Genomic DNA, 58,248 nt, shown 5'->3' with positions numbered 1-58,248 from the left:
GGAAGACATGTTTGTGTTGTCGTTCGTGCTGTTGTTTTCCCTATTGTCTGAAAAATGTAAGCACAAATATCTATCGGAACCCCGATGATGAGATCACATAGGAACTGAGCTCTTCCAAGTTTAATGAATCCAATGTTAGACAATGGATAAAGGTTGAAGAACATGATCAATGTGAGAGTCTTCAGTTCAGGTGCAAACTTTGTTGTTCCAATGGACGTGCCTTTGGTTGAAATCTCATGATCTGGCCCAAGAATTTTAAGAATATCCTGCACTTGAGGAAGTCTATCATTATATGGAGTGAGGTCTACCCTTGCCGGTTGATTAATTTGAAGGACCTTTGCAATGTAGTTTGGGGTGATGATGAATTCCCTTCCTTGTACCCAACATTTTAATTCAACCCCAGTGAATCTAGCATTTAAGTAGAACTCCTTAACTAATTCATCAATTGGGTCCTTGAAGTTCCCAAACAGATCAGCCCAATTTCTTTCTTCAAAAATTCTAGGAATAAAAGTTGTTCCCAGAGTATCAAATTTCACTATTCGTTCCACCACGGTGGGAGCTTCTTTGAAAATACTAGAGAAAGTCTGAAAGTTGAGGGGAGTCCTGAACCTCTCACTGTTTAAGTCATGAGACGAATGTCGGGTTCATTTTGAAATAAGGGATGATGGAACATCAGTCACGGGTTCTTTTCCATGAGAGGAACAGCGAGACATCTGCAAGAGGACAAACACACAGCAGAGAACTAAGTGCAAAACACTAGTATACAAACACAAACTTGATTAGATCCAAGTTAGTCCATGAAATAAGCACACAATGATAGTTAGGAAGAAATATCACTCAAGCATGTTGAATGGACCAACTAAGTAGTAATGTGTAGCTAGCCTGTATGAGATGCAAAAACATGGCATTTATGTAGGTATGTGCAACACTAGTGCATGTGGTGTGCATATAAGAAGCATGTGCAGGCAAGGCTAAGTACATTGACAACCATGGAGACCTCAGAAACACAAGTGTCTTTGAGACATTTTACTATGAGCGTGATATGCACAACACACCATAAACAGGATAATAAGCATCACACAACCAAGATTAACAAAATCCATAAAACAAACTCAACAAAATATACCCAACCCATATTCCAACATCATAATTTCAAAACTTCAACAAAAACTCAAAATCCAAGAAATTAAGGGTTATAAACATGAAATACTTCGAGAAAAGTAAAGAACTCATACCTTTTCTTAAAGATTGATGAAGAGATGATGAAGAAAAATGGAGGATTTTTGTGAGAACACGGTGAGTTTGTGAGGGAGAGGAACAGACAAGACAATGAACAGTCACAATGAGCGAGGGAAAAATTGAAATGTTTTTAAAACTGCCCTGAAAATAACCCCCATTGTGCAAAACACGCGATTTTCGCAACTGGAATTAGTCGCAAACAAGTCGCCAAAGCAAGCAGCCAAAAACCCTTGTGACAAAATTTTGAAAAATTTGTCAGTGTTTTTCATGACTAGAAGTTCCACCCGCGAGTCAATCGCGTGGGGAGCCGCGAAACCTTCTGAGTAACCCTCGCGACTTGAGCTTCCACTCGCGAACAAGTCGCCAAACTGAGTCGGGTGAAATCTAAAAACCCAGATTTTTGAAAAAAATTCTAAGTCTTTTTTGCAACTTGGGCTTTAACCCTCCAGAGAGTCGCGAAAACCTTCTATGTAAGCTCATGATTGGGGGCTCGCAACTGGCTTGACCCGCGAGGCAAGTTGGCAAAACAGGGTTGCATAGTTTTTGAAATTTTTGAAAATTTTCAAAATAAAAACACTTTCCAAAAACAACTAAAACACTCAAAAATCTTTTTGTGTTTGATCAACATATAATTGAACATGTGCAACATATTTAATCAAGTACAATCACACAAATGAATAAGACATTCATTGAACATTGACATGCATGATGTGTGTGGGTACCAAAGATAAGATAGTCCTTACTCTAATGTGAAATTTCAATGATCAATTCAACCAAGTCATACACAATTGGCACAAGGAAAAGTGACCAATCTCAATTATAGAAGTATACATATATGAATTCCCACAAAAACTTGATAACATTATTTTGAAGTTTTTCATTTGGCTCCATGTACATCATAACATTTGATCATTTTGAATCAATACATCTCATTTTAATATCGATGCCTGAAATTTTTGATATTTCAATTTGATGAACAAGCCTTTGGCTTTTTGGACATCATACATTTTCATAAAAGTCATTTTCCCTTTTTCCTAGTCAAATACTAGTTTGTGTGATGGTTTTTGTAGCTCATTATCTCTTTTCATTTTGAGATTTACATTTGTTAAGCTCTTTGGGAGAGATTTCCCTTTACCCTTAGGTTTGACCACTGATTGATTAAGAGGCCTAGTCAATAACCTTTGGTCAATCACATTCCGCTTCTTCTCCGCCTTTACTTTCTCAACAATAGTGATTTCCACCATTGGTTCCTTAGCTTTCACAAACTTCATATCCTTGGACACTTTGACACTCAAACTACTCTCTCCGGTGTATCCCAATCCGCTTTTGCCTAAGAAAGGTTTTTGATGAGCAAGCACTTCATCAAGCTTCTTGGAGGAGACCTGCTCTACTTTAGCATTAACTTGAATCAATTCAGTGTGCTCACCAAGCTCTTCCACTAGCACACTCAAATCATCCGAAGATTCCACGGGAGCAATGGTCATGAATGCAGAGAAGTTTCCCTCTCCATCACAGCTTTTATCTGAATCTAAATTAGAGGAGTCAGTGTCACTAAGAGTAGTGGCATACATTTTGCCCTTCCCTCTCAAATAATTGGGACACTCTTTCTTGAGATGTCCATGATCGTTGCATTCATAGCATGTGACTCCTTAAAAGGATTGAGAATCCTTCCCATCTTTCCTCTTGAAATCCTTTTTCTCCTTTTCGAAATTTGGGAATTTTCCCTTCTCAACTAACTTTCCATTCTTCTTAAACTTCAAGAACTTTCAAAAATTCTTCACAAGATATGCCACATCCTTCTCAACCTCATCCTCAACCGATAAGTTGTGAGCTTCCACCTCTCATTGATCGTCTTTAGAGCAAGGGATTTTCTCTTCCTTTGTGAAGGTAGAGACATCTCATATGTTTGAAGTAAGCCAATTAGTTCTTGAACTTTGATATCATCAAGGTCCTTGCTCTCTTCAATTGCAACAACCTTTGCACGGAAGCTCTCTGGCAATGATCGAAGGATCTTCCTTACTATCTTTGAGTCCTATGTCTTTTCACCCAAGTTGAACTTCCCTATAACCACCTCATTCAGCTTGCCATAAAATGAGTCGAATGACTCGTCATCACTCATCTTTAGCTCCTCGAATTGAGTGGTTAGCATCTGCAACTTGGTGTCTTTGACCTTTTTAGTGCCTTCATAGGTTGTCTCCAATATTTTTCATGCCTCCTTGGCAATTGTAACGTGAGAAATCCTATGAAACTCTTCTAGAGAAACACCACAGAAAATAGCATTTAGTGCCTTGCTATTTGCATTAGCTGCCGCGAGGGCTGCCTTATCCCATATGGATTTGGCAGCCTTCGACCTAATCCACCATATATTTACAGCATCCCAAACAGTCTTATCAATTGAACATAGGAATGCCCTTATGCGGACTTTCCAAAATGCATAGTTACTTCCATCAAAATATGGAGGAGCATTCAAAGAATGAGATTGATCCATCTCAAACGGGGTCAAGGATTGCACTCAAGTAATTAAACCACAACAAGTGTACCCGCTCTGATATCAATTGAATGTTCAAAGAGTGTGTAAAACACCAATGAACGCTTAGACCCCTAATTTACAAATAACCAACACAAGCTTATAATCAAACAATATATGTGTGGAATATGAATATAAGCTAAACCCAAACAGGTAACACACTCTAAACCATAATTAATCACAATCACAGCAGTAATTAAAAGGTAAAGAGAAAGGTAAGAAAGATGCAAACACAAAGATAACACGACAATACGTTATCGAAGAGGAAACCGAAGTACTCAATGTAAAACTTCTCCGCCGCCCTCCAAGCGGTCAATAATCCACTAGTGAATGAAGTTGGGATACATGAATAGTAGAAGACCCTCCAAGCCTAATCTACCAGTGCACCTAAGCCCTCCAAGCTTCTTGCTTCAACAGGGTTACGCCGAATCTTGTCTTCTCTAACTTATCAGATCCCGCAAAAGCCCATTACATTAACCAAATTGAATTGGTCCCTTCTGAACTACTTCCCAAGCATCAAAATACCTTCTTACAGATATGGGTATGGTGAGATAAGGATTTGGCTAATGTACCTTTCAAGGATATATCAATAGAAAGGGTGAGAGTAAAGGAATTTGGAGAATCAAAAGATGAAGATTGTGGATGAGTCAATCTTGTTTTTCTCTAGGGTTTCTCTCTCAAAATTCTCACTGGAGGCTCTATTCATTTCGTGGGTATAAGGGTATTTATAGTAGGGTGTATGAGGAATGAGAAGAATCAGTTACAACCAAACAAGGCATTCTGGCAATTCGAGCTCGCGACTAGAACAAGTCGCGAGCTAACTGCCTAGCCAAATTGGAAGTTTTGTCCTGTAGTGCAACAGCTGGTGTGACCCTTCAGCTATCCTTGCATGCTTCACACGTGTGCCATTCTGGTGACTTGCCCGTTGCGAGATCCAGTCGCGAGACTCCCTTGAATTGCACACTTCTGAGATTTCTTCACACACTCTCATACACTACCCTTACATGAATCCCACCTAAATACAAGGTATCTAATTATTAAATTACAAGTAAATTTGGCACGGAATAAATCCAACAAATGATTGAATAAATTCAACCTTACAACCATGATTGCCTATGTCCACATGTGAGGGAGAAAACCTTGCCCTTCTTTCTCTATCTGATACTAGTGTCATGGCCTATGGTGACTCTAGGCCTCTGACTTCTATAAGAAACCTTTTTGCATTACCTGATAGAGCCAAGTCCAAAACACAAGACACCTCACAACAATCTTTTGTTTTCTCAAATTCTGGCATCTACTTTTTGTGGACCAGTCACCATATTAATCCAAAGTTTATAGAATAAGTCAATGTTCATTGATGTACATTTTAATTTGTGGGGCTTGCTGATCTGTGTTGTCCCTCAAGAATTGGTGTTCTATAGAACTTGGTGGCTTTAACTCCACTTTCACTTCCACATCAGGTGTTTCTTCCTCTTTTCCTATTTTTGCTTGTGAGTTTTAAATCTGAACTATATTCAGTTTTACTAGAGAGGGAAGATGCCTTCCACTTTTCAAGATAGTTGTTTTATGTTGTTAGTTGAAAAGAATTTTCTAAGAAAATGTATATCTATATTTTTTTTAGGATGGTGGCAGGTTCAACAATCCAAAATCTGCCTCAAACGGGTCAAAATGTCAGCTTTCCCACTTAGGAATCCAATGAAACTGACCTGTCCAATGAAGATGCAATATCGATAAAATATTTTCCCAAATTGGTAGAGACGATCTCCGTAGTCTGGTTCAAGATCTCACAGATCTCCAATCAGATACAATAGAGATCTTGCAATCTCAGACATTTATGCTCTTCATTGCCTTTTTTAACCGCTCTCAACTGAATTGGACTACCACCTACGGACACCCACACATTCAAGCTGTTGTTTCTACTTAGTCAGTGATGGGTCTCATCCCTCACCACCCGACGACTAACATAATGTGTCTGAGTCCAAACTGACTTGACCCGACTAATACCCCTAGATATGAAGACCATTTTGTTCCATTCTAAGTGCAGAGCCTTTCCTTTGAGTAATATTACTGTCCCTCCAAAATATTTTCTTTTTAAGAGCATTCAACAGGTGCTTCATAACTAATTAGATTGCTTCAATCAAAAAGATTTTTCTAAAGACGTTTTCATAGGATTTTTCAATTTCTTCTGTATAGTGGAAAGTCATGTTTTCTGATGTCTTAGCATATTATATAGTGATGGGTCTCATCCTTCACCACCTGACAACTGACATAATGTGTTTGAGTCCAAACTGACTTGACCCGACCCGTGGACACCCCTGGTAGTGGCAATGATTTGGTGATGACGGGTAGTATGGTGGTGGATGTTATGGCAAATGGCAAAGGTAACAACACATGATGGTGGTGGTAGCATTGACAGTGGTGGTGATGGTATTAGCATTAGCAACAGCATTGGTAATGATGTGAAAAGCAATGGTGGGTTGAGATAATTATGGTGGTTGAAATTTGTACAATGATAACTTCTTCCGCGATTTTCTCTTTTGGGGCTTTGTATGTCCTCCATGGAATTTGAACTTGGGCTATGGATAAAACCAAGTTCACTATATTGTTAAAGCAAACAAGCGAAATCAATGTTGGAATTTCCAAAATTGCAACCAAGTAAAATCCTACCTAAAAATCTCTTATGTAAACACAACATTATTGAATTTCCAACTCTGAAAGTAACTAGACCTAAAAGGACAACACCACCACCACCATTGTTACATCTTTCAACTCACCATAATACTATCAACCATACCACTTTGGCCCCACTGCCTTTATCATATGTCTGTACACCACCTCTTAACTGCCATATCGACTCCCTTTTGGCACCATTGCCTCTGCGTACTTTGTAGTGCGAACCACTCGGGCATCAATTTATAAGTGTGCTGGATTTAAGGTTTGCTCTCTTTAGAGTGTAACTCCATGATTACTTGTTTAGAAGTTCTTGGAATGGACTCAATGATTACTTGTTTAGCATGTTGCAGACCACATCTTCTGGTAATTTTAGGATCACCATATTGTAACTTTGCTTTTAGAATTTGACATGTAAGTAAGCAATTTATGGCATTTGCTTCAATTGAATATTTTTGCTTATGCCATTGATTCTTTTTTTTTAGGGGTGGGGGAGAGGTTGGGGTTGCTTAAGAGCACTCTAATTTGTGTTGATGTTGAGTGTTTAATTGTCAAAAATTGGGTTTGAAAAGAAAGAAGGGAAAAAAAATTCTATGGCAAGCGTAGAAAGAGAATTAATTATCATATGCTAAACTATTCACATAAACACTCAAGTATGTCTAAATGGCATCTCCTTCCCTCTAGGGTATGTTCATTCCATATTGTTATGTGAGTTCTAATTATATAAGTAAAAACAAAACTGAATTGTCTGGTTTTATTATAGGTACCCTAATCTGTTAGCATTTACATGCAAAACTTCCGTCCTTCTGAATATTCTCTACAGCTCCCTCTGTGGTATAAGCCAGAGCATGTAGCTGTAAACAAGCCTAAGGTATACCTTGTGGGGTGTCTGAACTAAAGCAATATGATGGACCTCAATGTTTTGTTATTCCTGGAAACCATGGTTTGTATAAATTCTGAGTCTAAGCCTTTCATGATTTACTTTTGTTCCTCCACAAAAGAGAAAAGCTTTTGGAACTGATTCTTTTGTTTTCATTTATGAATTTATTTCTGCATTTATTTGATAACATGAACTAGTATCAAATATTAGACCCTGATTTTGCTCATTGAGAAGCCCTTAAACTTTGTAACCGTCTAGATTGTCACAATGTGAAATAATATTCTCTTTTTGAACGCAGATTAGTTTGATGGTCTTAATACCTTATAAGGTTTATATGTCATAAAAGCTAGTTGGGCAGGTGGTTTATGCCTCGAAAGAAGAGTTATTTTGCTTTACAACTCCTTAAAAGGTGGTGGGTATTTGGTCTCAATCTAGCACTCCTTGGTGATATTGATGTATACCAATTCAAATTCTTTTCAGAATTAGTAAAGAATGAGGTATTTCTTCTTTTCCTTTTTTGCTATTTTAATACTCTTCTGAAAATATCACAAGTGGATGAGATTGGTGGTGCACCAACAATCTTACCAAATGGTATGCTTACTGCATGAGAGTTGTTTCCATGGTCCCCTTTTTATTGTCTTAATCTTGTTGGGTTGAATCTGATGTCTATAATCAAATTTTTAGAGATGGGCATATTACATTGTGTCTGTTACACATGTTGACAAGTACTGTACACTACAAAAAAAATTGACTTGTTTGGACCCAAGGCACTTCAATGGCTCTGTTCAGCTTCACATGGTAGAGATTTTTAACACTCATTTTGTTTATAAAACTCACTAGAGCATATGAATAATATAAATTCATTTTCAAGTTATGAAGCTTGGAATTGGTAATCTATTTTTCCCCTTTTATTTGTTATTGTTTTGTTCGAATGAATACAAAGCCTGCATTCTTTTTTCTTTTTGTAGAATCTTGTTTATTCTTTTGTCGATTTTGTATTTTTGATATTCGAGTAATGAATTTGTATGGACGTGATTAATTAATGTAAGAATTTTTTGATGATTGATAGCAGGTGCAAGAAACTAATGTAATTGCAAGAAGGATCACTGCCACATCAATCCAATAGTAGAACTGGGGTAAAGTTTTTCAGTGCATTTGCTATGCTCAAAAACTAGTTATTCTGCCCAAGGCTGCATAGAGGTAGCCCATTTTTCGTTTGTAATGTACTTTAGCTACTAGTCAAAGAAAGCTATATAGTGCTTAATGCATGTACACATATGCAGTATATTGATGCCTTATGCATCCAAAGAAGGAAAAGCTTAAATAAAAAATTAAGTTATTTTGAAATAAGTAAAGTCAATAGCCATTGCAAGAGAGGGAGAACTAGAGCTCGAAAGGATTAGTTTTAAGATGCTTTAAGTTAGTCATATGAAAAATTTGTTCATATTTTTTTTTTTTAATTATTCCATCCACGGTGTAAGCTATTAGCAGTGCTAGGGACAAAATGTTATTTCTGAAAATAGGAGGGAAGTCCCTAACATTACTCAAACCTCAAGAGTGGTTAGCATAATTTATCCTATTCTTTTATTACTCCCACGAAGAAAGAGGAAACTTTCTCCGGGGACTGAATGTAAGTCACATAACAATTAGTAGTTCAAATAGAGGATTAGCAGCTTTTAACTAACTGCTCTTGTGGCTGATGTGTAGATAAATGCAACAGAATTCTCTTGTCCATATTGTTTTCCTCTAGAGGTGAAGTCATTGATTCATAAAATACTCAATCTCAATTCTAAAACAGTAAGTACTTTGTTTTGCTATCTACATATCCTAAAACTGCAAGCATTTTGTTTTTCTATATGCAGATCATAGAATTGGTTTTGTTATTTACTCATATACATTCATTATGCATGCTTTATTTAGCAAGTCCATTGGGTCCCAATTGCTTTATTTGAATTACTTGATAAGTATGACTTAACCTTTGGTATCTAGGAGATGTTCAATTTCATTTCAAACCTTCTTTCCTACTACTTTAGGATCAGATAGATTAGTTAGATGTAATTCATGCAAAATCAATAATAAGATGATCTTATAATGCCATGCAGAGTTAAAGAGCTTATATTTATTGCTAGTTTCTTGTTCCCTGCTTGTAACTTCAAGAACAAATGCAGAGCATATAGCATACAAGCAAAAGGACAAATATATATATGTGTGTGTGTATGTATGTATCCTTATATGTGCATGGGGTTTTATGGGTAGTTTGTATCATGAATGGCTTTAGTTTAGTTTGTGAAAGAGTTTTGTCTAGAATTGCTTTGCTTAACTTGTTTTATGATAATGAATGCATTGTAGATAATTTCTTTTGGGTAAAATTTCAAACTTCTTTAAACTTTGAGAAATACCCAAATTGTGTTCCCAAGTAGGATAAAAATTTCCTATTTTGTGTTTCTTTTGTGAATGAAGTCTGTGTGTGACGTTGACGTGGTTAAAATTCATAGACTGTTCACTTAATTATACATATAGGAATATGATTTCTTTGGTTTAGTCCTATATTGATTACAAGGGCTAATATGCATTTCTCTATTGAATGAGAAGAAGAATGAAGCATAATTAAAGTTAGTGTTAATATTTTAGTGTTAACATGTTTACTGTTATTTAGAAATTTATAGAAATGTGGACTTACGCCAACAAAAACTTACATTACTCTCTTATGGTTATGAATCTAGATTTGATTTTCATATCTTTATGAGGGAATCATATGCTATTCTTCTAGCTAAAAGTCATTAGCTGCATTTTTGGCCTTCTTGTTATTCTTATAAGAATTTGAAAGATATCAATCTCAACTAGTGCAGGCATTAGTGTTTATGCACAACAAAATATTTTTTCTTCTTTTGAAATAGCTAATTTTATATATACAGAAAATTAAATAATTTTATGATACTACTACTAACTAACGTACATCCTTATATTTCCACATTATCATTAATATTCGAGCGACATAGGACAAATGCTTTGATATCCACACACATTTGCACACATGTGAATGATGATGTCTATATGATGGAAGGCTTATTATTCAATATTATTCTAGAAAAATGATCCACTTATTTGTCTTTGAAATGAAGGGGGACCATTTCATCGTCAATATTTAGTTTTCATGAATCCAAGGTTGTACATGGCACCACATCATTTAAAATCAATTATCATTCCTTATTGGATACAAAACTTGTACTCCATTTTATTTGCAAAAATCGAGGCCCATTTTGATGGTGCTGCACTTCAACTCTCTTTTCACTAGCAAATTTACTAACTGGAAGCTGGTGCTTTTTTATGTTAGGTCAGGGACTTAACTTTGTTTTTGATAAATAGGCCAGGGGACATATTCATTCATTGATTTTCATATGTGATGCTTTTAGGATGTTTGCTATCTAATCAGTTACCTTTGCTAGTGATCTGTGACTCAAGTAGGATGTTTGTGACATTATGCTTGCATTTGCTTTTGGGTAATTCCCCATCTATATAGCCTGGGTTACAGTGTTTTAGGCCAATTTCTCAATGTCTAAGTTCATGTGGCATATGTTGTTTCATATCCAATAGACAATGTCTATAGCTCTTTTGTCTTTAGTTTTAGCATCTCTTCCTCATCTTGTTCTTGCAGTATTTCAGCATTTTGTAATTATTGGTCAACATTCTAATTTATATAAATATAATGTTCTTTCTCAGGTTGCTATAAATACTGTCTTTCAAGATGAGAAGGAATTTCTTGACCATATTATCAAGTCTACCAACATGAACTGCCTCACACCACTGTAAGTTCTATAACTCTGCATTAACCTTTCTTTGCCTTATGCTAATTGACTAAGGATCTGTATGTGTGAATCATGTGAATGTATTAGTAATCATATTTGTCTCTACTTTTGGGGGGGTGGGGGAGTGGGTTATTTCTATATTGATTGAACCATTGTGAATTATGATATACAATATAAGAAAATATGTCTTATTCTTGTTTGGAGTCTTGGATGTATGTCATGTTATACAGTGTTTGTTTCTCTTTTAGTTTAGGTAAGACTTGAGAGGGATACAGATTTCATTGTTAATTTTGGTTTATGGCATGCACAAAGATGATATATAAATGATGTAGCATAGTTTGGGAAAGAAATCTATGATGATTCCTATAAAAGTCACATTATTTTACCGATTTTTTCATATAAAATGCTCATCACATGATTTTTCTTTCGTAATACAGTGTTTGTTTCTCTTTTAGTTTAGGTAAGACTTGAGAGGGATACAGATTTCATTGTTAATTTTGGTTTATGGCATGCACAAAGATGGTATATAAATGATGTAGCATAGTTTGGGAAAGAAATCTATGATGATTCCTATAAAAGTCACATTATTTTACCGATTTTTTCATATAAAATGCTCATCACATGATTTTTCTTTCGTAATACTATGTCAATCACCTGCTCTCATTCCTTTTGGGTTCCTCTTTTTATACTATGCCATAAGTAATTGTAAATAGAGAGTAAATAATTGCCCAGTCAACATGATATAATTTTTAGGTTGTTAGAACTTAGTGTAGGCAACCTTGACACCTTATATTAAACAACGGGGAAAAAAAATCAAATACAGTGGTTTTTACTTGATTTATATTTTCTGATCCTAAACTAAATTAAATTTAGCTTGCCAGTCTTCATGTGTTAGTAGTAATATGATGAAGCAGTGATGGGGATTTTTTTGGGTTACTAATCCTTAATAAATTGTAGTGTACATATGTATGACCTCACTTTTCAACTTATTGTTTTTTGTTCAACACAAACTCTATTGGTCAATACACGTGATTTATCTTTTGTTGTCCATTCTGTTTTTTTTATAAGTACATAACTTCTAAACATAACTAATAGCAAGCTAATATAGGGGAAGAGTATACAAAGGATGAGCCAACAAGAAAGAACAAAGATTAATAGAAAAATGGTTTTTATGTTAGTGTTGATTGGGATTATGATGTTTTTCATGTTAGTGATCATGCAATTGCACGTTGTTGCGCTCAAATGCTTTAATGATTGTGCTTGATTGCTAAGGTGATTAGTGGTAAAAGGTATGTGTATTTAGGTCCTTAAATACTCATATTCTTGTATGCTCACATACTTGTATGCACTCATGCTTACATACTTGTATACTCTCATGCTTAAATGCTCATATGTTCAATGAAGTGTCACTCCTTCATAAGACTTATTCATTAATTCTCATTAAGCATCAACTCTTTGTTTGAATCCACATGTGCACACACTTTGATGACAATATCTATATGCTTAGAGGCAGATATGCTCATGCAGTTGGATGCTCGTGCACTCACATGCTCTGATGATCATGCATAAATGCTAAGGTGATTTGACGATAAAATGTATGTGTACTTGGATGCTTAATTCTCATGTGCTTATATGTTCACATTCTTTGTTGATCACATGCTCATTGTTGTACTTGCTTTGATGATCACATGCTCATATGTTCACATGCTTTGATGATTGTATGCTTCCATGTCTACATGCCTTAATGAACGTATGCTCTCATGTCTACATGCTTTGGCGATCACATGCTCACATATCTGAATGCCCCCACGCAAATATGTTTGGATGCTTTGATGATCACATGCTGACATGCCCTTATGCTCTCATGCTCACATATTCTTACATGCTTGCCTGCTCACATGTCTACACACTTCAATGATTGTATGCTCCCATGTTCACATGATTGATTTCTCACATGCTTGGATGCTCACATGTTTAAATGCTCACACGCTCATGCCTTGATGATCACATGATCCTATGCTCACATGCCTTGATGATCACTTACTCCCATGCTCATATGCTTTAACGATGCTCCCATGCTTATATGCATTGATGGTTGTATGCTCTCATGGTCACACGCATTGATATTCAAATGTTTGATATCCACACACATGTACACTTGATGATGTCTATATACTTGGAGGCTTAAGTGATCATGCAATTGGACGTTCGTATGCTCAAATGCTTTGAAGATTGTGCTTGAATGCTGAGGTGATTGGGTGGTTAGAGGTATATGTACTTAAGTGCTTAAATACTCATATGCGTGTATGGTTTCATACTTACATGCTTGTATACCCTCATGCATAATTGCTCATGTACAATCAAATGTTGCTCTTCATATTGATTAATTCTCATTAAGCATCAACTCTTTGTTTATATCTACATTTGCACATAATTGGATGATGATATGCTTGTATGGTCATATGTTTGTAAAACCTCATGCTTTAATGCTAACATGTTTGAATGCTTACTCGCTCACATACTCCCATGCTCATCCTCTGCTCATATGCCTTAATCATCACAAGCTCCCATGTTCACCCATTTGATGATGCCATGCTCCTATGCTAATATGCTTTGATGATCGCATGTTTCCATGGTCATATGCCTTGATATTCACATGTTTGATATCCACACATATGTGCACACACTTGGATTTTGATATGTCTATATGCTTAGAGGCTTAAGTGATCACGTTATTGGACGTTCATGCGCTTAAATGCTTTGATGATTGTGCTTGAATGTTGAGGTGATTGGGTTGTAAAAGGTGTAGTGGGCCTTTTTTGTATTCTGAATTGGGTTGTTTCCTGCCGTATTGTGGCCCAATAGTTCTGGGGTAGAAGATTCAAGATTGGTGCAATTGAAACTCACCTCAAGCCAACTTGTGCACAAGCAAGGACCCCTTTTTGCAAAAACCCCTAGTCACGTGCCTAGGCAGGAGGTGCTGTCACAAAAACATTATGGCAGGACTCATAAACAGGGTAATAAAAAGATCAACCAAGGATAATATTTAAACAACTTTGCAACAAGAAAGAGAAATGATAATATGAGTGTGGCATAAATAAGTTAGCAGCAATGAAAAAAGCTATGTTTATGCTAAAACAGTCTTGATAAAAGAGGGAAAGTGGATTGGTCTGCTAGGCTTAGCTCTTTGGCAGATTTAAATCCAAGAAGGGAACCAATCTCAAATGTGGGCAACCTCTCAGGGTGATCCTGTCGTAGAAATTGCCCACTTTGGAAGAACGGACCTAAGTGGCTTATTCTTAAATCTCTTGACTAACTAGAGGGTAGGCTATTAAGAGGGAGAGAAGGGAGCAACCTATTGGTGCATGCCTTATCACACTTTTGTTTTTTCTCGTTTTCTTTCTTTCTTTTGCTTACCCTTTCTATTTTTCCTTTTTGCTTTCTATTTTCTTTCTATGCTTCTATTCTTTCTTGTTTTTCCCCTCTTCCTCCGTTGTTGCTCATCGTGCACAACTAAGGCTTTTTTATAGTACCTACCGTGAGAAGATTTACCATCTTGCCTATTGGGTTAAAATTAATTAACCCCTTAGCAAATTAATTAATTACCCAAATTAATTAATTAGATTTAATTACATGCAATAGCATGGTAGCACAAATAAATCACCAAATAATTGAATGCAGCGGAAATTAAATTTGACACAAGTGATTTGTTTAGGAATGGGGAAAACCACCGAGATAAAACCCTCACTGGGTGAATTTAAGGTCACCACTCCCGAGAATCCACTATTATCAATCATAAGCGATTACAAGTAAAAGGAATCTCAGTACCCAATACCAACCTACAGTTGAACCCTTACCTTAATATCCAATTGGACTTGTATTGTAACGACAATCTCTCCGTTCAATGCACGAATCCCAATACATGACTAACCAATGATGCACGAATCCTAGTATGTGACTAACACACCAACTTTAAGAAGATGTTGGCTGCAAAGTTCTTCAGTTCATCAACAATGAAGATCAGTTCCTTGGTCACAAAACTCTTAGCGTAAAGACGCAGTAGCTTCTACAAAGAATATGATGAACTAGAGCAATTTCTGCCTCCAGTCACAATATGCTGGATTATTCTTTTGCAACACCTTGCATCATCTGTGACGGCTTTTAAAATAATCCTTATATATGTCTGGAGTTGTGAGATAAGAAACCCTACACAAATACTCAAGGATATGTGTGTAATCAGATTTGGAAAACCTGATTTCGTAATTCTCGACAGATGCAGCTTGTGTCGAGGTTTTGTCGAGCTTTAGCAGTAAACTTGAACACTTGTTTCTTGAAGTACTAAACCCATTCTAAATCTACCAAATTACAAGTAAAGTGTGTTTTGTCAAAAGATTAACCAGTTACATAAATATTTCCCTAACAATCTCCCCATTTTGCAATCTGTGACAAAACCATAACAAAACAAATAATCATAAGAGAAGTCTTAAATCCTAAACTCATAACCACTTGTTGAAATACAAAATAAATCTAACCCTAACACAAATTATTGAAAAACTTTGCAAGAAGAGAGTTCAAGGTATGGTAGACTTTTACAACCTGTCTTTCTGAAAAACTTAAACAAAACTTATAAAGGCATCATGTGTGAAACAAAAAAAGATTGCATAATAAAGAAACATGTGTAGAAAGAGAGAAAAGAAACAACACATGTAAAGATGGGTGAAGAAAAAACATACATCATCACATATATGAAAAGAGAAGTACAATATATGTCATAAATAAATGGTCACAAAACTAGTATACAAGAGGCTAATGTAAAGAAAGAAAAGAAAAAAAACATGTAAACCTCACTACATCAGAAAGGCAGGTCAAATATATAACACATGAGAAAGAAGACAAGTGAGGGTTAGGTGCCATCAGGATAAAAACCCGTAATGAATTCCCCAACTCGGTACTAGTTTAGTAGAGATTATTTTGGCATTTTTTTTTAAAAAAAAAATTTAAAATAGACAATTTGAAAATTTTGTATCTAAAAAACTAGTTTAATAAGCTGTACTTAAAATAAAATAAAAATTTTTAAAATTTTAAAAAAAATAATAAAAATAATAAAAAAAAAAACTTTTTTTATATATTAAAAAAAAAAAAAAAAAAAAAAAAAAAAAAAAAAAACACAAAACACAAAACAATACTTCATTCATTGAAATGGTAAGGAATCATGATACAAGACTTCCAAGGCTGGTGGGAGAGAATCCTCTATCCAAACTATATCTTCAGAGACATTTTTCAAATAGCAAGCTAAACTATGGGCAACAGATTTTGCACTTCGTTTCACCCAACTTGCATCTGCCCAATTTAAACCAAAAATAAGAGACCGGATATCCTCAATCACATGGCCCAACCTTTGCACCACTGGAACGAATAGAATTCATCACCTTTGCACTATCCCCTTTGATCACCAACTTAGAAAAACCGATATCAATGGCAACTCTAGAGCTTTGCGACACGCTAAAGCTTCTACTTCATCACTATCAAACACCAAGGACCTTTAGTAGACATGGCTCTCATCACCTCTCCCTTCTCATTTCGGACAATAACTCCCACACCTGAACACTTATAGTCCAAGAAATGAGTGAAGCTGGTGGTGGACACCAGCTGCACTCATTTACCGTCATGCTTGGAATTACCAGCTGCACTCATTTTTCGTAACTACAATACAACTAAACCTTGAAACATGCTGCCACAAGGGGAATTTGCAGACTAATAGTGTGAAGGGGTTGTATATAGTAAGTTAACTATTGTTTGAAAAGATTATGGAAAATAGCATCTCGAGTTTCTAAAACTCAAGATCAATGACAAAAATTGCCGCTTTCAAACTCGAGTTTTACTGCTGCCATGTGCCGATTTAGCCACATAGATCTCGAGTCTATAAGACTCAAGTTCTAAAAACCAAAACTGAGTCTTACAAGCTCGATATTTGTCGGACTTGAAGAAAAACAAAACCTAAAGAACGCAACACCGAAGAAGACAATCTGGTTGGAGAAGGAAGAAGAACAAAATGATCTGGTGCCGAAGAAGACGATCTGGTTGGAGAAGAAGGAAGAAGAACAGAGCGATCTAGTGCTGGTGGACGATCTGATCTTCAGCAACTGGGTGGACGAAGAGACGAAGAACAAAGCAAGAACGCTGGAGCTCTGATCTAATCTGATCTGATCTTCAGCATCTGGTGTTCTTCTTCTCCGTGTTTTCTTCTTCTGTTTTTTCTTTTTCTCCGTGGATCTGTTCATCTTCATGAACGTGGAATTTTCGTCCACATCACTAAGTTAGAAGTCTGGAACTCGAGTTTTTAAAACTCGATTTGCTAGTAAACTCGAGTTTTAAAAACTTGAGATGTTAGTTTTCCACTTTCTTTCCCGGCTGGTCAATTAACAAAATTTTTCTAATAATAAAGTTAAATGGAAAAAAAATTCTACTGCCACAAAGAGCAAATATAAAAATAAATTGGTAATCTACTGCAGAACGACTTGAATCCTCGTTTAGCAATCCTCTCTCTAATTTCATTCCAAGGAGACCTACTAGTTTCCCCCAAAAGAAGAATGCTCCATTTCATTAAACGAGCTTGTATAACATATTAAGAGCTAGAGAGACCTCAACTTTTATATATGTTGATAGTCCATAATTTTATATTCTAAAATGACCAAGGAAAGTATTGCGAGAAAAAATTGCTAAATAGCATAATTTTTGAAAAAAATTACTAAATAACACATGGTCAAACTTATTTATATAGCATGTTTTTTGGAACTCGAGTTAGTCACAGTGCTTTTTCCCTAAAAATTATACTATTAGGCCAAAAAAGGCCAAGTTTTGCGAGTACAACATAAATCCTTAGAGTTTGAGGGCATAATATCAACAGAAAATTCCATTGAACAATTTATGACAGTTCTATTTTTTGCGGTTAAATACTAGTAGTATAAATATGCATACAAGTAATAATTGAAGGCAGTATAAACATGCACACGTAGTATAAATATGTACATGATTTGCAGTTGCAGTTAAGTTGACAACTGGAAAAAGATGCTGAAATTGCATACTAATGCGTTCCATTTGGACGACAATGTATCTCATGAGACCTACCCACGTGTGAAACCCACACATATCACACATATCATAAGAGAGATGTCTCATAAAATAATTTTCCATTAGATCATTTCGTATTTGGATGTAGGAAACTATGGCAGAGAGTGAATAATACGGACCGTAGCTCTTGCAGTTCAGCTTTTCTGAACTCACACAGTGAGTCCTTGATGTTCATATGTATCAAACATTAGTATTACAAGGCTTTTTACGGCCCTTCCAGTCACATTCATGTTAAGGTACCCTTGCAATTTGTTTGGCAGGCATTTCTATGAATCTATAGCCCCTTTTTCATTTGGCAAGTAGAAACTATAGCCCATGACATGACAACCAACAGCGAAGAGTCAAGTATATTTTTACAAGGTCCTATACTTTTATGTCATCATCAAACTGAAATGACATAGTTCTTGTGTACACCAAGGTTGGCAAAGGAATTTTTAAAAAGAACATGGTTAAATTGATCAGCTCACAGCAGCTGAATTATCTAAAATCTGTCAGCTGTCACTACTACAGGTTGAGCTTCAACATGCTTTCTGGCAAGATATGGACCCCTTCTAACAGCTTCCTGCAACTGCAATAGGAAACAGTATTGTCACCACCCAAAAAAACAACAGGACTTGGCAACCTTAACTGTTTCTTGCATTTTTTAAAGTAACTGGTTGGTTATTCTAGAACCCACCCCCCTACCCCCCACCAAAAAAAAAAAAAAAAAAAGAAAAACCTTTGCAGCTAGTCCAGCGAGAGCAGGATCATTGAGAAGTTTACTTGAGGACACAAAAGCCTTGTGGATTGATTGGCAGCATTTATATCTTGCTTCCATGCCTGAAAATATACTCTTCATTTTATTACTGGAAAACATAGTTTGGAACAAAGATTCTAAAATAAGAGTGACCTTTTTGTTTTTCACCAGGACAGAAAGAAACCAGAAATCAAATAACTGAGAATAGCTGAAGTTCAAGAAATGCATAAAGTGTAGAGGAACTTCAAATAATGAAAAAGAAATAAGACAATTGATTTAAGAATCTACGCACACAAGTCAAGTAAATGACGGTTCTCATGGATTTCAATACTGAAATAGTTACAGACTATTGGTTTTACTTATAGTTCTTATAATTCCATATTTGAGCAAACCATTATAGAACAGCTTTTACTTTTTTCTTTTCCTTTAGCCTTAATAGTTGGAAAGCTAAAACATATGCAAGAAAAAACATAAAACAAAAGAATCCTGGCAGAAGAGACAAAAGAATGAGGTACACCAAACAGAAAAGCCTGAAAAAACCAACAAAACATAACCATAGTATCATAACATAATTACCCTAAACAAGTCTAGGAATGCCTAATTTGAAATTAAGATTCTTGGACTCCACTTTGGGTTCAAAACCCTCAAGTGCATGTGTAACTTACTAATCAAATTTATATATATATATATATATATATATTGATAAGTAACATAAGTCTATACTAAAAATACTACTTTATGCAAGAAGAGCACAAAGAAGTCAAATAGAACAAGCAAGAAAAAGAAAAGAATAGAAAATCAGATACAAGAGAGAAGATAGCTAATGAACAAAGGGAGGGAATCATTAGATGTGACTCCCCTAGCCCGAGATCAATCAAACAGATAACCACTAAAGAAGCAAGCAATTGGTCTCCAAAACTATCCACATCCTCAAAAGTACCTATTTTATGCTCCCCCCACAGACACCATATCAAGCATAACAAAACTAAATTCCAAATTTTCGACTAGTGCTGCCTAATTTGAAATTAAGATTCTTGGACTCCACTTTGGGTTCAAAACCCACAAGTGCATGTGTAACTTACTAATCAAATTTATATATATATATATATATATATATTTTGATAAGTAAGATAAGTCTATACTAAAAATACTACTTTATGCAAGAAGAGCACAAAGAAGTCAAATAGTACAAGCAAGAAAAAGAACAGAACAGAAAATTAGATACAAGAGAGAAGATAACTAATGAACAAAGGGAGAGAATCATTAGATGTGACTCCCCTAGCCCGAGATCAATCAAACAAATAACCACTAAAGAAGCAAGCAACTGGTCTCCAAAACTACCCACATCCTCAAAAGTACGTCTTTTACGCTCCACCCATAGACACCATATCAAGCATAACAAAAATAAATTCCAAATGTTCGACTAGTGCTTCCCAACCAATTCCTCCAACCAAAAAGAACATTTGGTACCATTCTTGATAGGACCCAAGAAACTCCAAAGGATATAAAGACAAAACGCTACAACTAATGAGCATTCTTACAATAAAGCCGTAAATGATCCACTTTCTCTCCACAACAACGCATAACACACCAGTCAACAAAAGCAAAACCTTTTTTCCTCAAATTGTCACTAGTGAATATCTTACCCCAAGCTGCAGTCCAAGCAAAAAATGAGACTCACCAATGAGCCTTAACCCAAATAGCTTTCCATCTCATGCAATCCCCAGTTGAGTTCTTTTTTTTTTTTTTTTTTTTTTTTTTTTTTTTTTAAATGTACTGTTAGGCCATTAAGTTGGACTCTACTTCCATGTCCAGATGAATCCAGAACCACACATGGCCCCCCATGACTGTAGCACCAACATCAGAACATCTATCAGTTCAAGCTCTTCGCTCTCTTGCAAACATCAAGCCTTCACAAAAAGCCAAGCAATCTGCTACAGTTGCAGCATCCCACAATGAAACATGAAATTTCTATGATCAAACCACCTCAGAATCTGAAGGTGAAAGAGTTCAAACTCCCTATCAAATTCCTTTGTTATCAAAGCCCAAACAAAAGCCATTGCACAACCAAGAGTCAAATACACCCTCCACTTAACTGGTCCTCCTTGTAGAAAATAGTCAAATTTTCAACCATTAATACTCATTCAACAAGGGAAAAAGTTTAGCTACAAATCAATTTGGAGGAATCTCCCCCAAACCGCTAGATGGAAAATCCTCCTAATTAGACAAGTGTCCTGGTCATGTGCATCCCAAATGACTTTTTTAAAACAATTTATCGCCATCGGACCCAATGCAACTTAACAACTTTTACTCTCCTCTCCCCTACTAAAAACCCCTTCTCTCCTCCATTCCCAACCCTCCAATCTCTTCTCTCTGGCTAATTAAGATGGTGCCAACTAGCAGTTTGGAGGAATCTCCTCAAAACTGATTTGTAGTTAAACTTTGTCCTTCAAAAAATGGAGTCTCTTTCAATTAACCATGTCAGATATCAATTTCAATAACTAGTTGAGATGTCAAAACAATAATATCTAACTTATATTTTTTATTGTTATTGTTAAGAAATAATTGATTGCAGCAGCACGCAAAGATAATGTTAATATATTTTTTTTTTTGATAAGTAATAAGAATTCATAGATAATAAAAATAGAGACACCCAAGCACACAGGGAGTATACAGGGGTGACAAGTCAAGAACGAAAATAATGTTAATATAAACACACAATGTGATGATTTAAGAAAGATTATAAACAGAGGCAAGAAAATCGACCTATTTTTGTGGTTTCAGTACTTGCGTCAGTCGCTATATTTATAATCTCTTGTTTTGAGCAAATTTCCATCAGGAACCACAGCCGAGCCACCATACCAGTTATCACCCTATAACCCTGAAAATATTTATATGCAAAAGATAACCTCATATTTCTTTGATAAAGGGTCACTAGCAAGTACAAACACCAAAATACAGTACTTCACTTAAGGGCCATTACTCATTATTTTGTAAAAAGTTGTAACTTGATGTTGTTTACCTACTATCCTCATCCACAAATCCACAACATTAAAATAGATTGTGTCCAAAAAGGGAAAATACCATAGATCTAACAGAAAGAAGAAAACATTGAAATTCAACATAATGATTTCAATTGAAAGAACCTTCCCTTAAGGAGTACATAACTACAACCAGGCATATAACCAGGTAAGATTGAATGACAGAAATAAAGTCAAGATTTAAGAAAAACAAGGTCAATTCATTTTTGTTTTGTAGCACAAATAATTTATGGAATGGTACCTTGACACCTGAAGGGGTCAGTACAACTAATTACTTTGAAAGAAAACCTTTATTGTACATCAGCCCTGTAAAATTTCATATCTATAGCTACAGTAAGGGAAGAAAACCATAGCTCAAATGTATGAAATTCTCACCGCCAAACGAATTTCTGAATCCTGTTGAAGAACTGAAACCAAAAGGCCCTGCCAATAGAACCAACAAATTGGTAAGACTTGTGTACATTTTAAAAACCAGGCATGTGAAAAATGAAAAGGAATCAAAATGACCGAGTTCCCAAACAAAAATCTGAGGAAGTGCAATCAAAGTGAGTGCATAAGGGGAAAAGTACAGTTGAATTCATGCAACAGGATTGAAACACAAACCTCAGGACCCTTAACTACGAAGGTTGACTGTGACAAGCTTTTACTCGGTATACTTCAATGGAAGAGTAAACTTTTTTTTCCTGACCTTTCCCCCATAATTGAAGGAGGGATATCTAAGTGAATTTTTTTCCTTGACTTTTCCCTCATTATCAAAGGAATGATATCTGTTAGAATAATAGTCAAATGATTATAATCACACTCTCCTAAGATTTTAAGCTTTTTGGCACAAATGAGAGTTTATCATGATATAAGAACAAGTGATACTAAGTTCAAACCCCATCTCCATTGTACCTTACGTTTAAAGACTAAATGCTTTCCTTGTTGAGCCCCACTTACTAAGGGAGATTTTGAGACCATTATGAGGGGAGTGTTAGAATAATAATTCAATGATTAAATTCATCGCTTCTAAAAATTTAAGCTTTTGGAACAAGTGCTAGTTTATCAATATCACCCAATGTTGTTCCAATAAAAATTATATATATATACACACACACACCAATGATTGAAATGATATGAACAGAAGATATGAAAAGAATATTAAAAAGAAAATACTTACAGATGGTGTCAGCTTTGAACTCTTGGATGCTGTTATATACATTAAGCGTCGCAAGCTTTCTTCTGCATCTCCATTAAGTAAAATTTTATTTTCTGGTCTTGATTCTCCTGCTATGTTTCCAAGAGCATGCAGTGCAGACTGTGTTTGCCATTTAAGAATATTTCAGAATTATAGAAGAAGCCTAGAATGTGTCAAGTCAAGATTTGCTCAAAATTATAAAAATAGGATTTCTTGTTACACAAGTCGTAAGCATTTTAGGTCATAATGCTGGGGATAAATGTTATATCCTATTCTCCATTCTACAAACAAAATTCAATGAGATAATACAATTCTACATGTTAGATCTCAGTTTCTTTTTTTCTTTTTTTTCTTTTTCATCTCTCTTCCCCATTTCTCTTTGTTTTCTTTCCCTTTTTGTTTTTGGTCTACCCTTTTTTTTTTATGGGTACCAGTCTATAATAAATTACAGGATTTTAAGCATGGATATAGCAAAAATCTTTTTTTTTTTTTTTTTGATAAGTAATAAAGATGTATATTCAAAAAGTACCTCATGCAAAAAGGAAAAAGGCAAATCAAAGATTACAGAAGAGAATAGAAAAAACAAAGAAAATACTAATTACAAAGGAGAGAACTAAAGAACATAGGGCTCTATCATCAGAGGTGAGTCCCTCAGCTCTAGACTAGTCAAAAAGGGAGCCACTGAAAGAAGCAAGCAGCTAGTTGTCGAAGCTTTCTATGTCCTCAAACATCTGCCAATTTCGCTCCCTCCAAATACACCACATTAAGCACAACGGAACTAAATTCCAAATGCTAGAAGAGTGCTTTCCAAACCAATTCCTCCAACCAAAAAGAGTATCTACAACCGACCTTAGCAAGACCCTTGAAATCCCAAAAGATCTAAAAATAAAACTCCACAACCAATAAGCCTTTCCACAATGAAGTAGCCAATAATCCACCGTCTCCCCATTACAATGACACATAATGCACTAGTCAACAAAATCAAATCTACCCCGCAGATTGTCACCTGTAAGAATCTTATCCCAAACTGCGGTCCAAACAAAGAAAGAAATATGCCAAGGAGCCTTAGGGGTTGTTTGGTTTTTCAGTTTCCATAACCCATAACTCAAAAAATGGTAGGTCCCATGGTTGAGTAGTGTGTTTGAATGTGTTTCCAGATTTTGTTTCCATCACTCAATTATCTGATTTTTGAGTGATAAGTTATGGAAACTGAAAACACATTTTAGGTGTTTTCAAGTTATCAAAACTCAGTTTTCATGGCATTTTTGTAATTAAGCACACATGGGTGGTGGGACCCACAGTCAGAGCAAAGTCACACCAACACGTCTTTTGATGGCTCTCTTCAATGGCTCTCTTCACACTTCACACTACCAAATCACAACTCCATTTTCATACACCACCACAAGTCCGAGCTTGCCTCTGCCCTGCCCTCACCTCCTCACACACGCAATCACTAATCGGAGCTTAGCCAACCCGCACCGCCCAGACCTCGAAAACACCCTTATCGCGCCACTGCACCGATCTTCCTCCCCAACCCCTTTCTCAGCCTTTTCACCACTCCGAAGGTATTTTATACATCTGATTTGTTGGTAATAGGGTGGTATTTCGCATGGTTTAGATCTATATTTCAACCCATAAGGGGTGATTGATGGTTGGGTGTTTGCTTCTCTGTTTTATTTTTTTTCTTTTTTTGATGTTTGGGTTTTCGTTTCTTCAAGTTGGGGGTTTTGAGAAGTTCTCGAGGGCTTCATGATTGCTGGGATGTGTGAGGCATCTGGTGTTTTTGTTCTCCATCCGTTCCGAGTCCACCGTCAGCACCATTAATGGTTTGTCTCATAAGAATAGGGAAAAACGAAAAACAATGGGTAAGCATAACAATAAGGAAAAACGAAAAATGGGGAAGTAGCACCGTTTTCTCAAAACCCAAATGCCAAAAACAACAAGGAAGTAGCACCGTCTTGGGTTGGAGGGATCATCAGTGACAAATTGGGGAAATGGGTCACATGTCTTCACACTTCGTCGGCACCACTGGGTCACGATGGAGGAGATCGCGCCACCACTACATGTCAGAGGAGATAGATCATCCGTGACGATGGAGATCGGCGTCCAAGCTTCTTCTATTTTAGCTGGGTTCAAATTTGTGTTTTGGGAGAGTAGCTGGGTTCGGGTTTGTGTTTTGGGAGAGTAACAGGGCTGAAGGGGTGAAGGGGAAATGAGGAGTGAAGAAAATGGTGGGGAATGAGGGTTCCGCGAGTAGGCTAACAGAAGGCTCTAACCAAGTGCTCAGGTATGGGTCCCACAAAAAGTAGAAATATTTGAGATATGAGAAGCTGAAAACAGTGTGCCAAACATGTGGGGTTTAGAAAATTGGAGTATTTTAAGTGGATGAGTGATGAGTGACGAAAATTGAGTGAGGAGTGATGAGTGATGGTTTTTTAAAACCAAACAGCCCCTTAACCTTCCAAATACCTTTCCAAAGAAAAATAATGGGCAAGGGACCTCGTAACTTATTATAAAACGAGCAGATATCAAAATCTCCATTCTTTGTCAACTTCCATCTCATACGGTCTCCATTCTCAATTGGAGGTAAATTAGAACCCAAAGTATGAAGAAATTCATCCACAACACCCATCTCCCAATCATTTGGTCTCCAAATGAAACAAACATCCCAACTTCTCCGTTCCTCTATCCCCAACCGTTTAAGAGAAGAGGCCACAAAGGCTTCTCTATTGGAAGCAATCCCAAACACAACCGGGAAGGTCAGTTGGAGTGGTGAATCCCCACACCACCAATCTGTCCAAAACTTCACTCTATCCCCCACCCCTACCCCTACCTCAAACTTAATATTTTTGCTAAAAACCTCCCAACCCATTCGGATACTTCTCCACAAACCACACCCATGTACAACTCTACCTAGCTTGGAAGTCCATCCCCCCCAATCTTCCCCAAACTTCAAAGCTACAACCCTTCTCCAAAGCCTTATCCCCTCAACCCCAAACCGCTATAACCACCAATTGAAAATATTCCTAGAACTGGATTACCTAAATTAATGTCACATCTCTTTTGGGGGGAGGGGAATAATAAAGTTCATATCTAAGACACACGGACATTATGAAATACACAACGACAGGGAAATGCTTGAAAAATTATGATAACACATGGTGTGAACACACCATTAATTAATTAATAAATGAAAAATATATATATAGGTATATTTTATATACTATGCAAATTTGTGTTTGTTTTAGGTTTTTTTAAAAATAATAAGTATAAAAAATTTAATAGTAAACAATGAATTTGATTATAAAATATATTAGGCATATATAGTTTGACACATTGACCCCAACCCCAAAGGTCCCTCTGTTAGATACAAAGAAAGACCCATCATTGTCGGCCAAGCCACTCTCTTTCTTAGTCTCTCAACTCATATGGATAATGTCATAAGAGAAAAATTGAGGGTGAGCAGCAGTATGTCCCAATCCTTGCTCAAATTTGTGTCAAAAAAGCTGATGGTGATGAGAGTGGCTTGGATGGAGGCTGATAAACTTTGAGCAGCACCAATGCGCTTTCTATGAAAGTTGAACTAAGTCACTGGAGTGCAGGTCAAGTAAGAGAGAAAATCGAGTGAGAGTGACGTAGGACAAAGGGAACAAAGTCAAATTATGGCAATTCTAGACATCTTGGATTTTGAGGATTTATGGTTAGGTTTTGGTGGGAAAATGGCTGAAATATAATTAGGAATACAAGATTTTTATTAGTAAAAAGAAAACTAGGATTTGGGAAATGATATTTAGGCACTTTATGGGGGTATTTGGGGCTAAGTGATGGATGGGTGGTTTAGGGTTCTGAAGTTTTGGATTTTAGGGTTTAAAATATTTGGAAGCCTAAGGTCACTCCTAGAATTGCTTTTTTTTGTCTGGACTGCAGGTTTGAAGAATATTTTGACAATTGATAATCTTTGAAAACGGAAGATATGGATTTTAGATTGGTGTTGTATGTGTGAAAGAAATGGGAAATCGGTAGACAACCTTCTTATCCATTCACTTTTGATTTGTGGTCTATGGTGTTTACCTTGTTTGGCATTTAATGGGTTATGCCGAAGACGGTGGTGGAGCTATTGGCTTGTTGGCAAGGAAAGTTTGGACGGCATCGGAATAGTGCTATTTGGATGGTTGTTCCTCATTGTTTGATGTGGTGCATTTGACGGAAGATGAATAATCGGCATTTTGAGGATTCCAAAAATACAGTTCCAGATCTTAAATCCTTCTTTTTAAGACCTTTTGGACTGGGTTGTAGTGTTAGGTTTTCGTTCTTTCTTTTCAATTCATGGTTTTATGGACTTTTTTACTTTATGTGCTTGAGTTGTATTTCGTCCCTAATGTATACTACCTGTATACTCAGGTGACACTTCTCTTCTTTTTTTAATATATTTTTTTATTTCTTATCAAAAAAAATATATGTTGCACATCAAGATGCGTTTGTAAGGTTTAAAGTTACTGGGAATTTAAAGAATGGAACAAAAAATAAAACAATAAACTTTTAGGTATCACACCTTAGAGAAGGTTGTGTCACACAAATCTTAAACAAAGCTTGACATTAAGTCAACCTTCTTGTGTTGCTAGAGAATGGATGGTGTTAAGGTGTTTAGAAATGGTGGGGTTTGTAAGTGAGAGTATTAAAGAATTGACCGGTTCGGATTGCTGGCATTGCCCCAGTTACAGGTATTTATAAAGGAGTTTTTACAATGTCTCTACCAATGATAGGCCAAAAAACAAGATCCTTGTAGCTCAACTAGCACCGGATGTTCCCAACAGAGATGTTTAGGATTCAAATCCCCCCACCCTCAATTATCAATTTATCAAAGAGAGAAAGAGAGGTAAAGGTTGCTCAACCATCTAATAACTAGCTTTTTGCCCTCTAACTTCTGCTTGTCTTAAAATATATTACTTCTAGAACCAAATCAAAAAGTGATAAGCAGCATTAAAAATTAAAAATAAAAAGAGGAGATTAACCAAAAAATACAAAGATAATGTGAAAGGATCTGCATGTTCACCAGCTGTTTGCCATGTCCTTGCCGATCGAAAGCAGCAACAATAACATGTCTTGCAGCAGGCGGTGAACTGGAGAGTAGCAAAACAGCTCCTTCGATCGCTAAAAACATTACAAAAAAGCAGATATTAAATTTGCATAATGCATATTAAAAGATGGCACAAAAGATGTTTGCGATAAAAGCAAGCAAACTTAACAAAGAGAATTATTGACATGGAGATACAGAACAAGGAGGATGAGTTGTCCCTTATTCCCAACATTTTTTTTTTTTTGATGACGTAAGAGAACTTCACTCAAATTAGTTGCAAGTCATAGAGCATATTGTACAACAATCCTCACAGTTAATCAAACTCCTATTGGAATTGACCCCACCCACTAGAACCAGTTACTAGGTAATCCAAGGGTTTTTCACCCTGACAAGCTAAGTAGTTTATCCTCATGTCCATAAATAATAAGAAACTCTGAAACTTGGGATATTTAACTATTTTAATGAAGATTTACTGCAAGGTATATGCAAAAAGTCATCACAAATCTGTGCAGTCATAAGGGAATATCCCAACTTAGTAGATTCAGATGCACAAAAGTAAATCTTATTGAGGAATGAGAAAATTTTCAGAAATGCTTACATAAGAAACTGCACCATTTGACTCACAAAATAGACCATGTGACTGCATATTTTGTAGTCAATATCGTACTGGATACCATTTCGGTTTGGTCAGGAATGAGATATTTCAATTACTGTTTAATACAAGTGTACTGTTTTGGGGTTACCACGATATATATAAATATATATTTAATCAGAGTCCAAGAGCTCTACCCTATTTAAAAATGTAAGCCAAGATTCTAATTATTTTTAAGCCTATGTCCTGGGCCCATTTGACAACCAAATAAGCACACAAATTTCAAGCCACAACAATTGACCATAAAAGGACAATAAATTGGTCATGCATGGCAAAATGTTAGCCACACCCATCGTAAGATTGCGTGGCTAGATATTAGCCACACCCACCAAGATATTTATCTAAATTAGGATTTCATCAAATCAAAAAAATAAATAAATAAATAAAAGAAGAAGAAATTCAGTTATGACTTTTAACGGGGACGCCAAATAAAAAACGAAGTGGTAAGTGTGAGTGTGAGTGTGAGTGGCGTTACAGCAACAGAACCAGAGGCTGTGGGTGGCATTGTTTTCATCACACAGGCTGCCAGTGAGAGGCAAAGAGAGAATGAAGGCTGGGAGCTTAAGGAGAATGAAGGAGGGCCGAAAGAAAAGGGGGTTTCTGCATCTTTTGGAGGGCAAAATTACATGAACACTCTCTCCTTTCTCAGAAATTTGCAAAGAAACCAGTTTATTTTGTATCAGCCCGTCATGCATTTACCAACCAAAATCTAAAAATTCCTCCAATATCACCAAATGCAGTGGTGGCGCCACGTTCATTTCAAGGTGTTCCTGTACATTCATTTCAAGGTGTTCCTAGGAACACCCTGAACTGAAAAAAAAATATATATATATATATATATATAATAATTAAAAAAAAATTTATTTGTTTACCCTTTAAAAAAAAAAGTAGGAACACCCTAAAAAAAATATTTATTTGTTCTACTTTCAAGCAAAAAAAAAAAAAAAAAAAAATTGTAACAGAGCAAGCGGCAAGCCCACGGATTCTCAAAAAAAAAAAAAACAACAGACGGCAAGCCCAACAGATGATAGCAAACCCAATAACCCACGAATTCTCACCAAAAAAAAAAAAAAAAAAAAAAAAAAGAACCTAACCTAATATACTGAAATTAGATCAGGCCTCAAACACTTCACACTTCACAGACACAAAAACTTCATAGACGCAACAACCAACAGACGACAACAACCAACAAAACGGACGACAGAGTAGGAGATCGCCAAATCGGGCCTCAAAGGCTCAAACTCGATCTCCCATTCAAACGAAAGCTACACCTCGACATGCTACCCCGCCTGCCCGATCAGTCCTCCTCAGTTCCTCACCTCGCCACTATGCCCGACGGCACCACCCCTCAGGTATTTCATCTCTGTGACTCAGTCTCAATCTCTCTGCTCTTTATCTGAAGAGGGAAGAATGAAAGTGAAAAAATGATATTATGAAATCACTGACTCGGACTCTCTCTCTCTCTCTCTTTAAGACTTTGAACTATGATTGTCATTTGTCTATTGCTTTTGCCTCTTGCTTAGTTTACTTTATAAATTTTTATTAATATTTGCCCTATTTTTGGAGTTATCCGTTGGTGTTGGTGTTGGTGTTGGTGTTGGTGTTGGTGAGATAAATTAATTGTCTTTTTAGTGTTGATGTTGGTATCTTTTGGATAGATACAATTAATTGGCTTTGTCTGATTGGCTCTAGTCTTGTGATTGGGGCCATGGGGTATTGGGGCTTGTCTGTTGAATTGGGGGGTGAATGGGGGCATGTGGCCGAGGTAAATGCACATGGGTGTGTGGCTGTGTGCTAGTGCAGCAATGCAACTAATAATTAATAAACAATCATTTAATTAACCAATAATTAATTGGAGGAAGCAACTAATAAACAATAATTAATAATTTAATTAACCAATACATTATAAAAGACAAACAAATTAAATTATGTTACTATGTTAGGCTAAACAACAATTATTAATTTTAATATAACAAATTATAGTTTATAAAAGACAAACAAATTAATGAAACAACTAAACGACAATAATTAATAATTTTATTAATATTTCAAATGAACTTATAGTTTATTGTTTATTCTTTTGCTAGAATTATAGACAAATATTTGATAAGAAAACCACGTGCCCAAAAAAAATTTTCTGGGAAAAATTTTTAGAAAGATCCTTGGAAAAATTTCTGGAGTCGCCACTGACCAAATTGACCCAGTATGGACCGGTAATTGGAGCGGCACGAAACAGCCACATTCCTGTACTGGCCTGGGTACCGATACGGAAAGTACCAACCATACCAACTGATAATGTACAAAATTGACTCACTCCTATTGTAGAACCCTTGTGAAAGCTATATTCCTACTATACATGTCAATCTTAGAAAACTGACATACTCTAATAGAGATTGATGTCTCACTTGCATCTTGAATGTTTAGTTTACCATACTACACTCAAGTAATCATATCAATAATTATCTACCACATAGGCTTAAGCTGTGGTAGCAGCACAGCTCCTTGGATTACTGAAAGCATCAAAAAGAAGCAAATATTAAATTTGCATAATAAAATATTGCACAAAAGTGTGTGAGATATAATCATGCAACTGGAACAAAGACTATTATTGAAAATGTTCACATAAGATACAGAGCCAGGAGAATAAGTTGTCCTTTAACTCAGGAAATTTAACTATTTCAATTAAGATTTACTGCAAGGAATGTGCAAAAAGTCATCACAAATCTGTGCAGTCATAAGGGCAAACCCTAACTTAATAGTCATAAGTAAATCTTGTTGAGGAATCAGAATAATTTCAGAAAAGCTAACATCAAAGGAAACTGCCCCATTCACTCACGAAATAGATCATGTGACTGCATATTGTAGAACCCAAAGCTATATTCCTGCTACACATCAATCTTAGAAAACTACAGTCTACATACTACAATAGACATGATGTCTCACTTGTGTATTGATTTTTTTTTTTTTTTAGAGTGTATTAAATGTTTAGTTTGCCATATTACTCCCAAGCAACCATGTCAAAAATCATCTCCTGCAAAAGCTTAAGCAGTGAGGAAGTGGGTGAACAGTGAATGTCAAGCAGAAACTAACACATCACCTTAGAGGCAGGCCCAAACAAAAACAGACAAGTGGGGGTTCCCACTATTCAAAACAACCTTTGAGGCAAACAAGACTGATACATGATAGTAACCACTTGTTCCACAAGCTTAGTTGTCAAGATATAGGTCAACAATGTAATAAAACACATAGAACTTGCTAGCAAACCATAGACAACTTTCAACTAGAAATTCAGAATTACAAATTGTTCACCACAAATGCTTTTGTCATGCTTGACAAGACCTAATATACAATGCTTAATACCAATTTTTCTGGATGAATGCCAGATGAGAGTTTGATTTGGAGAAAGACAGCCAGCCATGACAAAAGATCATAATTTTCAATACAAGTCAAACGGAAGGCAAGATACAGTTTCAACATACCATCTTCTATCAGGTTGGTGTTGTCATATATAACCAGATAGGATTATAGAATTTCAACCACATTATGCATGGTCATGGACACAAATGCTGCACCCTGATCACACTCTGACATGGACGCAACCTCTTGCCTCAGAACAAAAACAGAGATGTATGTTTACGCTAGTGAACTTTGCACATTGAAGAGAGATGAGAGACACAAAACAGTATTCTTTTGTAGGTAAATACAACTCATGTACCAAAACAAAATTGAACAAATGACATACACCTCAGCCTATAGCAGTTAGTGACATACTTACATGACCCTATTTGACCCAATGCTTCAAGTGCAGATTCACTTTCATCTGTATCTTGACTTTCTGACAACTCAAGTATTTTATCAAGGGCTGAAATCACAATCTTAACACCTGAATTCAGAAGAAAAATTACCATAATAAGAGAACACGTTGGAATCTTTCAATTAATAGTTATGTACTTTTCAAGGTTAATTAATCACAATAAGGAGCTTCAAGTAATCTTACATAGTCTAATGGAACAAAATGTTTGTCTAATCATTAAAAAAATACAAAAAGTAAAACTTCTAGTTAATAATCCCACATCAGGTCAACAAAGAAAGTATCTACACGCAATGAAATTTAACAATGATGTGTCCTGACCCTAGTAAAATAATTGAAACCCAGACTGAACCAACAAGCAACCCTCCAGACGATCATATCCTTCCATTCTCTCTCTTTTGCATGGTTGGTTGTGATGCAGCTAACAAAGAGCTAAAAACAAGATCAAACACCAAAAGAACCAAAATTTATAGTAATCGTTCCGATGGGCCTTCTTGCCACCTTTCATGGGCTACTATAGATATTATAGAATCTTATTATTATGTTACTTTAGGTTAGAAAGTTGCTGGATCAGCTTAATTAAGTTTTACAAGAATAAGGGCAATCTGTTAATTTTCAGATTTTCTGGAATGCACTGAAATAGGCTGTACCAGATGCCTATGAATTTATTTTATGTTTTGAGTCCTTTTCTATTTGGTCTAGAACTTTTAATTACTTTTCTTTGTTACTGGGTCCCATCCAAGAACCCTTCAAGAAATTATCAAGGATCCAAATTTTTAGTGCTGAATTTCTAGAGGTCCTACATCAGTTGACTATCAAAGCAAAATGGTAGGAAGCGTTAGGCCAGTGCTCAACTAGGTTTAAAATTGCTCTTCCAAATGCCAAATGCTGAGCAGGCTTATGTAGAGTTAGAAACTACCATTTCCAGTTATGGCACCACATAAAAATTAGTTGGAAGACCTACGGGCAGGACTGGAATGTTTAAAGTGGTCTTAAAGTCTTCCTTGAAGATAGCATGCCCAACGACTTTTTTTGTCATTTCAGAAGCTGCAACACAGAGAGTGCCCAGATCACAGATAAGAGTAGCAATCCATAACAACCAGGCTGCAGTATATTTAATATTCAGGAGGAAAAAGAAATGGTAGTTATTCCATGCCCCTTCACATATCTAGAAAGGTTGGGACATGGGTAATAGAAGCAAAACTGCAATTTCTTCAGAAAAAAAAATTTTAGTGACTTCAGATACACTAGAAGTCTTACTAGATTCATCAATAAATGAATAAATATTCTCCCTGGACAGAAGCCTTCCACTTATCATCATCGCCCTCGATCTTAAAATTGATTCGGTTGATGTGCTGCTGCCATGAAAATATTTTGTGAACACAAGTATAAATAAACAAACAAACAAAAAATACTATAATTGAATATGCTCTCAAACATGTACCTGATGATAGAACAAAGTAAATGAAGAAGGGTGGTTCTTGACAAGAACTCCGTTCCATGCTGAAATTCTGCCAACTTCATTCATGGGTACATATAATAAGGACATATTAAAAAGCATAAGGTAAGAATTCAAGAAACAAAGATGATCATTAAGTGAAGAATGGAGAGAGAGTAAGTAGGCAATCAGTGCCAACAAAGGAAGTTCCACATTTATGTTTAATTTTTGTAATAAATGAAAAATAAAACAGAGAATTCAGTTGACTTGAAACTAATGAAACCTCAATCATTAAGATAAAAGACTGAGATTCTTCCAGGAAAACGATTCCAATAGAAAGGTAATGAAATTTTGAACAAGGTGACAGCAACATCTAGTTACCATGTATTTCAATGTAATTAAATACATGGTAGCATAAATTGCTTTCACACGTCTTGTATGACTTGACTCCACATCGCTGTTGGTCGAATGGCCAATGGCATGTGTGATTCCATAGTTCCAATTTCTAATTTCTTACATTATTTCAGTACGCACAATATAGAACTATTTTTCCAATCTAATTTCCTATATACCGCACCTAGGACAATGGAGATTACTTCCATAATCTTTCCATCTTGATATATTTTGTGTTCATAACTTCATATGCTTGCAGAGAATCATAATCATCGTAATTATGCACTATTGAAAGTTCCGGCAAAGTGAAAGTCAATAAGTGCAGAGAGAGAGAGACTATGAAATGATAATCAGCAGCCAACCTCATACAACAGCTCCAAAGCACTTAATGTGACAAGGGTATCGTTTGTATTGTTGATTTCTGCCTCAAACAAATTAAGTAGATTTGAATTGTAAATGGTGGATGCCACAGAGTTGGAAATAGAGAATAGCTTCACTATTAAAGCCAAAACTCGAACCCGTCCCTGAAAAATTTAATAGAGTGAGAAGGAAGAATACCAGCACTAAGAAAATAATCATGATTCAGAGATAGCACACATTGATGGTGGCCAGCATTACTCATTGACATGTATAAACTCAAAATATGGCACCTGATAGAAACAAAATTTACATAACCAGTGTGAAACTAAAATTATTGGGCAAAGATGCTAACAAAATATCTGTGTCCTCAACCCACCCCCGCTCCCCCCCCCCCACCCCCCATTTCTCAAAAAAAAAAAGGGCTGTGTCCGAATTATAAATTGCCTAAACAAAATAGCAGAAACATTTAACACTCACTTTGGCAGCATGTTCCTACCTCACATACTTGTTAATTGCATAATTTCTCCCCCCTCCTCCCCACACCCCCCCCCCCCCCCCCCCCCCCCCCCCCGCGGGCAGGGGGAAAAAAAAAGGAGAGAACGAGAGAGAGTTAGCAATTGTCAGCTGGTTAGAGGCTAGAGTCCCATGACCATACTTAAAATCAAAAAAGTACCATACCAGTGATGAACATCGGGCTGCCATATTTCCAAGATGCATAGCTTCGTTGTTATTAGCTGGGAAGATGATATCCTACATAAATTTCAGGTAACATATGGCGATGAAGATTTTGGCAGATTATAAAGTAATGCCATGCAATGAAATTTGGCTTCATAGGTTTTTTTCCCTACCATCCCTTCAGGAGAGCCAGCTAACTTCTTGATTGCATCCATTGATGCAGCTGCCACTTGTTCATTGCTACATCAAATAAACCAGTGTCAAATTTGCTTATATACAAATAATACAATATATAACTTTTAAGGGCAAAACAGATGTCATAACTTAAGCACGTTTCAATTACATGCAGACAGACAATACCTAATAAAAAATAGAAAGTGAAGGAGTCTTTTGAGAAGAGATGGTTTATCTTATGCCCCCACAAAAGTAGCTCCAAAAATATATTAATGGGTAAATTGCACTTCCCCCATTAATTATAGGGCAGTTGCAATGTTGCCCTGTAGCAATGACCACCCTTATATCTTCGTAATAAGCACTACACCCCCCCCAATTAGTATTTTCTGTCTAATTAACAAAAAATTCTTTTTTTTTTTTGAAAAAAATGTCCTAACCCATACGTTAACAAGCACATCACATGCAAAATGAGGACCATAATACCCTCTAGCAACAAACACATCACATTCACAATGATTGCCCTTCAAATTGTGCATGTGATGTGTTTGTTATTGGAGGGTGTTAGGACATTAACGTGTGAGTTTGGGTGCAATAAATCTTGTTAGAAATGATTGTCTTCTATCAAGGGGGGCCTTTTGCCTATATCTATGTTGGAGATAAATCTTGTCATCAACTCTCTATTACCAGGTGCAATAAATGGTACTACCGGCCTCAAGGTAGGTTGAATTCCAATACAAATTTTTAACACACACAAGGTCTACTTACCATAACTAATTCAGTTGAAGAAACCTTTAATGTTGCAATACTGGCAATCTAGGTCTATTGGTTGTGGGAATATTTTGACATTCCAGATTGGCTAAATTATTTTACCCTACTAGGTTTTTGTCTAATACTATAGACATTAAAACTGAAGTTAGTGACATTAGTAGTGGGATTGAAGGAGGCAATAAACTGGAACTTTTAACATATATTGAAAGCTAGCAATGTACCCAAGAATAGTACTAACCACGTCTGCACTACACCCCCCAAAAAAACTAGTTAAGTTACAATTAGAACTCTTCATAGCTGCTTATATAGCCTAGATCCACCTAGTACACATCCAATTTGGGACTCAACATACACCACACAACTTATACCCATACAATCCAATCCAATTGATTCATACAATCCGAGGTATCACAGGTAATGGTAACACAATTAATGGGGTAGAGCATGAGGGAAAATGGTAGGAGCTTGAGTAGCTCAAAATTCTCGAAAGACCTGTTCAATTTTATTTAACTCATTCAAATAGATACTATGATAGGCCGACTTAGAGGCAGACTCTGAGGGCTGTTGGAAACTTTGATATGGATGTCATGAATCTTAGTATGCTTCATTTTCATGTTCTAGGAAATTTTCGTTGCTTCAATTCTGGTGGTCTTCTCCTTCATCATAGGAATTATCTTCCTTGATTTTGTCTTTACATTACCTTTCCTATCTCAATCATATCTCATCTTACTAAAAAATACAAATTCATAGGGGGCAAAGAGACGCCATGGTCTTAATAGAAAAGCCATTTACAGTCCCATCTACATGACTTTTTTGAGCTCTTCAACAACAACCAAGCCTTAGTTCCAAAATTTTGGAAACACCTATATATCCTCAACAAACTAGTCATGGCCAATAACATGTATTCTTTTCTGCCACTCTATTCTATTCAAAAGCACTAGACTTTTCTTTCTCAAATACAAGGAAGTAGGCATAGACAATATTTTGTAAAACAAATCCACGAGACACTGACTCCCAGATCAGCTAACCACTCTTTGTAAGGCAGAGCTACTTTCTGATCCCCAATGACAATATCGTCACCAGTGGGATTGGGGGCTATGAGTTGAACTGAACTAGGCCTGTAATCAAAACTGTGGACATGGGTTAACTCCTATCCTGTAGGGACCATCCCACATTGAATCGAGCATGTCCTTTTTAACTAATTCTATTAACATTATTTTTTGTCTTCCGCTACCTTTTTCATTCCCCCAACTTGAATCAACTCACTCTTTCTCATTGGTAAATTAATTGCTCTCCTCTGAACATGACCAAACCATCTCGAGCGACTCTCCCTCATCTTTTCATCAATAGGGGTCACCCCCTTAAGCTAATTTCATCATTTTGAATCACATCTTTCGACTCTCCTTGTATTTCCACTAATCTATTTTAAACTCTTACAACAAGAAGCCTTAATTCCAAATTTTTGGGTTCTACTATGGATCCTCAATAGATAGTTAGGTTCAACCACGTGTGTGTGTGTGTGTGTGTGTGTGTGTGTGTGTGAGAGAGAGAGAGAGGGGGGGGGGGGCAGGAACAAGAGAAAATGTAATGACGTGTAAATAACAACCTCAATGACCAACACTAACATAAATTCAAACAAGAAATAATTAAAGATAAATACAAACGGGAAAGAATAATCAATACTGAATGTGCACCATAATTGCAAAAAGCTATATATCTTACCCATAGATGGTGCAATTGAACAAGTATTTCAAGTATATATAACAATTAGTGTGCACCACAATTGTAAAAAGCAGTATTTCCTACCCATTTAGGAGGCAATCAAGCAAAAGAGGATATACATCATGGTCAACTATTAGCCGTGCAGGAGAAATAGTATTGTCATCAAAATGCTCCAAAAGGCATGTAACCTGCATAAAAGTGTTTCCACTTGCATTAATTAATAACTTTGCATAAGTATGTACATTAATGTTTACAAAACTTCAATGCTAGGATTAAGCAATCTCAAAAATGTGCAAACACAGCTCAAGCATGGACAGGAACTGGAAAGCTGGCATAGAGGTGTGAACAAAGAAGAAAATATATAATGGACGAGTATTAAGCCATATTGTTAAGCCAGATCCTCTCAACAAAGGGTTCTAACTGTTTCGAATAAGTTACAGTTCACAAACTTCCTTTACCATTTTCTTTAAGTGCAACAAAATTTCTATTAAATCACGGGCTATCTTATCATCTGTCCTACCTTCAGCCCATGCTCATGTTAACCTTTTTTTCTACACTAGCATAATCTCAATTCTTTCAATACAAACAGATCTCAATGTACAGATTTATTTTTCTTCTTTCCAGCTACATTGTTGCAATTATTTTGTATATATATTATTTATTCTATCCAAGAACCCCTCAGAAAATGTGTAATTAATTCAAGGCATTAATCAGATTCACCTTCCTATAATGTTTATAAACCTCCTAGTCCAAGGGTTCAAGTGATGGCTCAGCAATAATGGGATTCTTTGTGGGGTCCCATGTCTATGGATCAAGCCCCACCTCCCACCTCTCCGGCTCTCCCGCTATCTACCTATCAAAAATAAACCTCCTAGTCCATACAAAATCCTAAAATACCTCTCAAAAATTTCTTCACAGACTTAAAATTATTAATTGTTGTAACATCTCATCTTTAAATAAATAAAAAACAAAATAAAAAAGTTGTTACATCTCTTCTAAGCAGCAAGTACTCTTGGGATCACAAGTATACACCACAATAACCTAAATTAGCAATGGTATACCACACCTTTACCACCAATTTGGATGGAGGGGAAGTAGAGTAGAGTTGGATAGAAATTAAGAGGGGAGTAGAGTTGAGCTGGCTGGAAATTAGCCTAATTTCTAGCCGACTCCTCTCTATTCCTCCTCCATCCAAACTAGCCAGTAAGTGTGTGTGTGGATACACACACATCATATAAATTGCATATTGAATTAAAAGGAGAGAGAGCACCTTCCACATTATAAATTGCACCTTACCAACATGAACTAGTATAGTTTTTTTCATAGGTTAAAAAACTTTATTGAAAAGAGAGTACTTCATGCAAAAAGACTTGAAGTAGCCTAAAGAATTACAAAAATACAGAAATTTATATACAAAAAGATAGAGATTCAATAAACAAAGGAATAGAATCTCTAGTCGTAAGTCCCTTGTCCTCTCTATATCCGCAAATGCTCTCCTATTCCTCCTCTCTCGTCAAACATAGCAAAACCAAATTCCAAATATCGAACGAGTGTTTTTGGTGCGGACACAAAGTACAAGCCCCCAATTATACACATGTATGAGAGGAAGAGCAAAAAGAAGACAACCCAACCTGTGGCCTTATGGATGGAGCCTATAAGTAATTGGGCTTGAGATTAAGCGAGCCCGAGCATTTAATAATTAGGGTTTCTTTATGCATTTTATTGTTAGCTATTTAAGCACTTTTTCTAATTATTGTAAGATAATTTTGAGAATTATAAAAGTATTGTGTTTCGTTTTACACTGGTGCTGACTCCAGTTTGCTTGGTGCTGACTCCAAGCAACCCTTAGTTGCTGACTCCTAGGGTTTAGTCTTGATCCCATTGTTGTTTGATTGTTCTATTGAAATAGTGTGGTTGTCCTACATCAGTTTTGGTATCAGAGTAGACTTCCGGTCCATACAACACACCGTAAACAACCATTTGAAAGCAAAACCATCAAAAGAGAAAGCCAACCAAATATGACAGTACCTTTCAAGTTTTTGCCCCATGAGATCTTGAACAAGCCCAAACCAGCTCCTGTAGTCCATATATACCCCCTTTGGCCACGAGTTTTTCATCCCCAAACCAACAGAGAAGCCAGTGGCCCCTTCCAAGCCGGTGACCTCCATCCATGCCCGCCTCTGATCACAGAACCCATAGAAAAAGGTGACCCATGCAAGCCCGTCAGCCACCAGCCGCCGCCAAAACCCACAAATCAACACTCAGCCGCTGCAAACCCATTAGCTACCTGCTGCCGACACCATCATCACCCTCGACCACTGCCGCTGAAGACGTCGACCCACTGCCAATGCCAAGACCCAAGACAAGCAGCCGCCACTCCTCCATGCTTCGTGCCGCCACTGTCTTCCCCATCTTTGCGCCACCACTAGTGTCGATCCCTAGCACCAGTCAAGTCCATCATAGAGAAATTGTTTTTCAGTTTTGAGTCCATTGCTTGTTTCTTTAGTTTCTATAGTTCCTTTTCAGTCTATAGCTTCTTTTAAGTTTTTAAGTCCTTCGCAGTACTGTATTTTATTATCTTTCACTTTTTTTAAAAAAAAATCTGACCAAGCAGATTCCAAGCCCGTGACAGACTAGCCCAAGCCCAAGAGCATGTCAACCAAGTGGGCTTCCATTACAAGGATCAGGTTCTTTCTTTGTTTCATTGGTAGCCTCAATTTGTCATTTTTAATACATCTCTAGTTTCTTAACGTGCATACCCCACCATTAGTTTATTTTATTTACCTTGTTTTGTTAGCTAGTTGCTATGTTGGCCATCTATTTCTTTCAATACCCATTAAAAAAAAAAAAAAAAAAAAAAACGAGAGAGAGAGAGAGGGGAAGAAAAAAAGGGGGTTTTGAAATATCTGATTCTCATTATTAATTGTGGAGCTTATTGAAACTTGACTTTTATTTGAGCTATCTCTCAATATTGTGAACATTGTCACTACTTGACTGCAATTTATTCCTTTGATTCATTGATCTAGTCTCTTGATGCACTCTTGCTTGACCTTAATTTTACATTGAGAATTGGTTACTTGAATTTTTGGGAATCTCAACTGCATTCATAAATATAGTGTTGCATGCATCTACATAGTGGTCGCATCATGTCAAACCCTGAACATCAATCCACTTCCGAGCCTAGGTCTTCCTTAGAGCAAACCATAGAAGACCTAGAAAAAAGTGTCCATGCTTTACTGAAAGGGTAGAGCGAGTTGAAGCATCTCAAAGAGAGACTATTAACCATGAATGAGATAACATGCTTAGGCAAAATAATCACAATTACTTTAATAGGGCTCCAAACTTTGAACATGATCACTATAATCACAATGGCCCTAGGGATTATGATGATAGGATGTCCAAGGAAAAGATAGAAGCACCCACCTTTGATGGCTGCATAGACCCATGGGTTTTCACTGATTGGTTACGTCAGATGGAGAAATTCTTTGACTAATACCATTGGACTGAGAATAAGAAAGTGAGGTATATCAGGATGAAGTTAATTGGAAGAGCCGACCTTTTCTGGGAGGACCTTGAGGATACCCTTAGGCAATGACGTGAGCCCCCCATTACTGATTGGCTTGAGATGAAGGATGCACTCTCAAGGAATTATCTTCCTCCAACTTATAGGAGCTCCCTCCTTGAGGAATGGGATCGCCTAAAGCAAGGCACTGCTCCTATTGCTAAATATATAGAGAAATTCAAGGAATTCAATAGGCAAATTCGAATAGTCGAGGAAGAGATTGTCACACTCAATAGGTTCAAGAAAGGTTCAAATTCTAACCTACTAGGCGAGATTATCACCCAAGGAGTCACTACCTTAGAAGAAGCTTATGACCTTGCTAGGAATTGTGAATTAGCATCCAAATCTATTTTTTGGTGACGTTCTGAGCTTCGGAGTGTTCCAACCAACTCTCAACCTTTTGGTAGCAAATCTAAACTTGCCTTACCCCCTAAGGTCAAACCCAATAGCACCCCAATAGAAAAAAGGACGAGAAAAGGTGTGGTCAATGAGACTTCAAGATTAGGCTCTCGCCTCCAATGCTTCAAATGCAATGCGGTTGGACATATCACAGCTAGATGTCCCTCTAGAACCTTTGTCATTCAAGAGGATGATGAAAAGGTAGAAGATGTTGAGAAGCTGGTGTATGATCCAAATGTTGAAGAAACCCAAGATGTTGAGGCAGAATGGGAAGATGATCCTAGCTACCTCGCGTGCATTAAAGCCATCTCTCCCCAAGTTGATGATTTCAAAGACGTCTTTGGTGTCCCTAGAGTGAATGTGGTAAGGTGTGGTTTGGCAGAACAAAGGGACATTGATGATTGGCGAAAGAGTGCCATCTTCCAAACTTACACTAAGCGTGGAGACAAGACGTGCAAGGTTATTATAGATAGTGGGAGTTGCATTAATATGGTGTCCTCTAACGTTCTTTCCCGCCTAGGCTTGAAATTGATCCCACCCCCTATCCCATATAAAGTTTCTTGGGTGAATACTTCCTCCATAGCCATAAAAGAAGGTGTGGTTTGGCAGAACAAAGGAACACTGATGATTGGCGAAGGAGTGTCATCTTCCAAACTTACACTAAGTGTGGGGACAAGACGTGCAAGGTTATTATAAATAGTGGGAGTTGCATTATTACGGTGTCCTCTAACGTTCTTTCCCGCCTAGGCTTGAAATTGATCCCACACCCTAACCCATATAAAGTTTCTTGGGTGGATACTTCCTCCATAGCCATAAAAGAAAGATGTGTTATCCCACTTCAATTCCTCACCTACAAGGCTGAAATATGGTGTGACGTAATTCCAATGGATGTAGAGTATATTATCTTAGGTAGACCTTGGCTTTATGATTTGGATGTCACCCTTCATAGGCGATCCAATTCTTGCTCATTTGTGTTTGAAGGTAAGAAAATTGTCCTCAATCCTTTGAAACCCAAGCCAATCAACATGAGCAAAAAGACAAAAGCACCAAAGGCGAAAGGCCTAAACATCATAAGCCCAAAGGCATTTGAAAGGATAGTAGTTCAAGAATCTGTTGTGTTTGTCTTAGTTGCCAAGGAACTTCATAGAGAGAGGAGCAACCTGAAGAAATGAAGTCAGTGCTCCAGGAATTTAAGGATGTTTTCCTTGAGGAACTCCTCAATCATTTACCGCCAATGCGTGACATACAACACACCATAGATTTTGTGCCCGAAACGACCTTACCAAACTTGCCTCACTATAGGATGAGTCTTGCAAAGCATGCTTAGTTGCAAAGGCAAGTAGAAGAACTACTTAGAAAGGGTTTTGTTCGTGAAAGCATGAGTCCTTGTACAGTCCCTGCACTCTTAACTCCAAAGAAAGATGGAGCTTGAAGGATGTGTGTTGATAGTCGTGTCATCAACAAGATCACTGTGAAATATCGTTTTCCTATCCCTCGGTTGGATGATATGTTGGATATGATGGCTGGAGCAACGATCTTCTCCAAGACAAACTTGAAAAGCGGCTATCATTAAATTAGGATTCGTCTTTGTGATGAGTGGAAAACTGCCTTCAAGACGAAAGATAGTTTATATGAGTGGATGGTCATACCTTTTAGATTGTTTAATGCTCCTAGTACCTTTATGAGAGTGATGACTCAAGTGCTTAAGCCTTTTATGGGGAAATTCTTGGTTGTGTACTTTGATGACATCCTCATCTATAGCAAATCTAGGGAACAACACTTAGACCACCTAACTCAAGTTTGTACTACCCTTAGAAAGGAGAGTTTATATGGCAACCTCAAGAAGTGATCTTTCTTTACCGATAAAGTCGTCTTCTTAGGTTTCATAGTATCCTCTGAGGGAATTTCTGCCGACCCCCAAAAGGTTCAAGCAATTGTGGATTGACCCGAGCCCAAAAATATCCATGAAATTCAAAGCTTTCATGGGCTCGCTTCCTTTTATTGTCGATTCATCAAAGGGTTTAGTATCATTATGTCCCTCATCACTGACTACATGAAACATGGGAAGTTTATTTGGACAAAAGCTGCTACTAAGGCTTTCAATGAGGTAAAACAAAAGATGACTGAGGCACCTGTCATGCATCTCCCTAATTTTACCAAGCCTTTTGAAGTGGAATGTGATGCCTCAGGTATTGGTATAGGGGGAGTACTTAGTCAAGAGCACCACCCAATTGCTTATTTTAGTGAGAAATTGAATGATGCTAAGCAAAAGTACTCCACATATGACAAAGAATTTTATGCCATTATTCAAGCTCTTAGGCATTGGCGCCATTACCTGTTGTCTTGAGAATTTGTTATCTACTCTAATCATGAAGCTTTGCGCTACCTCCATTCCCAAAAGAAGCTAAATTTCTGCAATGCTACTACTTTGTGGTGAAACATAAGGCAGGAGTTGAGAATAAGGCTATTGATGCACTAACTTGAAGGGTGTCTTTGCTATCAGTCATGAGTGTTAAGGTTATTGGGTTTGAACGACTCAAGGATGACTATGAGCCATGCCCAGATTTTAGGAAGCTCTACACTAGCCAAAGTAATGCCCCACGGCCACGGCCAATCCTGGATGATTATACCCTTCAAGATGGTTAGTTGTTCAAAGTCAACAAGTTATGTATCCCTCGGTCTTCAGTGAGAGATTTCCTAGTTTGGGAGATACATGCGGGAGGCCTTGTAAGTCATTTTGGCCGAGACAAAACAATTGAGGAAGTCGAACGTCAATTCTATTGGCCCGGTCTTAAGAGGGGCGTTGCCAAGATAGTTGGTCAATGTCGTACATGTCAACTAGCCAAACATTGCAAGCAAAACACTAGCCTATACACGCCTCTACCTATGCCAGATTGCCCGCGGCAGGATGTGAGTATGGACTTTGTGTTAGATTTGACCCGCACCTTTAGGAAGCATGATTCTATTCTAGTATTTGTTGATCGCTTCTCTAAGATGGCTCATTTCCTACCATGTTCTAAGACCTCTGATGCTTCTAAGATTGCAAAGCTCTACTTTGATGAGATTGTCAAACTTTATGGTCTTCCCAAAACCATAGTGTCTGATAGGGATGTTTGCTTCATGAATTATTTTTGGAAGACTTTGTGGCATTTAGTAGGCACCAAATTAAAATTTTCCACGGCATTTCATCCTCAAACTGATGGTCAAACTAAGGTGGTTAATCATAGTCTTGGCAACCTCCTTCGATGTCTAGTGGGTGAAGCCAATCAGAATTGGGATTCAATTCTTCCTATAGCCCAACTTGCATATAATAGCTCTGTCAATAGGTCTATAGGCGCCAGTCCTTTTGAGATTGTGCATGGGTATACACCTAGGAAGCCGTTAGATCTTTTGCCATGTCCCCACGTGTTAGAATTTCTGAATCTGCTGAGACATTTGCACGACATATTCATGATTTGCATAATGAGATTTGCAAAAAAATTTAGGTAAGTAATTCTTAATATAAAATTCATACTGACACTCATCGGCGTCATGTAGAGTTTCAGGTAAGGGATTATGTCATGACTCAAATTCGACCTGAACGGTTTCCCTCTGAGACCGTTAAGAAATTGCAGGCTCGTAGTGCTGGACCATTCAAGGTATTAAAACGAATGGGCCCAAATGCATATGTCATTGACCTTTCTCATAATTATGATATTAGCTCTTCCTTTAATATAGAGGATCTAGTTGCTTATATAAGCCCCACAGTTATTCCTAATACCCCTTTTGATGAGCCTTTGCTTGATCTTATTGATGCCCCTATCCCTACCCCTTTATCCTTAAACCTGCCCCATGCACATAAAGAATCTATTGATGCTATTTTAGATGAACAAATTGTTTCTACCAGAGATGGAGGAGTTCACCGTTTCCTAGTTCGGCGGCGAGGGTGACCAAATTCTAATTGCACATGGATTACTTGAGATGAGCTACATCGACTGGATCCTGACTTGCTTGAGTACTATCAGAGTTCTTCAGATTTCCACTCGACGGGGTCGAGTTCCTCTCACCCGGGGGGAGTTGGTGCGGACACAAGGTACAAGCCCCCAATTATACGCATGTATGGGGGGGAAGAGTAAAAAAAAGACGGTCTAACCTGTGACCTTATGGATGGAGCCTGTTAGTAATTGGGCTTGAGATTAAACAAGCCCGAGCATTTAATAATTAGGGTTTCTTTAAGCATTTTATTGTTAGTTATTTTAGGACTTTTTCTGATTATTGTAAGACATTTTTGAGAATTATAAAAGTATTGTGTTTTTTTTTTCACTAGTGCCGACTCCAGTTTGCTTAGCGCTAACTCCAAGCAATCCTTAGGTGTTGACTCCTAGGGTTTAGTCTTGATCCCATTGTTGTTTGATTGTTCTATTGAAATAGTGTGGTTGTCCTACATCAGTTTTCCAAACCAATTACTCCCACCCAAATAAAAGATCTCTCACATTTTCCGATTAAGACCAAAGAAACACCAAAAGATTTAAAAACAAAACACCACAGATGACAAGCCTCATTACAATGAATCAAAAGATGCCAAGAATAGGGGTTTTGAGGTGAGTAGCTATTATTGGGCATTGATGGGTGTTAGTGGTCAATTCTTCCCTTGGAGGAGCATTTGGAAGCCAAAGGTTCCTTCTAGAGTAGCATTCTTTGTTTGGATAGCTACATTGGGGAAAATGTTGACAATTGATAACTCACGCAAGAGAAAACTATGGATTCTAGATTGGTTTTACATGTGTAAATGCAGTGGGGAATCAATAGATCATCTTTTATTGCATTGTCCTATTGCATTCCAGCTTTGGTCAATGTTGTTCACGTTGTTTGGCCTCTACTAGGTATTGCCAAAGTCTGTGGTTGACCTTCTAGCATGTTGGCAAGGGAAGTTTGGTCGTCATCACAACAATATTACCTAGATGGCTATCCCTCCTTGTTTGATGTGGTGCAACCCTTGTCTTTCTTTTCCACCAAATATTTTATAAAGCACCACCAGTTTTTGTAGCCATGTCAAGTGCTACCTCTTGGCTTGTGTAAGATGGATTTTAGGATTCAACCCAGAAGAGGGATTAGAATTATTAAGGAAAAAAAGAAGAAGTGTTGGGGGGGGGGGGATGTTGGGATTTAATTGTCTATACTTATGCTGCCATTGGCATACAGTGTTCCTAGTCATCTTGGCACCTTTTAGAAGATAGCAAAAGAAGTCTGCAAGGCTCTTTCACTTCAGTTAGGCAACTCAAACTGCAAGCAGCTTCACAGCCTCACATATGGCCTAGGCCAAATGAGCTCATTAAACAATCAAATAAAAGAACAAAACACTGACGATTGATACAATTACAGAGCAAAAGGAGGGAATAGATATTGCCCTCGATAGCATAAACCTTAAGGTGAATATTTGATTTTAAAGTAGTTACTTATGCAGTGAATGATAAAAACATGTTTCCAAACAACAAAAGAAACTCGACTACAAATTTAAAGCCATAAGTTTCAAACATTGCATATTCTTCAGCATTTTCAAAGAGAGTTAATCAGAGATGCATATGAAGTGCAAGTACATACCGTTTTACACGCTAAAGACCTCACTATTTGGGAATCAGCCTTCAGACCAACTTGTACAAAAAGCTGAAGAAAGAGCAAAAGAGCAGTTAATGCTAATCAAACTCAAACTAATCACCCTATATGATTATTCAACATAATGTGCTTTCTAAAGAAACAAGTTATATTATGAGTGACAGAAACACAGTTATTCTACTTTAAAAAATGTGTATTATGTACCATATACTGGGGGATGAAAGAGGCACCATATTTTGTATTGAATATCCTTTCCAGACACGCAACTAAAGTATTCTCTAGACCAGGCACATCCCCTTTGGTTTGTAATGCGCTGCATGGGAAATACATGAAACCAAAATGAAGAAAAAAACAAACCACTCTAAAATATTTTTCTTTTTTAAAATCCTAAAATAATGTCAAAAGAAAACTATAACATAGACAACTTTAATAAACATTTCCTCATTAAATAAAAACAAATACAACAACACAACAGCCAACAAGTACTACCATACTATAGAACTGAGGGGAAATAGAAACCATAAAACAGATTTCTGAGGAAGCAAAAAACTACAATATTAGAATTGGATTACAATGATTTACAAAACCAATAAAATCATTGGGGCAAGTGAGAAAAATGATGAACTAGATGCATCATAGATTTTATGATCACCAAACAAAAATATAGTTGCATTACATATAGTTGCAAGACCCCAACTGGTCCGATTGGTTTTAGACTTCACCACTTGAGCTAATTGGATCCCGCGATTATTTATAACATTACTAAATTATTAGCAGGATATCATGTGTGTATATAAGTAAGCATATATATTCATTGGATGATCATCTTGTAAAACCCACCATTAAATTACACTGGTAGATGACAAGCCGTTAAAAATAAAAAATAAAATTCATTCACAACATATATGCTCAAGTCCCAGGTTTTAATAATTTGAAAACATATTAAAAAGAAGCATGAGTTTGTGAATTGATTAGTAAACAACATCCGAGTGAGATAAAATTTGTGGTGAGTATATTAATTAAGCACAAAGAGACATGTAATGTAACCCCAATAATACATAAAGACATATATACAGAAGAAGTCAATAGCCAACTTTAATTCAACAAAAACATACAAATAAATATGAGGAGAAATTTGAAGTGGAATGAATATTACTTTATTATGACTGGAAGAGGGAAGCGGTCGAGGAAGTCCTTCGCTGAAGCATCGTTTTGAGCACCTGAAAATTAGCCATATAATAATAATAAATAAATATATATATATATATATATAACTATTTAATAAGAAACGAAAGGCAAAGAATGAAGAATAGGTATTGGGTACCAGGATACAATGCGAAATCTGAAGCTTCTTGGAGTAGATGAGTTGGATCGTCTACCGAGTACTCTTCCTCCATAGTTGATTGCTTTTGCTTGTTTGCTAGTTTCAGTGTGGAACAGAGAAGAGAATAGATTTTTTTTTTTTTTGGGAGAAGAGAGAAGAGAATAGATTGAGAGACAAAAGACACAGACGCCCAATTTAAAGAATTAAAGCTGCCCGTGGTGGGTCGTGGCAAATGCTTTTGGTAACGTGTCGATTTTAAGTGTTTGGGTCGGGTTCGGATCCCAATAACCAGTCGGTGCTCGGGTTGGATCTTGGACTATACTTTCTTTTTTTAGTTTTTTTTTTTTTTTTCCTTAATTGCAAATTATAATTTCTTTTTGGAAGTTTTCGAAAATAGTTCTTCTATGCGACTTCAACTTTTGCCAAAAGAAAAACCCTCCAAATCGCAGAGAGCTTAGAGCATCCACAGCAGTGGAATTAAAATTTTAACAATTTGGTTTCACAAAAAGTTATTTTATCTATTTTACCTATACACATGCTATAGCAGTGGATCTATTTTAGCTTTCAACATAATAAAATAATATATCCACTACAATAAAATAATATATACTCTACAATAAATATCAACCACAACCACAACCACAACCACCACCACCCATAACAAAAGAAAAAAAAAATCAACCAAGCCCCCACCCACCCGACCCACCAAGCAACACCCACACCACGGCAATCAAATTCACGCAATGCCAAAAAAAAAAAAAAACCCAAAGCTTGGATCAACAGAAAACCAAAGCAATGAGCGGAGGAAGGCAGCGCCGGCTTCAATGATGAAACCCAAAGCTTGGATCGATGAATGAAACCCACAAAATCCAGAGAAACCCAGGCTTGTCGACATTGGGTGAGCATTGAGATGGAGGACTGGGCGGAGGCGTGGATCGGCGGCTTGGGGCTTGGGTCAGCTTGGTCTGATTGGCGGAAGAGAAGTGGGTCTGATCAGCGAGATGGGTTTGTTGGCAGAATGGGTGGGGAGATCGGCGAGATGGGTCGGCGCCGAGGATGGGTTAGAGCTGGGCTGTCGGTTGGGCTATGAGATCGGGCTGGCGGTGGAGGAAGAAGAGAGAAGATGAGGAAAGTGGAGGAAGAAAGAAGGGAAGCCAGACTCATTTTGCAATTCGAAGCAGATTAAAAGAAAGAAAAAACAATATTTTAATCCGACTGAGAAGTAAAAAAAAAAAAAAAAATTATTTAGCTCTCAGCTACAGTGCAAATCTATAGATAGATGCACTGTAGCAAATGAGCTAAAAATTATAAGTATAGCTCCACTGCTGCATGCTCTTTTTGGTGTTTTGGTGGAGTTAAAATAGCAATATAGCTATTTAGCTCTACTACTGCAAGTGCTCTTATGACTCAAGAGACATTTAAAATTCAAATTTTCCCTCCTTAACTACCTAATTATAAAACAATAATAATAAAGACTTCTCCTATATCCTAAAGTTTGAATTATCTCTAAAATAAAGTAAAAATAGTAACAAAATCATGAAAAAAGGAAGACCCACTTAGCCAATCAGCACCCCTATTAGAAGTTAAAGTTCTGATTTGGACAACTTTTATGCCAATCAGCACTCTAGTCCTAGGTCTATAAAAAATTATTTTATCCAATTTTTATTCTAATCTTTGGGATGAATAAATAAAAAATATTATCACCAATTTCATGATATTATGCCCTGAAAATAAGGAAAGTATCTCTTTCATTAAATATAGAAGGTATCATGATTGAAAATGTGTCCAAATTTTCACTAGTCTACGAGCATTTGAACTAAGTTCAGGCTAAGTTAGGTAAAAAGGGGTTAGGCAACTACTTTGCCTAATGAAACTAGTCTTCCAGGCTACAGTGTCCAATAATTATGTCACATCATTCACGTAAACAAAATGTCATCAATTAATTGCATATTATAACTTGAAAATAAATGTGTGGCATGTGATATTGCATGAAATTGAAAGCACAGTTATCTAAATTGAATTAGCAAATTGATTTGGGAATAATAAAATAGGAGAGTCTTTGATGAGTCACTAATTACAAGATTCTTTTCCAAAAGCTAAGTCTTCAAGGCCAAAACTTGTGTTTAAATTTAAATTTGAATTTGTTTAATTAATCTGGCAAAGTCTTAAAAGGGACAATCAATCATAAATGATTTAGGGTGAGTTTGACATCAACTTTTAACTTTTAACTTTTATGTACAATTTTTTAAAATTTCATTTTTTTTCCATTTTTTCTCACTTTTTCAAATTTTTTCAAGATACAAATATATTTTAGCACATTTTCAACACCGTTCTCAAATGGATACTTAATCTAGCAAATAGTCAAAACTTAATTCAAAATTTGAATTAGAAACCAAATGGGAAAATGATCAAAAATAAAGATTTCCATATGGTAAATGTTGATTGACTTTGATCATATGTTAAATACTCAATTGACTTGCTTTTGTATGGAAAAATGATCATATATTCGGATGGAAATAACTCAGTGACTTACATGATGGTTTGTTTGTAATTTATGTAGGGTGAATTGCAAACCACACCCTAAGTTTGGAAGTGTTTGAATTTTATATCCTGAAATTTCATAATTTGAATTTTACCCCCTGAAGTTTTGAAGTGTTTGGATTTTACGACTTTTCAAAATTTGGATTTTATCCCCAAAATTTTGAGAGTATTTGGATTTTACCCCCTAAAATCCAAATTTTAAAACTTCAAGATGTAAAATCTAAATACCCTCAAACTTCATTGGGTAAAATTCAAATTTTAAAACTTTTGGTTGTAAAATCCAAATACTCCCAAACTTTAGGGTGTGTTTGTTTGAAGGTGAAATAGGGAGGATGGAAAATTTGGATAGAAAATAGGAAGGAAAACTTTTTTGAGTGTGTTTGGTTGGGTGAGGAGAAAGGAAAATAAATGATAGAGTTCAGGTGTTTTTTCCCCAAATCCACCAAAAAGTTTTCTTCCCAAAATAGAGTGAAAACTAAAAGGAGAAATTGGACATCATTTTTGGACAAAAATGCTCATGTGCAATTGCACATGAGCTTCATCCACGTTACTTTTCTTTACACTTTTTTTTTTCTTCCTGAACATTGCCTGCCTCCTCTTTTTTTTTTTTTTGATTTACTAGGCAAGCGTTGCCTACCTCTTCTTCTTTTCTTTTCTTTTCTTTTGATTCACTAGGCAAGCTTGTCCAATACTCTTTTTTTTTTTTTGGTTTAGATGTGATTTTTTTTATGGACATGATTTTTATTTTTTAATAAATTTAGGTAATTGATTTTTTTTGTTTGCTTATCACTTTTTTGGTTTTTATTAGGCATTATTTTTTAATAAGGGTATATGCGTAAATTTATACAAATTCATTTTTTTCATCCCTCCATTTTTCCACTCCCAACCAAACAAAAAAGAGGGGAATTAAAATCTTTTCTATCCTCCCCCACTTTTCCATCCTCTCACCAATTTTTATCCTCTCACTTTTCCACCCCTCTAACCAAATGGACTCTTAGGGGTGTAATTTGCAATTTATGTATAGGGAAAATTACAAGTTACCCATTTGTGGTTTAGCCGAAATTTATGTTGCATACCTGTGGCTTGAAATTTGACACTTTACCTGCTTGAGGTTAACTCAGTTAGAGTTCTGTAACTCATTTCTGTTAAAAATATGGCTAATTATATAATTTTGCTCCATTTTTATGTCTCTCTCCTCAAAAAACATAAAAATATAAGATCAAATAAGATTAATAAAAAATTCAACGAAACACTTGCATCATAGGATTTCAAACCATAAGTGAACAACTTCAATTTCAGTCAAATCTCAGATAAGTAAAGTATCAAATTTTAAACCACAAGTAGACAACTTAAATTTCGGTTAAACCACAGGTGGGTAAGTTATAATTTTCCCTTAGAGTAAATTGCAAATTACACTCTTAAAATTTGGGGGTGATTAGATTTTACACCTTAAAGTTTCAATATTTGGATTTTACTCCTTGACATTTGGGGGTATTTGAATTTTACATCCTGACGTTTCAGAATTTGGATTTTACCCTTATATTTAAGGTGTGTTTGAATTTTACTCCATAACGTTTGGGAGTATTTGGATTTTACACCCTAAAATTTTATAATTTGGAGGTTGTGAAATCCAAACACTCCCAAACTTTAGGAGGTAAAATTCAAATTCTAAAACGTCAAGGTGTAAAATCTAATCATCACCCCAAATTTCAGGGGGTAAAATCTAAATTCTAAAACTTCAAGGTGTAAAATCTAAACTCCCTCAATTTTTAGGGGCGCAATTTGCAATTTACCCTTGCCCTTATGTATATAACATGTTTAGGTGATTTGCATTCCTTATTCATTTTTTGAATTTTTGTTTCTCTTTATTTAAAAAATTATAAATAGGGGTATCTATTAGGGATAGTAGGTGTGTGATAGGTTGGGGTTTATATGGTAAGTATTTTCAATATGGCCCAATCACATGAGTGCTATTGGGTGGGTTTGGTGAGTGCCTAACATCTTCTCAAGCTTGTACCTAAATTTGGACTTGGTTTAGGCTAATTATGGACCTGTTTGGTAACGATGTTCAAGTATTGTTGTTCAAAATGATATGAAAACTATGGTTTAAAAAGTATTTTGAAAACATGTGTTTATAGTGCTCATAATGCAAAAAATGTGTTTGGCACTGTGTTTCTAATAACATATTTTCTTTTTCTTTTTTAGAGATTATTACAACATGTTAGCAACATGTTGTAATAACATATTTTCAAATGTGAAAAAAATAGAATTTTGTGTTTGATATGTGTATGTGTGTGTGTGTGTTTTTAAGTTGATGAAGTTATTACTTTTTCAAAAAAGAATAGTGCTTTTAAGTTTTTTTATTTTTTTGATGAGAGCCCAAGGCCCACCCATTCCCACTGCCACACACATATGTTCCTCTTCCTCTTCTTTCTATCTTCTTCTTCCTCTTTTTCCCACATCTTCTTCCCATCTCCTTCTTCCTTTTCTTCCCATCTCCCTCTTTGCTTCAAAGCCCTATTTTGCAAAAGTCATAAAATTACACCCAAATCATTCAACAAACAACCCAAGATACCAATGGCACCATATTTGAACTTCCGATTTAAACTTGTGAGAAAGAGAAGCATGAAAGAGGAAAGATATATCCAATTTTTTTTGGGCAGAATCAAATGCTAGTCAAGATTAAAAAAAAAAAAAAAAAAAACCAAGCCTATATATATATATATATATATATTTTTTTTTTAAAAGAAGATAAGGTCAGACTTTGTTACCTAAGGCTGCTTATAGTTATAGGATCAATGGGCCAAAAGATCAAGGGAATGATAGCGGAATAAATCATGAACTTAAATTATTAATTAATAATCATAAAAACTATGCTCATCTGGAACGTTATACACGAACACGCCAAAAAATAATAAAGGATTAGATAAGCGTGGAAGAAAGAAAGAAAGAAAGAAAGAAAGAAAGAAAGAGAAGATAAAGATAAGAGTGAAAGAAAGAAAGGAAAAAAGAGAGATAGCATGTGAAAGAAAGAGAGAGAAATGGTTTAATGCTACCAATTTAGTGGGTTTCATGCTTTTCATGATATTTACAATCATTCAACATTGTTACTCAAAAACTGAAAACTAGGAAGAGAATTTTTTAAATTCAATGTTTACCCTAAAATGAGAAATATAACTCAAGCACTCCTAAATGAAAATTCCCTACGAAAGCGTTATTTATTTATTTTTTTTGGCCCACAGTTTTCAGTGTTTAAACACTGAAAATTGTTGTTTGAAATCCCTTACCAAATAGGTCCATACCTTTACATATGAAGTTTAAAGTGGTTTTGACCCATATAAAATTGAGTGACAACTCTTTTCACCGCTTGATCCATAAGGCTTGTGGCATACTCCTAGGCCCAGACCTAACAGCCCAACTAGTTTCACAACAATCCCAAGCCAGTGGCGATAAGATTCAATATAGATCTCTTGTTCCGTGGCAATGAGACATTACCAACTTATCCACCAGGTGGATAAGACTCATATATTATATTACAGCCTTGCCACTTGTAAGTTGCAATAGCATTGTCTTAATGTAAATTGTAAGTTGTAAATGTAAATCCCCCTAAAAAAAAAATGTAAATTGTAAATGTATTTATCTGTACTTTTGATTTCTAACAATTGTCAAATATAATATATTAGTCACCTTCTGTTTGATGCTTTCATGTTGTCATCATGCTTTTTGAATGATTCATTTTGGTTTGGTGGTACCTTTTCTACTTCTTGCTTTTGTTACCCCAAGTGTTTTGAACATTGTGAAACTATTTGTGTTTGGTGTTTTTACCCACATTAACTAATTGTAAGTACCTCTATAAATTTAGATTTCATCTTCCCAATTCGTTTTTATTCATGATACATATGTAGGGATCAAGTGGAAATTCTTGGTTCTTTTTCCCAATGTGTTCTTGTATTAGATATTTGATTATTTATGCTTGCCATTGTATCTGTCAATTTTTAGGTGCAAACAGGTGATTGCAATTGATACTGATGAAAATAAGAGAATGTCCTAATCTTTATGATTCTCATTGACCGTCTGTTTTTTTCAGAACCATAGCTAGACATGCTTAAGCACACCATATTTGGCTTATCTCGATGTATTTATTTGCAAACAAGTCAGCTTTTTAAATGTATTTTTGTACTATTCATTTACAATTTTGACTTCTATAGCTTTACAAGCCTTAGGATGTGCCCCATGTTTTGAGGTGTGATAGAGGTTGCGTTTGGTTGAATGTAAAATATTTTCCAAGTATAAAATATTTTCAAGTGAAAATATTTTCCGGAAAGGAAAATACTTTTTTAGTGTTTGGTTGTATTTTGAAAATTGTATTGGAAAATATTTTCAAGTGTTTGGTAACATTTTGAAAAATACAAATTTTCTACTAGTTTCTCACATTTTCTCAACCATTTTCTCAATTTCCAAACAAATTTATAATAGAAAATTGCAAGATGTAAACTTTTTAAAGAAACAAAAATCAAAATAAAACCATTAAACTTTCAAACTCGGTCAAACAGAGAGGGGGAGGAAGAAAGAGTGAGAGATTGAAATCGGGTCAAGGCTCCGATCTGTGTTTGGCGTTGACGACGAGCTTCAGCGGCAACGAGAATGAGATGATAAGGCTCTGATCTGTGTTTGGCGGTGACTTTTCAATCCGTAAAACTTGATTTGAAGGTATGGGTTAGTTCGAACGAGGGATGGGTCAATGGAGGTGGGTCAGTGAGGACGAGGATGAGGGATGGGTCGGCGGAGGACGAGGACAAGGGATGGGTTGGTGGAGTGGCTTGCATGCGATGATGGGGCCGTGTGTCTAGGGGTGGTTCTGGGCATCACCGGCGAGGATGGGTTCTGGGCATCACCGGCCGTGTGTCTGTGCTTGAGCTCTATCTCTTCTCTCTCTCTCTCTCTCTCTCTCTCTCTCTCTCTCTCTCTCTTTGCACATCTGAGTCCGAAAATGGTTTGAAGTGAAAATAGAAATGTAAACCAATTTTCGGGTCAAAGCCATAAAACACATGGTTAAATGCAATGCTTCTCTGGAAAATTCTATTTTCCATGCGCAACCAAACAGCTGATAAGGTGTAAAATCATTTCCTGAAATGGTTTTACGCCAAAACAAACGCAGCCAGAGACTATGTGTGCATTTGTTTCACATTTTAGGAGCCCAAAAAATGATTTTTGCTACCAAAAATCCAAACCGCGTGATTGGTGTAGTTTTGGAAACACACTTTAATTAAAAGTCCATTGTTCCAAAACACTAAGGAAGCCCAGATTGTGTGGGTAGCAAGGAGCTCCAAATGCAAAAAAGCGCTGATGCGCGTTTCATGTTTTCATTGGAAGTTGCGCAAATTTCCCAAATTGCCCACTAGTTATTCTTAAAAACCCAATTTTATCCCTTTGTATATAACACAAATTTACACAGCAAAAGTGAGCACCACAAATTAAAGATTGCAACAGTAGCTCCAGAGAACCAGAGCAGATCTACGGAGCAGATCAAAGATTCACAAACAAGCTTGATCAATGGTGTAGCCCCAAGTTCCTCTCCTCTGTGAAAATTTATAAACTGATGAGGTGAATGAAACAAACGATGAAGAAGATTTGAAGATGAAGAGGGAGAAACAAGAACTTGAGAGCTCTAACAGCACAGCAAGGGAAAAGATTAAAAAAAAAAAAAAAAAAAAAAAAAAAAAAAAAAAAAAAAAAAGGAAGATGAAGAGAAAAGAGCACAATGAGAGGAAATTGAAAAAAGAGAACGTGATTTTGTGAGATGGAAAAGGAAAATAAAAAATAAAAAGATGAGGTCGTTAGATATTATGTGCGGGGGGGGTTAAAGAGTGAAAAAGGAAGCTTTCTAGTTTGCAAACATCTCTACAATATGGTTTATTTACAAAAGAACCATAATTGAGTTTTGTTTTATTTTTATTTTCAAACAAAGCTTATAATTTTATTTGGAATTTTCTTTAAAGTCTATATTAAATTCATTAATTCAAATCAATACTTATTTTTTTAATTAAAATTTTATATCATTCACCATATTATAATATATATATATATATATATATATATATATTTATATAAGTTTAGTTACAAAATTAGTTGTAATCTAAGACTACAACCTTACTCAATATCTTTTCATTAGAGGTGAATTTAAACAAACCCACCATTGGATTATATCTTTTTCTTATATTCTCCATGCTTGCAAAATAATAATATTATTAAAATAATACCAATAATATATTTATTATTATTATTGTGGGTGCCCGAGGACTGAGGATGAAGTTGAAGAGTTGCAATATTGGTGTGGGAATGTCAGGGGCCACGGGCCCGATGAGAAAGGTCACCCGAGGAGAGGAAGGGATGAATCATAGGACTTTGAGGCGTTCCAAGTTGAAAAAAGGATATGAAGAGAGAGAATCTGTGATCATAGGGGAAGTTTCTAGTTTGGAGTAACTTGTTGCCTCCGCATTAAATGGTGGGCAACAGCTTTATCAACTGCATTAATGAGGAAGTGACCTGAACA

General features: G+C 36.3%; 1 protein-coding gene across 4 annotated transcripts; it reads right to left on the bottom strand.

Moving 5' to 3' along the window:
* Nucleotides 1-18,293: 18,293 nt before the first annotated feature.
* Nucleotides 18,294-49,332, bottom strand: LOC126695088 (uncharacterized). 4 transcript variants are annotated; one of them, XM_050391706.1, is made up of 17 exons: nt 49,155-49,332; nt 48,987-49,050; nt 48,035-48,143; nt 47,819-47,881; nt 38,362-38,465; nt 35,787-35,853; nt 35,617-35,688; nt 34,941-35,102; nt 34,192-34,265; nt 34,008-34,105; nt 32,712-32,819; nt 28,261-28,358; nt 23,190-23,327; nt 22,406-22,453; nt 21,756-21,870; nt 18,972-19,072; nt 18,294-18,821 (listed from the first exon to the last, which is right to left on the bottom strand). In XM_050391706.1, exons 1-17 carry the CDS (start codon nt 49,225-49,227, stop codon nt 18,735-18,737), a joined length of 1,581 nt encoding a protein of 526 aa, XP_050247663.1. In that variant the 5' UTR covers nt 49,228-49,332; the 3' UTR covers nt 18,294-18,734. The 4 variants fall into 4 exon arrangements, with proteins under 4 accessions (XP_050247663.1, XP_050247660.1, XP_050247661.1 ...); XM_050391703.1 differs by having other exon boundaries at nt 34,008-34,102; nt 49,155-49,327; XM_050391704.1 differs by lacking the exon at nt 32,712-32,819 and having other exon boundaries at nt 49,155-49,328.
* Nucleotides 49,333-58,248: the final 8,916 nt, after the last annotated feature.

The sequence above is a fragment of the Quercus robur genome, chromosome 8, assembly GCF_932294415.1.
Source record: "Quercus robur chromosome 8, dhQueRobu3.1, whole genome shotgun sequence".
In the NCBI taxonomy this organism is placed as follows: Eukaryota; Viridiplantae; Streptophyta; class Magnoliopsida; order Fagales; family Fagaceae; genus Quercus; species Quercus robur.
This window is presented reverse-complemented; position numbering and strand designations above follow the sequence as displayed.

Excerpts from the sequence above, each read along its gene's own strand:
- LOC126695088 (XM_050391706.1), bottom strand. The coding sequence starts at position 49,227 with ATGGAGGAAGAGTACTCGGTAGACGATCCAACTCATCTACTCCAAGAA. Across the intron at positions 32,820-34,007 it reads TTCATTTATTGATGAATCTA|GTGTTAAGATTGTGATTTCA; the intron begins GTAAGACTTCTA and ends TTCTGAATTCAG. Across the intron at positions 19,073-21,755 it reads TACTGAAACCACAAAAATAG|GCATGGAAGCAAGATATAAA; the intron begins GTCGATTTTCTT and ends GTATATTTTCAG.